Genomic DNA, 72,089 nt, shown 5'->3' with positions numbered 1-72,089 from the left:
AGTCCCTTAAAAAAATAAAGAAAAAGTGAATATTTTCTCATGCATTTAATATAGCTCTTGACATTTAAAAACATAACTATATGTTTTTCAAAACATTTCTTTCTTAAACTAAATATATGTAACTGAAGTGTTTGTGATAACTCCATCACACTTCAGAGAGCAGCGCCCTCTAATCTTCAATGACAATACGCTGCCCAGACCAAGGCCTTTCTCACCATGAGCTCCGGACAAATGCAGGTATGGAGTAGTTAGTCTGCAAATGAGAGACAAATCCTGAGTCTCTGGAGTGGCCGTTCCTCCCAACTCTGGGCACCTTAGCAAAAAACTGGGCCAGCTGACTCCTTCTGTCTTAGCAGTGAAGAGATGACTACGGGATGTAAGCACAGAGGTTGCTAGCATCTCCTCACTTTATATAAAATATGGTATATTTGGAAAATGTATAATCTAAAAAAATCAGATAGACCTAATTCATCTTAAAAATAACAAGAGAAGGATTCTAGGTCCCACAGTCAATGCGGGAAAAAAGAGTCTCATTGGACGACGGGATATTTCCACTATGGTAAATGATAAGCTGATGGGTTTTTAAAACCTATTGCATTAAATGAAAGCCACTCTCGTGAAAAAAAATTACTTCTCAGGAATATTACAGGAAGCTTCTATTGAACAAGAAAATATTCCCTCAGTTATATTGGCTCTATTATAATGTAGTAAATGTTGCACTTGTTTCTTTACTAATGCACTTAAAATTGAAAGTAGTAAGAAAGAACATGTCTCTCTTACTTTACATTTTTGTTTGTCCTGTTTCCTCTGTTATCCCTGCAGTTGTTCAGAATGGTTGTTACATATTCAGCAAAAGAGGAAAATGAAAATTCAAGTAGTCACCATCCACTCTACTTTCATTCTACCTTAGCCCTAATGACCCCAATCCTCTGAAAGACAGAAAGTGACTGTGAGGAACAACACAGAGATGATCTACTCGGCTCCTTCATAACATATCAAGGAGATATGTAGACCTCTTCTATCCTTACTCATTTTTATTGCTAATAAAGAAGTTATGGGGGGAAATCCCTGGTACCAGGGTATACTTTAAATGCAGCATAATGTTAATGAAATATGAAATAATTTAATCCAACATTCATATTCTTGACAAGAACAATAAAGGATGTAGTATAGGTTCTATCCAATGAATTACATACTTCACAATAATTTTCTGATACTCAAGGTGTAAGTTTCTGGGACTAGGCTATCAAAGCAAATGTGCTTCTCAGGTAGAAGAATGGGATCTACCACTGAACTGGTGACCTTCATGACTTTATTAGAACCAGTGGGAATCTAAAATTAAATTAAACAAGTCTCTGGGAAGAGCAATAATTAACAGACACAGATTATGTATATGAAAAAGACAAAGACATTAGAACATGTTTCTTAAAATCAATGAATGGACAATAATTCAAACATGCTATCCTCTCTCATAATACATTTTAAGTGGGTGTAAGAGTCTAGGAGATACAACAAAAGGAGGAGGGCAGTTGTTGTATTCCTGAAACTCACTGCATTTGTGTGAACATGTTTGGAGACTGAGACATAGAGGTTAGGTCAGATGTTTGAGCAGGTAGAATGGCAGTCTCAACTCAACATAGAGCAGATGTCAGAGGTAAGGCTTGGGCTTTGTAACTGCACTCTTTTCCTTTCCTTGCACATTCCACAAAATCAGAAATAAAGCACAGCAACCCTAGCTCAGAGTCAATCGAGCTCTGCTAGAAAAGTCAATATTATATAAAACAAACAAAAGTCAGGCTGGGGTGGAAATCAGAAAACAAGAGGCAAAGACACACAAGAACATCCTTGATTGACTCCTTCTCACCCTTTCCTTCTTAATCTGTGGGGTAAGTGATTGCAACTACAGAGAGTAAGCTTTGCAGACATAGCATTGCTTTAATCAGTGACAGAGAGATAAATCTTGAGGTATAGATATTCCTTAGTTTGAGAACTAAGTGAGGTTTTTCAGCCCAGGATACAGGCTTTTTCTTTGAGGATCTCTCCCCCATCCTCAATATATACACAAACATCAATTTACTGTGTGTAAAACTGGGACATGAGCTTTCATCTGCCAACTCAAGTAAGAATGATTAAACAAGAAAGACGATTCTTCCAAGGGATTATTAAGCTCACAAAAAAGATAATGAACCCTGGCTGGTATGGCTCAGTGGACTGTCAGCCTGTAAACCAAAGGGTCACCAGTTCTATTCCTAGTCAGGGTATATGCCTGGGTCACGGACCAGGTACTCAGTAAGGGGTGTGCAAGAGGCAACCACACATTGATGTTTTTCTTTCTCTCTTTCTCCTCCCTTCTCCTCTCTAAAAATAAATAAATAAAATCTTTAAAAAGAGATAATGAAATATCAAGGAGTACAGTCACTATGCAGAAAGACGTCATAAATTGGAATAAAAATAATAAAAGAATGAATAAAGTCATCTGAACAAAAATTTAAACATAAGTAAATGTCCTGAGGTGACAATGTATAATAAAAAGTTGAGCCAGTGAATTTAGCAATTTGTAAATTTTTTTTGTTGTAGTTGGTAGAAAACAGGCATTTGGACATGGACTTGAAAAACCATCTTAGAAATGGACATCAGGACTTGTTCCTTAGGCCGACAGCAGAGGAGCAGGAGGAAAGACGCAGGGAGGGATGTGTGTGGTTGTGTTCATGTTTACATTGTGATGATAACTACTGATGTGGACGCATCTCTTTTGGCTCTACTATAGGAATGCATTGTTGAGGATTTCAGTCAAAACTTGCTTCTTTGCTAATATTTTAAAAGTACAGATCATAACAAATTCTCTTAGAATAATTATATTTCATGTACACTGTTGCTTTCTGCCTCATTTTTAATTGATCATTAAGGGAATGCAATGCAATATTTTTATTAGAACTTTGCCAATATTTTTATTTAGGGGTCTATTGTTATTTTTGTCCTGTGTGAATTTTTTCTGTCACCAAGCAAGTCAGAATTGCATTATTTTTCTTCCAGATTGAGTGGTGTAGTACATTCCTTGTTATGAAAATACTCACATAGTTTGCAAATATTCATGGTGTGTGAAAAGGCATGATTGATAACTATATGATTATAATCACATGACAATGGAAGCTTAGTTGTATAGATACACAAGAGCCTTAGAAGGACATGTCAAACTGTAAACTGCTTATAAACTGTGGTTATGGATAACTTTGGTCTTTGCTTCTGTGTTCTTCTGTTTCTTATTATATGCACATGTTAATTTTTTAAGAATAAACTTTATTTAAAAAAGATTTTAAGCATCAAATATTTTCAAAGGAATAGAGTCAAAATAGTTTCCTGCCTCACAGTGAGTCTTAATGGGTGACCAAGAGGCCATCCTTTAAAAAGTCAAGACAGAGAATTTGATGTGAGGATGAAAACAGAAGTTCTGTAATTGGAACTGTGATGCAAGATGCAATATTGGTCTGTGAGGAACTATCAGAGGGAAAAACAGTAGGAAAATAGAGGTGGACCAGCAACAACATTACCTGTTGTCCTAGCTTTTCCCCAATAAAAACAATTGTTCTAAGTCAGTTCCTTCTGGCTGGTGTAGTCACTAATACCCTAAGCACCTCCCTAAGTGCCACCACGGAGAGATCACCCACCAGTCCCTTGAGTCTACTTTTGGTGGCCCTTATCCTCACTTGTCTCTCAAGCCAGAGTGGGTCCAGATCCCTATAACAATAAAGATCTTCCTAGTGATGTCCTAGAACCCCAGGAGACAAAAGCACAATCATTTTTTCTGAGGCTATAATCACCTTTATCATGCATTTCTAAGAATCACCTTTCATTGGGTATTTGGCCACTTGTGGAAACTGCTGACTTGGAAGTGTACAACTCAGTTGTTTAACTGCCTCTGCTGATGGCAAAGCTGGCTGTTATTGCTGGTTTTTCAAGAGACAAACTCCTGTCTAACACCAATTCCCTCTGTATACAGATTCTAAAAGCCAAGCTCGAATATCTGTTCACTCACTGTGTTTTTACATTCTCTCTAAAAATAACATGAGACTTTTATTTGCTGTTTCTATTTATGATGATATATAGTTTGTAATCTTTCTCCTCTAGCCTCAAATAACTCTAGACATATAAATGGGCACTACCCATGTTGAAATATGTAGCTTTTGAGAACAGATTAAAGTGGATGTAGTAGGTACATTGGTACAAAGCCACTTGAGGAAGAGAAGTAACATTGAAAGAAAGAAAAATTAACCCTTGATAATATAAGACCAGGAAGGAAAACTAAGTACCTTACAGTAAGTGGACGTAGTCACAGACTAGAAAATAGAGCAATAAACATGTACATACACAGGATTGTGGTCTTCAATTCTGATAATAACATAGGAAAATGAATCAAAATGAAATAAAATTTTCTAACAAGGAAGTGCATAAAACTATTCTTATTGATTTAACTTCAACATTATAAGTTACAACAAAATGATAGGCAGAATTTGGAACATGTTATTAATGTATCCTAGTACTTAAAGAAGAACTGAACATTGACTGTGATAAAATAAATGCAATGGTAAGAAAGATGAACGCCTCTTAGAAAAACAAAACACAACTTCTTTATGTACCTGCATGGCCTTAGCTAAGTTTTAAGAGGTTGTACAGAGTAGCTTTCCTCAAGAACAAATTCCAATACATAAAATCTCATTTCTCTTATATACTGAGATTAGTGTCTACCATAGCATGTATTACCAATTGATATCACTTGTAAATTGTGATGAACAAGAATAATTTATGTAAAGAGCATAGTTCCAGGAATTGTGCTTAATGTCAGTCTCTTAAATAAGATCACGGGGGTTTTAAAGCTATTTTTCTTAAAGTAATTGTCTTTCTGGTAGAACAAGTTAAATCAGTCATTAACTTTACTTCCAGCATTCATCAGCTATTCTTATGGGCTAAATGTTTTCTTTTCTAATGTTCCATAGCACAAACATGAATGTGTCTTGATGTTATTTCACACATAATTTTTCTGTGGATGAAAAAAGCATGAATCAGACACTTTGAACCAATTTCTTCCCCTTAAAACAGGTCATACATCATCCTTTAGACACAATTTCATGATCAACTCTCACATTCTATTTTGTGAAATTCTTCTTAACGTATACGATACAATAATACATAATTCTGTATATAATGTATCCAAAAATGATTTATATATAATCATTTGAACAAATGAATATATATATATATATATATATATATATATATATATATATATATATGGAGAGAGAGAGCTTTATATAAAACTCTGAGGAAACAACAGAAAATATGAACATTGGAAAAATACTAAATTATTTTAATGTTCTTTTAGGTGAAAATTAGTTCAATCCTTTCCTTCAAGTAGAAAATAGTACTTATTATTACCTAAGCTCCTTAAGAAAAAATGTCTTTGAGTGCCAAAAGCATTTACCAATGAAGTTGAATCCCTAGGACTTGGAGATTTTCCCATGCATAAGTGCAGTAATACCCAATACACTCACACATGTGATTTTATGTGACTGTATAAGTTACATACAAGTTAGAAATTTCTTTTGTAAATTTAACTTATGAATAAATATACTTGTTTATACAAACAAATATATATACTTTTTAAATAAAAATTCAAATAATTGAAATAGGAAAATGTTTTGTTTCTAATCTACTTATAACTGACTGAATTTCCTATGTTATTTTAGCAAATAAATATAGAGTTTGATTCATAATCACCTGTCTCTTTGGAATGTAAGATATTAAAAATGCAATCTTAGAAAGCCAAGAGTAGTATAGCTAAGGAAACATCTTTTTCTTTCTTTCCTTTCTACTTTCTGGATCACATAGCCAGAACTGATGCGATCTAATCTTAATGAGGAGGAAACAATCTCAACTGATACTGGAACTGCTTTTTCCCCTCAGTCCTTATAAAATTAATTTAAATACTTTTTACACATAAATAATTATAAACAACTGTTATTCACTATTACTTTTGTATAAAATAGACTACGATAATAAAATAAAGATGTAAAGTAAAATTATGTAATTGGGAGTTAGTGGAGAGTTTTGTTTTCCAATCATCTTCTGCTAAACCTTTTTAAGTTAGCAGACTCCTTCTAAGAAAGAAGAAACAAAAATCCATTCCTATTAAGTCAAATTTTCTAAAGCCAACACTGCTGGTACAGCAATAAATTTGGTCCATGTCAACAGGCATTTACTCATAATCCAGAATAAAACTGACCTTTGGCATATTTATTGATGTCCTCAGGAGACAGACCTTTTGATATAAATAGAAGCTATTCTCCACTTCAACAATTAAATTCATGAAAATCTTTAAACATATCAAAACATTTTTAAATAATGATACATATTTACAAGTACTTGTTACATAAAAGACCAAGTTTCCAAAGGCCTGGTTCACTCTCACCAGTCTTAACTTTTAATCAATTGGAATGCATAAAAATTATTTTTTATTACAAGCAAATTAAAGAACAATATATTTACTGAAACTGATAGTTATTTAGCAGAGGACACTGAATTTGCCTGCTGAGATAACTTATAGTAACTAAAAGATAAACTAGTATTTATATTTAATTACAAAGAAATCTGTACTTCATTTAGTATTTAAATATAACTTGCTAAAAGCAACATAACTGCACCATGTGCTTTCAAATTTACACATGTTACATAATAAGTAAAATTTTATTTATTTAATTTATTTTGTTTTCTTATTATTGTTCAACTACAGTTGTCCCAATTTTTCCCCTGTTGCTCTCCCTTGACTTGCTCAGTCCCCCTGCCACAGTCAGTCCCCACCCTGTTGTCCATGTCCATGGGTCCTTTATACATGTTCCTTGACTAGACCCTTCACCCTCCCCACCTACTACCTCCCTCCCCCCTCTGGTCACTGTCAATTTGTTACTTGTTTCTATGTGGCTGGTTCTACTTTTCCTGTATGTTTGTTTTGTTCATTAGGTTCCTGCTATAGGTGAGATCATATGGTATTTCTCTTTTGCCGCTTAGCTTATTTCACTTAGCTTAATACCCCTCAGTTCCATCCATGCTGTTGCTAAAGGTAAGAGTTCCTTCTTTCTTTCTGCTGCATAGTATTCCATTGTGTAAATGTACCATGGTTTTTTGATCCACATATTAACTGATGGGCACTTAGGCTCTTTCCAGCACTTGTCTGTTGTAAATAATTGCTGCTATGAACGTGGGGGGCACACCCCTGCAGGAGGATGTGTGAGAGGCACCACACACTGATGTTTCTCTCCCTCTCTTTCCTCCTTCCCTTCCCTGTCTCTAAAAATAAATAACTAAAATCTAAAAGAAAACAGTGTACAATATTTCTCCTATTTCAAGGTATTAAAGACCTATATACTTTATTCTGAAGAAAGATGTTATTGAAATTAAAAAACTAAAAGATCAATTTTTCAATTAGAAAAAATGGATTTTTAATTTATATATTACTTTTTACTGGCAACTATAAATTTCTGTTAAAAATGAGTTACTATCCCATCAAAAGCAGAAGCAGGTATATTTAATGCAAATACAGAAATTAACAGAATGGTTTTCAAGGATAAAATTAGATTTGTCACTCATCAAATATAAATTTTAAAAAATTAGGCTAAGATTTAATTCCAAAATTAAAGGCAGATAAATTTTTTTTTTGTCAAGGAAAATATACATTAATTAAAAACTAGTCTGCTAAGTAATTGGTAATATGCAAGAGTATATGCTTCTCCAGAATAACAAGAGAAAATTCACGGCGAACATTTGCTCTATGCCAGATGCTATACTAGGAGTTTTGAAAACTGGTTTGTGCAGAGATGTTGAGTAAGTAGCCTACAATCTCCATTAGTACATGGGGCCAGGACATGAACTTAGGCAGTCTAGCTCAGGCTTCATGTCCCCAAACACTGGGTAAATTTTGCAGTAAACTGATAAACTGAATGCCTTTCTGATAACAAGAACTGTATTGTTAATTAAGACAATCCCACTGGTGGACCTTTGTGGAGGTTGTTTTAAAGTTATTATTTATACAAAATTAAAATTCCTGTCTATGAACATAAATTCTACTTTTACAAAGCTTTTTTTTAATTTTTTCTACAGTTGCCGGGCACAATCATTTATGTACTGTGTGTGTATCTGGCAGATTTAAGTACAAGGAACTGAGTTTATTTTGTCAAACCTGTCAGGGAAGGAGAATGTTGCTAATTTATAGTAGGCTGCTTTCCTACTATTTGCATTTGTTTGTTGTTGTTGAAAAGTTGTTAGCTGGTTTCAACATCTACTTAGAATAAATAAAGATCCAAGTAAAATTTCTGATTCAAAAAATGAAAAAAACAAATCTTATAGTACCTTGAATGTCTCAAAAATGTTACAAAAACCTATCTCTGGTATGTCTGAATGACCAAAAAAAAGCACATAAAATTGATGAAAAAAGATATAAAAGAAAGAAGATTGTATAACATCAATATACAGATGAACAGAGAAGAGTTATGCCAGTTAAATTTTTACTATTTCTCTACTGCTTCCATGAATAAATACAAAAGAAAACCTTTTGTATTCATCATTTACTCAAAAACACATATGCATGACAATAGCCAGAGGGGAGTGGGGAGGGGATAGTGGGAAGAGGGGTCTACAGGAGCTACTATAAAGGACACATGGACAAAATCAAGGGGGAGGGTAGAGGTGGGGGAGGGAGGTGGGATTGGCTGGGATGGAGTAGAGGGATAGGGAGAAAATGCAGACAATTTTAACTGAATAAAATTTTTTAAAAATTAAAATATTGAAAAATAAATAAAAATAAAAATAGCAAAAAAAGAAAATAGTAAAAAAGACCCAGACGTTAGACAAAGAATAAAAATAAGACACTTTTTAGAAGGTTTTCTTTTCTATTAAAGATTAATTTCACATGAAGTAACATGTATTCAAGACATGGAACCTACAATGTACCAAGAACTGTTCTAATAAATTGAAACATATCTCTTTAAATTCTTGTGAGTAAATGTAGACTGCAGATAAGAGCACTGAGAATGAGAGTGGAAGTAATTTCTTCAATAAAAATTCAACTAAAAAAAGTTACAGCCAGAATTCAAGCTCAGTTTTATTTTATTTCAAACCTCAATCTTTTCTCACCATTCTGTGCTGTCTCTTGAATGCTAGACTTCATAACATGTGAACATTCTAATTAAAAGGAGACAAATGAGATAATTATAAAGGAGTTCACAGCAAAGATCCAGAAATCAAGTGCATCTCTGTGTTTCAAGAAGTAAAATTACATTCTGAAGTGCAAATTAATTTTAATTCATAGTTATGATGCCCTAAATGTCACACAACTTTGCAGAGAGAAGAAACAAAAAAGAGATACAAATATGTTTCTAAATGAGCCTTTTGCAACTTCCAAGTTAGTTAGAACTAATTTTTTTCAGAACCAAATATGATTTTAAATTCAGATATTGGAGAAGTTTCACTCTTCATATGTGTGTGTGTGTATTTGGTGTGTGGGGGGCATGTATCTATCTATGTATATATATGTGTGTGTTTATAAATATAACACAATATGATATAATGTAACATTTGTCAATCAGTGTTAATTTACTTCAGGTATATTGCTGTTTGTTAGGAGAGTAAAAGCATTTTTTCCTACATAACTACATCATCAGAATAAACAATACTAGGGTAAGAAAATTTTCTAATATATTAAATATTTCTCTAACATTAAATAGCCAGAACCTCTCCTCCCACCCACGTACCCCATCCACTTTTTTAGGTTGTTCTATTTTGTTGATTTGTTTTGTTTTGTTTTTTTCTTGCTTTGGAGAAAATTTCTTGTTTTTTCTTTCTTACTTTGGGATCCAAACCCCAAACCAGAACTTACTGAATTAACACTAGCCTTTCTCCTTTTGTAAATGCTTTCACATCTTCGGGAGATCTTCCAGCTACCCAGAGTTAGGAACACTTAGTAGACAGTGCCTTCGGTGACAGGGAGATCCTTAGCAGGGATTTTCTGGGGCTGAGGAGGGAACAGAGTGCCCTGTTGCTGAACTACGAAGGACCCAAATACTGCTTTCTAACTAGCATTGCTCCATTCTATGCTTCAGCGGCTGGTGGCGGGAGTGATAGACCTCAGAGGACAGATCTCAACCAAAATCTTCTGAACTCCAAGAGAAACATTTTAGCAACAGAGATGATAAGCCTGAGAATCATGCAATCTTATATCATAGGAATCTCACAGGTAAGGAGGCTGAACAGGTAATAAGGTCAGCCAGCCACTGATAACAACCCAGCAGGTTAGGCTTTCATAATAAAATAGTTTCTATGGTGGGCAGGTCTTGTTAAGAAGAACAGAATGCTACAGTATATCTCAAAATAACAAGCTCACCTTCTGCCAGAAGCATGAGAAGATTTTTCTTCAATCTTCACCGTGAGGAACATAGGGCTCCTGGATGCAAAGTCACAAACATGTGAGGAATGCCCCTAAGACTGAATACTCCTAGAGTTCAACTTCCAAACTTGTCCACACGGAGCCTCTGGCAATTTGTCAATTATAATTTAAGTTTTCTTACCCCGTTACTGGATCACATAAAGGTTTCTGCTCTTGGGCTTCTGGATGTTGAATCTAATGAGTCATTGATTTTTCAATTTGTTTAGTTTTTTCTTATTGTGAGGATGGGAGTGATGACTTTCAAACTCCTTAAATCTTCAACTGGAAACTGGAAGTCTGCAATTACTTTTTCATTTATGTGCATGTGTGTGTAGGTTTAAACTCGTTTATTGTATATCAACCAATACACTCCAAGCATAATGAAATAAACAACCAGGTCTATCATGTTTACTGTTTTCTCCAAAATGCCTAGGAAATGCTCAACAAATTTTTGTTAAATAAATGTGTACACAATACTTTAATCCTGGAAGGTTTTTCAGTTTATATTCATTATTTATCTCTTCATGTTTGATAAAAAGTTAAGTACCAATAGTATCATTCTGATCAATCGGATGCGAGAACCCTTGATTTAGTTATTGAAAAAGTGTGTTAATTTCTTTTTCAAATATTTTTTAATAAACAAACAAATGGCAGGAAAGCTGCCTATAGAGTAAAGGTCTGTGAATTAAAATGTCTTTAGTAATGTACCATTATCATTGTTTTCTAGTGAAATGGAGGACTATGTGATGTACTAGGTGTGACACCAATGTGACTTCCCACTCTCTAGAGACTAGCTTTAAAAATGGAACATGTAAAGGGACACTGTAGGGAAAATGGTGTTAGTCAGGATCCCTCACCGAGATGTCCAGGTGACTGTGGCTTGGCAGTATTCATGTGGCCTTAAGGAGAGGCCCACATACATAGAATGAAGCTCTGTTCTATAACTAAAAACTCAGCATTGGCACCTTGCCGGCTTTGTGTGCACTTAGTATATAAAGGAGTCAGGACTTCTAGTGATACGACTCATGGCTTTCAGGGTGCGTGGATCGCCTCACCCCAGAGTAAAGTCATATCAGACATCCCAGCAGCTCTGCAAATTTTCTTCTGTCTGCCCAAATCCTGTGTGAACCTGCTTGGCCTTGAACAGCTGCAAGACAATTGGCCCAGTCAACAGGATTTTTAGCAGTATGGTGTGGAGCCATCGGAACCCCAGAGCAGGGATTAAAGGCGTGGCCTGTCACCAGCATGTGATATTTGGTGGCAGGGCTCCTTGAAGCTTGAGGTCCGCCCCCTCCCCCCCAGGACTGGGCCAGGACTGGCAGTGGTGCACCTGACATGGGAGAGAAGGCCTGCAGGTGGTAGGGGAGACCCTGGAGAAGCTGAGTGCTCAGGCAGCCATGGCTGGGTGTTACTTTCAGCTTTAGGAGCAGTAATGGAGACTGTGCTTTGGGATGCAGCGAAGTTACCAGAGCTCTGAGAGGGAACAGGAGCCTTGAAGGCTCAAGTCCGTGCCCTGGAGGAAGACCTCCACATAGCGGGATCACAGCAGTCCCCCTCCCAGATCATAGTGGATGATTAGGAGGGGGAGGAGGAACTAAGTTCCCTGTAGCCCACCCAGTAGTGGTTCAGCAGATGAAATCCCAACAGTCTACAGTGCCTGGGGGTAATCCAGCTGGCCCCGCCCAGATGGCTGAGCACACAACATATACTCTGGCCAAACTAGTCAATCTGGCAAAGCAGTTTAGCAGCGGCCTGGAGAGACCTTGGCAATGTGGCTCCTCCGCCTTTTGGATTTAGGGGTGGATAGTATTATGTGCACTGATCATAAAGTGAAAAAGTTGGTTTCCGTCACGACTCACCCCACCCTGCATCAGTGGCTACAAAATAGCCTTCGAAATGGGAGGGGGCAGGGATCTGATTCTTTGCTAGAATGGGTCATGGCTGCGATTTGTATAGTCTAGGCAGATGCAGGAGTCATGCCAGACACTGAGTAAATGGCAGTCCTACGTGGACTTAGGGCAGATTCTACAGGATTTGGGCATGCATGCTTGGGCACAAGTCCATGTTTAATCTTAATACTCACGACCCTGGTACTGAATGCTTTACACCAGGGATGAGGGATCTGGTGCTGCTGCATGCCCCCTCCGCTTCTTTTGGATCCCTCGTGGCTATTTTGGCCCCCTATGCTGGGCACCATATTAGTAATGTCACCACGATGGTGGCAAGTCTGGGCGAGGCAGAGAGTCAGCGGCAGCAGAAAGGAGTTTGGGCGGTGTCTCAAGCCCCCTCTGCCCCTCAGTCAAGCAACCCAGTGCAGGTGACCACAACCAGATGTAGGTGGATCTTTTGGGGGCTGGAGTAGATCAAAATAAAATTGATGGGAAGCCAAACGCTTACTAATTAAAACTGTGGGAACAGTTTCCAATGTTTCCTATGGCCCCAGAAGAAGAAGGAGGCAAAGGGAAAACCCGGGCACACGACCGGAGAGACCCAACCTGTCCAGCTGGAAGACCTCCTGGCTGTGCCAACCACCCAAGAAGAAGGAGGAGATATCTTTTGGAAGTTTGAAAAGGGGAAGGGCTGAGGGACCTGTCTACAGGAGAAGGACAGGAACTGGAGGCCCCATGTGGAATTGGCTATCCACTGGTCTCCTACAGATGTCCGGTGGGTCCTGGTTCTAGTAGACACAGAGGCAGAATTTACCCTTCTGTATGGAAATCCTGACAAGTTTCTGGGGCCTGAGGCCTCTATTGGTGGCTACAGGGAGCTCAGTGCAAAGGTGAAGGTTGTATAGCTTTCCCTGAGTATTGGGTGATTGCCCCCACCCCATGTTCCCCCATTCCTGAGTGTACCATGGCATTGATGTTCTCCAAGGATTATGGCTGCAAGCCACTGCAGGGGAGTCCACCTGAGAGTATGAGTGGTAGAAGCCATTCAACAAGGGCATGCTGAGCATACCTCCATTCAGTTGCCATCCTCACAGCGGGTGAGGGTGGGTGAAGCAGTACCAGTTGCCTGGGGGCCATGAGGAGGTCACAGCAACTATGGGAGAGTTGAAAAAGGTAGAGATAACTAGGGCATCCCGTAGTCCTTTCAATTCTGCCATGTGGCCAGTGCAAAAGCAGGATGGCATGTGGAAAATAATGGTAGATTATTGGGAACTAAATATGGTTGTTTCCTCAATATATGCAGTGGTCCCTTCTGTGATGGACTTGATGGACTGATTAACTAATGAGCTGGGAACTTACCACTTTGTGGCTGATCTAGCAAATGCCTTTTTCTCCATTAGTATTGGTCCAGAGAGTCATAATCAGTTTGCTTCACATGGGAAGGCCAACAATGGGCCTTTACAGTGCTCCCTCAAAGGTATTTGGCTGTGCAGCTTGTGGTGGCAAACGAAGCACCTCCTCTGACTATTTGCACAGATAGTTGGACAGTGTACCAGGGACTAATGTTATGGATGTCTGCATGGCATGCAAATAAATGGATGGTTATGCATAGGCCATTATTGGGGCAGGCCATGTGATGAGACCTATGAGAAGTAGGCCACCAGAAACAAATCACTGCATATCATGTGACCGGGCATGCACCCTTTGCGTCCCCTGGGAATGATCAGGCTGATAGTCTAGCCAAGGTGCAATGGTTGGAAACAGTGCCTACTAGCATGTCAGGAAAAGTAGGCCAGTGGCTATACTGTCGACTCTTACATGTTGGACAGAAGACCACGTGGTCTACTATGAAAGCTTGGGGGTTACCTGTCACCCTAGCAGAGGTGCAGGAAGCCTGTGAGATCTGTGTTGTCTGCTCACTAGAGCATCCCTGGAGGCCTGTGGGAACCACCAGGCAGGTGGTGTGGGGACAAATACCACTGACCCAGTGGCAGGTTGACATGATCAGACCCCTACATAGTTCCAAGGGATATAAGTATGCAGTCACATGTGTGGACATGGCCACCGGACTGTTGGGTGCATACCTCGTACACCGACCAGATCAAAAAGTGTTGATTGCTACACTTGAGTGTTTATGCCCTTCCAGTGGGCAGCCCTTCATCATTGAAAGTGATCAGGGACGCACTTTACAGGGACCTTGGTGCAACAATGGACCCGAAACATGCAAATTGACTGAGAGTTCCATGTGACCTATCACCTCCAAGCTGCTGGAATGATTGAACGGTATAATGGCTTATTAAAGCAGGGCCTGCAAGCCATAGCTGCCAGTCCTATGTTGGGGGTGCTAGATGAAATACTCGTGGACTGTCCTCCAAACTCTAAATGAGAGGAGTCAGAGCGGGGCCCAGCTCCAGTGGAAGTGTTACTTGACTAGACTGCAGCTCCAGTTCAGCTGCAGGTACAGAGTAAGAATGCTTTGCTGCAACCAGACATAGAGGAAAAAGGAAACGTTCTGTTGTCTGCACTTGATGGCCTAGAACAGGGACAAATGGCCACTTGGATGTGGCCTTGGGAGATGAAGGCCCCCCACATGTTTTGGGTGGCTCTTGTTGCCCCTTTTGGACAAGGGGTGGAGAACAACTTGCAAATAGTTCCCTGGGTGATTGGGACCTGGCCCCCAATATTGTGGGTAACATACCCAGGGCAAGCAGACCATGACACACTTCTCCGTGGCTCCTTTGTGATATCCTTATGGCCCATTATGAGTCCCGCACTGTTATTGTAAATACATGTTTAACCCCCAGTTGAGGTGTGAAAGGTATGGTAGTCGCACCCAGGGAGACCTCCTATGCCAGCCACTATTTTGTAGACTGACCAGAAACTTGCTTGTATTTTGCTTGAGGGTCATGATTTGCAATTGTCATTTCCAATAACTGCTTTGTCTTTCCGCCCCCAGGGTGCAAACTAACACCTTAGGGGTACACACCTGTGCCACAGTGGCTAACCAATCAATGTTGAAATCCCCTTTAGCATGGCTGCTGGCCTCCCATGGTGCATCTCTCTGGCTTCCATTGCAAATTGGACTTGGTTACACCACCAGTGGAACAGTGCACAATGCTTCTGGAAAGCATCCTCGACTGACACCTATGCTGGGGAAGAGCAATTGTATGACCAGCCTCAACTGGTAGTTGGCTACTCCAATATGGGATGACTCAGGGTGGTTCACGGCTGAGGCTGTGGAGTTGCCTGGCCCAGCCCCCCTCTGTATTAAGAACCTCCAAGGACAAGCCCAAGTGGGCTGGACTCCCATAGGTGTGTGTCGGAAGCATACTCTCAAGCATTCCTGGGAGGCACAGAATAAGGCATGGGCTGCAGTTCCTACAGGGGCCCTATGGGTGTGTGGCTCACATGGGTGGCCTTACTTGCCCAGAAATTGGACTGGCCATGGTACCTGGGGGTGGCTTTATTTGCCTGCTCAAGTTCAGAAAATTCTTACAAACCAGCCAGTCAATTGGGAAGTGCTTAAGGCGTGACACCAAGTAAAGCATAGCCCCTGCTGGTACCCATTAGCCATTTTTCTCTCCAACTAGTCTTCAGTTGGTTATTCAAATGACTTTCTATAATTTGGTCATAATTCCAGTTTGCTTCTGGGAGGAGGTCAGTGCAGCTCTCTCTCAGTCCATAGCCGTTACCCATCTTATCTGGAGTTGGACTAGAAAAGATAGATAAACTACAGAAGTGATGTGGGCATTTAGCTCTGGGAACTTCTTTATAATGGGAATAAAAGGTGTTTTTTTCCTTGAACATTTGATTGTATCTTCTTTTGCTTTTTTTTTTTTTTTAATCCTCACTCAAGGATATGTCCATGGGTTTTTAGAGAGAGAGAGAGAGGAAGGGAAAAATAGAAAAAATATGTATGTAAGAGAGAAACATGAATCCTCCCATACACAAACCTGCATCAAGGCATGTGCCCTGTCCAGGAATTGAAATTGCAACGGTTTGGTATACAGGACAGTGCTTCAACCAAATGAACCACACCGGCCAGGGTTTTCTTTGCTTTTAAATAGACAAATATTGGACCCACTAACTTCATTTGAAATGTACAACTTACATTCAATTACCATTAACTATTCTAATAAATAATGTTTCATCAGAAATAATGAAATGAAATAAAAAGTATATTAAATTACTTTTGAAGATGGTATAGTATGTTCTTTTAAGCACCTACAAATTAAAGCAACCAGTAGAAATAAAAATAAGCATTTCAGCATTAAATTGTGTTTAATGTGAAGATGAAAATTGAATTTTGCCAGATTTATGTTAATGACTTCCATTTCCATTTTTGATTAGTGATTAATATCTTATTAAATTGTCATGTAATTGACTTTTTCTATTAGTTTGAGTAAAACATGATATCATAAAGAAAATCATTCACATTAAAATCCAATTAATCAATTTATCTTTTGCTAACTTGAAATATAATTTTCAATTTTATAGTTTACAGTAGAACAGTGTATAAACATTTGTATAAAAGAACAAAAATAAAGTTCCAAGGATTCATAGTGTGCTGTTAACCTCATTCTTAGGAGAAAGAGTATGTGATTATGTTCCACTACTCTGGATGACTAGAATATGCACTCAAACTCATTCCTCCAGAATTGCAAGGAGAGAGGTATTCTTTTGTTGTTTCTTTTTTACGGGAACTTAACTCTGCATGTCTGACATTTAGCTAAATAACCCCTGTTGGGATTTTAAAATCCTTTCATAATAGGTAGACTATTTCTATGCATAGGCTGGGAAAACTAGCATGGACTCAGAGTAAGGAGATTTAAAAATAGTAGATCTAAACAAGAAGAAATTGAAGAAAGGATAATAGTACACATTATGATTACTTTTTTTTCAATATTCTATTTCAATGAACACAACTGATTTGCTCATTACTAAATGCATAAATGAGGCTGTAACAATAGTCAGTATAGTTAAAAGACATTTTAGGGAGAAACTAATAACCAATGCATTGATTTAGCTTACACTTCAATTTCCATCTACTTATTTCAAAAATTAAATTATATGGAGAGTACAATATTAATTCCAAATCTTATATTATTTTTCATAAATTGTCAATTTACCTACCTTTATTTTGGGGTGCTAGCAAATCTTAGTGATCTTTGTTTCCTTCCCTAATTTATAAAGTCAACCTTCTCTTTTGACTCTTAGAAAAGTTGAAAACTATATCTACACTTTTTATCAGTAAAAAGACCTCTCTTGCCTTTGCTTCTTATTCTACCCGTACCTCTTTTCCATCAGATCATTCTTTTTCCTACAGTATTGTCTCTCACTTATTTCCATAGATGTCTGCATCGCATCACAGCAAGCCCCTAGACTTGACCGCTTCCTTCCCAGTCATTACTGTAAGTAGCCCTATTAATCCCAAGTTTCTCTTATGAACCTTCTATGAAGAAAATGTACATTTACAATTTATGAAATGTTTCTATTGAAAATTGGAAAAAAAATTCCAAAAATAAAAATAGTCCCCTACTTGTAATCAGATTAAAATTATTGTTAGGTATTATTCTGCTGATCACATTTTCTCCTGTCTGAACATGTTACTCAACTACTAAATATCAAATTTATAAATCATGTTCTAGTCATTTACATCATACCAATGAGATATTGATCCAAAATAGTTTATTATGTTAGCTGAAAGCCAATTCACAAAAATATAATAATTCTCTAAACACCAGATACCATGGTACACTGTAAATATGGATATTTTTATTCTTTGGGCAAAGTTAAATATGGATAGCTTCTCTGTAGATATGTAGAAGTATAACATTTCTTTATTGAACATGCATAGAAAGATCAGTCATTTTTTCCTACACAAAAGAATTCATCTACAGCACAGAACAAGATGAAACTTATCTATGTCTGCATACTATGTCTGTTTGTCTCATCTCAAATTAAGTCCCAATCTGAACACAAAGAGAGGGCAGGTGCATTCATAATCCCTGAAAGCAAAAGCTGCACCACAGGCAGGGTGGAGAACATGGGAATAAGGATGCACATGGCTAAGAATATTACATTGGAAACCACTTCCTTGTTTTAGTAGCAGCAGACTCTCCAGAAATGTAGATGGCATAAATTTTATTGGAAAATTTTCTCTTTTTTAATAATAATCATTAAATTTATAACATGATACTATTTTCCTTCTAGGCAGAAGCAAGCAAACCTATTTATTAGCCAGACAATTATGGAGGTGGAGGGACTGAGCAAAAAGGAAAAAGGACTCATGGACATGGACAACAGTGTGGTGATTGCTGGGGGAGGGTATATAAGGGGACTAAATGGTAATGGAATATATATAATAAAGATTAAATTAAAAAGTATGTTTATATACAGAGAATTTCAAGGGTTAGCTTTGTTATAATTTAAAATCTGTCTACTTACTCCATGCTTTAATTTTGGCACTGATGTCAATGGTATTGAATATAATGTATTTATTTCTAAATGTAAGCTTTCAAAGAGAAGAAGAAATAGAGTAATAAGTAATGGATAACATAAAATGCGGCAATGCATTAGAATTACAGTCACATTGTCTTTCAATAATTTGCATTTTGTGGTAAGTAGATGTAAAATACACCAAACATTATTTTGGGATTACACATAAAATAAGGTTTTGAAGGAAAAAAATTAAACTCAGGTATTATTTATTCATATATGTATATTTGTGTATGCATGTGTGTTTACATGTATATATAAATATATATATTCAAATAGTTAGAGATACAAAACTTAAAAAGTGATTAAAATTATGGCATTTCAATGGAACCTTCAAGGAGTTGTAGTATTCCATCAGCCAAAGAAGTGAAAAAAAATCTGTAGGACTATGCCTTTTATCATCTAGAGTAATATCTTAAAATATGAAAACAACAGCTATTCAAGCTTCTAGTTTATAAGAATACAGGAAAAAATAACTCATTTACAACTATGATTTAAAACACTTTGGCAGGTTGGCATACTAAATAAGATGAATAACAGAATGTTAGAGACATACATTTAAGCTCTGTATTAAAATTCAAACAGTGAGGATGGGAAGCTCACTATTTAATGTTATTACTGTACTACTTTGATAAAAAGTTAAAGAGAACCTGAATTTAAGTCTCTGCCATGGGTTATAGAGAAAAAGGGAGAAATATTAACTTTGTCTTCAAATATTTAAAGGATATCATGCATAATAGCAGGTATTTATGATTAATGTGTTCTACACATTGAAAATAATGGCACTTGGTAGGCATGATAGAAAACAAAATTGTAGCTTTCTATAAATTTTTATCAAAATAAGATAAAATAAAATTAAACCATGAGCTTTCCATTGCTATCTGCATATAGTTAAATATTCTTTTTCTAGAATGTATGTTGTTAAAATTATGTAAAAAATTAATTTATACATATATTAAGTTAGAGCAGTCCATGAAGGAAAAATCATCTGGATTTAGTTCAGATTTTGTTTGTGGACTTTCTTTATATTAAATATCTCATGCCTAGAATGTATTTGAAACAGGGTAGGAACTTGATAAATGTTGATTAAAAGAATGAATGAATGAATGAGTGAGTCAGCGACTGAATTAGAACTGTTTGGATTAAATTACTTGCGGACCTTACATGGTTCTCTTATATATTATATTTTAATTTGTATTTATAGAACAAATGAATTATCTTAAAATACCCTCCATAGATAACTTAGGATTTTCTGTTCTGTTATGTGTTATAGTATCAAAAGGGTGCTATACTAAGTGAATAAAGATTATATGAAAGATATATGAATAAAGATTAATTGCATTTATTTGCAGTTTACAAAAAGTACATGCTGGGTGTTTTTAAACTCTAGACAATAGTCAAATTAGCCTTTGGTGAACTGATTCACCTATTTGACAGTAATTACTTTTATTTCAAACCCTCTCAATAGGCAATTTGATTGTGAACAACTTTAGATACAACACTTTTTTCAATGAAACAAGAAAGCAGATGTTAATCATTTGAAATAGGCAATTCCAAACAACAAAATAAATTATCAAAACTGTATAAATTAATATAAGAAGAGTAAATGAAAAGAATAATTTCAGATCTGTGTTTCGCTGGATGACAATCCCTTAAATATCTACAGGAATTCACCACATGAAAAAAGATTCATCAGGTAATGCTTTAAAAACCATTAATTTTCATTGTTTTTCCAATCTAGTAACAATTTGCATTAAAAATGCATGGCCCTGGCTAGTATGTCTCAATGAGAGCTGGCCCAGGAACCAAAGGGTCACTGGTTCAATTCCCAGTCTAGGACACATGCCTGGGCTGTGGTCCAGGTCCCCAGTGGGGGGACTCTTGAGCAACCACATATTGATGATTCTCTCCCTCTCTTTCTCCTTCCCTTCCCCTCTCTCTAAAAATAAATAAATAAAATATTTTTTAAGAAAGAGAGAGTAGAAATGATAGCTCTGAAAGATGGAACATGGTATTTAAGAACTAAAAGGGCCAAGAAACCATTGGACATTTTTTGCCCCCCAGACCTATTGTAGGTATGACAGACATGAAATGAAGATGAAAGAGGGCTGTGGGGGTGGATGGGTGGAAACAAAGGGTTTTTGTTCTCGGATTTGACTTTAAATCTAAAGAATGTGAAGAGTCATTAAAGGTGCTTAACAACAGACCATTAGTGTGACCATTTGTTTTAGAGAAAGAAAAATATGACTAAACACTTAAAAATACACCATAAAAAACTGAATGGGAGAGCATATCCACCAATGATACATCTGATAAGGGGTTAATAACCAACATTTATTTAAAAATTATCAAACTCAAAACCAATAAAAACTCCAATTAAAAAATGAGAAAATTGCCTAGACACTTCTACAAAGAAGACAGAGATGGCCAATAGACATATGAGAAGATGCTCAGCATCACTAATTATGAGAAAAATGTAAATTAAAACAATGAAATATCACCTCATGCCTGTCAGAATGGCTGTCATCAATAAATCAACAAACAACAAGTGTTGGTGAGGATGTGGAGAAAAGGGAACCCTTGTGCAGTGTGGAAAACAGAATGAACTTTCCTCAAAAAAATTAAAAATGGAACTGTTTTATGACTCACCAATGCCACTTCTGGGAATAAATCTGAAAAATACCTGAAACAGTGTTTTGAAAAAAATATATGTACCCTTATTTTCATTGCAGCACTATTTACAATAGCCAAGATTTGGGGGCAGCCCAAGTGTCCATCAGTAGATGAGTAGATAAAAAAGCAGTGGTACATTTACACAAAAGAATACTGCTTGGTCATAAAAAAGAAGGAAATCTTACCATTTGTGATAGCTTGAGAGTATTATGCTAAGTAAAACAAACCAGTGAGAGAAAGACAAATATCATATGATTTAAGTAACATGTGGAATTTAATGAACAAAATAAAAATAAATAGAAATATAGTCATAGATACAGAGAACAGACTGACAATTTCAGAGTGGAGGAAAGTTGGAGGCTGGGTGAAATAGAAGAAGGCATTAAGCAAAACAAACAAAAAAGCCTCATAGACAACAGACAACAGTATGGTGATTACCAGAGGGAAAGGGAGGAGGGGGCAAGTGGAAGAGGTAAAGAGTAGAAATTAATGGTACAAAAGGAGACTAGATTTTGGGTGATGAACATACAATAAAATATACAAATGATATATTGAGTTGGCCAAAAAGTTCATTTAGTTTTTTTCCATAAAACAAAAGACAGGTTTTTCATTTTCACCAATAACTTTATTGATTTGGATATTTTGAGTATGTTGGCTATCTCCTGCATGGTGTAATGTTGATTGTTCTCAGTTAATATCTTTATTTGGTCGCTATCAAGTTCAACTGGTCTACCCAACCATGGAGCATCATCCAGTAAGAAATCTCCAGCATGAAACTTTGCAAACCACTTTTGACACGTTTGATCAGTCGATCAGTCACAGCACCTTCTCCATACAGGGTAATTTTTGGGTTTTTTTTGCATTTCAGTTGCACTTTTAACTTTCTTCAAATACTAAAACATAATGTACTAAAAATTCTGTCTATTTTCTTTCATCTTCAATATTGAAATGGGTATACAACAATGTTCCAATTTTGATACGTTTCTTAAATACATGCTGATATGACAGCTGTCAACTGAATATTATAGAACTGTATGTTTGAAACCTATGTAATTGTATTAACCCTTGTAACCCCAACAAGTTCAATAAAAATATTTTTAAAAATAAAAATAAATTAAAAATAAAAATGAGCAAAGAATTAGGAATACATTATATAAGTACATAAATGAAGATAAAAATAAAGTACTCAAAATTAGTTAAGAACATATTGAATATTAGAGTGACCTAAACACAGAAAGAGAGGAAGAAGTAGGAATAATCAGGGGCAGAAAAAAGATTGAAAAGTATCTAGGCTGTGATATCAACAGGAATTGAGTGTGAAAGTAGAGAAAATAAATTTTTAATATATTATTCTTTACCTAAGTTACTTAGTAGAGAATGATGTCATTCAGTAACACAGAGAATACAAGCAAAGCATGCTGGCTGTAATGCTAAAAGGTAGGAGACTAGAATTTTGAGTTCAGTATGAGATTGTTTCATTGGAGGCAACTGATGTCCAGTGAGCATTAAGTTATAATTTTCTGAAAACTTGAGAGAAGTCTGCCATACTTATAAAATGTGAATGTCAATCAGGACTTAAATTGTTGAGTGGAAATTATGACCATGGATGAGTTAACTTAGAAAGGATAAATTTAATAAGGAGAGGGGAGAGAAACCAAGGTGAATAGTAAAAGGGTGGCACTGAAATCTTTCCAGTGGAAATCGTGTTCTTTTGATGAGTATCAAGGAAAGCATTCCCAGGGACTCACATATGGGAGGTTGTGGCGTGGTAAGGTTTTATTGTGGTACCAGGTGCAGAATCAAAAGACTGCCCCTAGATTCCCATGTCCCATCTCTGTCTGCCCAACCTTGGAAAAATTTTAGCCAAGTCTTCATCATACTCAGAAATAGTTCCAGTTCCAGACATTTTGCACCATTGGTTTAGTCCATGTCTTCCCAGCTGTACTACAGCTGGCATTTTGCCCAGACTCATGCTTGGTCCATGTGGCTCTCAGGTCACAAGAGGCTGTTGAGCCACATTGTTGCCATGGAGAGAGAAAATGGGAGAATAAATGGGGCAAGCGTGTGTTGCACAGAGAGAGAGAGAAACAGAGAGACAGAGAGAGGGATTCTTTGTTAAACTGGGATTATATCACCTTGGGTTTGGGAAAGACTTGGCTCTCCTTCAAACTAACCAATCAACTTACTAAGTTTTCACAGGCTGGTGCTGGATCCACCTCCTAAACCAATCCATTTCTTACCTCTTTCAGGGTTTTGTGTCCCTAATCCAATCCAGTAATATCTGTACATTTACTTACTCAAATTTTCCCCAAATCTACCTACCAACTTAAGATATTCAGACAATGAAAATTCCATTCATTATATTTATCAAATTTACAGTTTTTCTTCTAATAAAAATAAAGAACATTTCCATTGTTCATGTAAACATTTTTTTGTTACAGAACTGGAGAATGCATAAAGAAAGACCAAGTGTAGAGAAAACATAAGCATAAGGAAATCTAATGTTGGCACAAAAGCTGTGATATTTTTAAAAAGAGCAATCTATCTTTAGGTTTAACATTTCCTTTAAAAAAAAATACTCTGCTGGGGTATGATTGACATACGAAACCCTGTACATGTTTAATGTATAAAACATGGTAAGTTTGGAGTTAAGTCAAATTGTCAAGTTGTCAAATTATCACCTCAATCAATACCATAAACACATCAACCACCTACAGGTTTCCTCTCACCCTCTTTATTTATTTTAATAAACATTAAATTTTCTTATACTAAAACTCAAGTTATATTTTTATTTTGATTCAATTTGGAATATAATTTTTCTGCAGCCTTTGTTTTTCCAGTTTTTTCCCTAATATCATGATATTATCTAGATTCTTTATTATAGCATTTTATTAATGTTCTATATAACACTGACTGCTTTATAAAGGGTTTGCTCATCTGTTCTTGGGATGATTTTCAGTGGAATTCCTGACCTTGTTTATTCATTTTCTTGATTCCTTTTTCATTTTGCTGGACCATATGTTCAAGTAATCTCTTTTCTGGAAATGACACACTCCAAGACCTTGCATTACTTTTTTTTTTGTCTTTTGGTTTTAATTTTTTGAAAATTATATAATTATGGCTTCAAAATTAAGTTCTCTCAAAATGCTGAGGAAATTTCTCCTTTGTTGTATACTACTCAATATTTTCAGTGAGAAGTGCGGCATTAACTATTTTTGCTATTGTTATTCTTTGTCTGCCTTTATTTCTTTAAAGCTACGCAATTTGGTTTAAGGGATTTGAAAATCTGTTGACTGTGATAAGGAAAAAAGATTGTAACATTTATTTTGTGAGTCAGTGGACACACTTAATCTAATGGTGTATATTATTTCTTAGTTCTGATAATTTGTTTGTAACACTGTTTGTCCTTCTGTTTTTACTCACTCTGAATTTTGGTCATACTTGGATTTATATCTACCAGTTTCTGTCACATTTTTTGTATTTCTTTGCTCTTGGTTCATTAAAATTTTTTCAATGTCACCAAATGAAACTTTGAAAACTAAAAATAACAATGTTATGATTTTAGACGTGCAGGAGAGTTGCAAAGATACTGCAGATCATTTCACTATATCCTGCACCCAGTCTTCCCTTTCGAATATCGATCTTACGTAATATAGGACACGTATCAAAACTAAAAAACTAACTTTGGTACAGTACTCTTAATTTAACAGTGAATTATGTCCATCACTTTATCTTTTTATTTCCCCACTAATAGAACATGGCTATCATGGTTCAGGAGTGGAGCTGCATGTCCATGAAGTAAATGAACAAGCAGATGATTAACATTCAAACAAGAAGAGTAGGATTTTGTCCAGTGGTTCCCCAACTCTGTGAAAACTGCTGTGACATCATATCCCCTTGGGGGTTGGTTTCTAAACATCTCCACCAACTTCATAAGCAACTGTATGACAGACAATATTCCTTAGTTCAAGCAGATGGTGGGAGCTTACCACGAAGCATTAAGAAATTGCTCAGGAGCACAGCCATGAGGTTCAAGAGTTGTGCACAGTCTCTTGGAGGAACTGGCCAGAGTGAGCTTATGGGACTACCCAGAGGCAAAGTGGGCCATGAGTCCTTGTTCAGCAAATGGTTCTGAGTGGACAAAAGTCTGGAGTGGTGGACATTAAATACACTTTATATAGTTACTTTTCTTAAGAGTAAGTTTATCAGTTAAAGGTGAGATCATATGATATTTGTCCCTCACTGCCTGGCTTATTTCACTTAGCATAATGCTCTCCAGTTCCATCCATGCTATTGCAAAGGGTATAAGCTCCTTCTTTCTCTCTGCTGCATAGAATTCCATTGTGTAAATGTACCACAGTTTTTGGATCCACTCATTTACTGACAGGCACTTAGGTTGCTTCCAGCACTTGGCTATTGTAAATTGTGCTGCTATGAACATTGGGGTGCATAGGTTCTTTTGGATTGGTGTTTCAGGGTTCTTAGGGTATAATCCCAGCAGCAGAATTGCTGGGTCAAAGGGCAGCTCCATTTTTAGTTTTCTGAAGAAATTCCATACTGTTTTCCACACAATCAACAAAAGAAAAAAGCAAACAAAATATAACCAAAAACACTGAAGTTAAGAACAATGTAACAATAGCCAGAGTGAACTGGGGAGAGGATGGGGGGAGAGGGGTTTACAGGAACTACTATAAAGGACACATGGACAAAATCAAGGGGGAGGATGGAGGCAAGGGAGGGAGGGACTTTTGGCTGGGGTGTGGTGGAGGGATGGGGAGAAAATGCAGACAACTGTAATTGAATAACAATAAAAATTTTTTAAAAAGAAAAAATCAAGAGACACGACAAGAAAAGTACTTAAAGGCTGTTTTTACACTGTCAGACATAAACCAGTGAAGAACTTGTACAAATAAATCAGTTGGCTATTTGAAAAAAAAAAGAAAGAATAAGTTTATCAGTGAGAGAAATCTAGGCATTCTACTGCCACCACTGAATTTCTAGTCTATTACTTCTGCTTTCACTCAATGTTGCTCTGAATTCTCCTATGGATGTGTAACCACAGTGGGTGCTATTCCCAGGTCTTTCACATTCTGTATGTTTACATTAAACATTTAATGAAACAAAATACTATTTGGTAAATTAGAACTTTGTTTCCTCACATTAGTAATTAATAGGTAGATATGTATTTTTCTGATGAAGCATAAGCTTTTCCTGGGGGAACAGTGTAGGAACATAGTAAAATCTAAATAAAATCTTATTGTCTCACATCCATCTAAGACCATCTCTGAGCAGAACCTTGGATGCTTCTTGTATGAAATTATCTTAGGATCTAAGATGCTTCCTGTAGTTTATTTTTAAACTAACAAATATTTTTAAAACCAGAGTGAGACATATGAATTTTCACTACTGCATTCCCCTCCCACCCCACCTAACTTAGGTATACAAGAGACCCCTGATAATATTTGTCAAATCAGGGAATGGATGGATGGATGGATGAACTAATAAAACAGTGGTCACCTAACTGGCTTTCATAATATAACACAGATTATAACTTACTTTTTTGTGAAATACGTATTCTTTTTCATCTCTACCATGTAGTGCACAATTAATATTTTACTTGCCATTTGTTTCGTCTGTGCCAGAGGAGCTTAGATCAAGCAGAAAAATAATAGTTTTTTGACTTTCATCTGAAGTCAAAAAGCCTAATCTGCTGAGCACACAAAGTTTAACATAGTTTTACACTTAATGAAGAAATACAGGAATTTCAATCCTAGAGCCCTAGTCAAATTACCTACCTAATCCTCGGATGGCTGTGTTTTGCCTCCTTAACTTTTCTATGTAGTAACTATTACTTTTAGTGTTTCTCACCATCTGTCAAATACCTTTTAAAGTTACTTTTCACTTTCATTTGTAGCTATCTAGAGGTGGGATGCAACAGCTACTTTTGTGGTGGTCAGAGTGGTCCCTTAAGAAATACATTTAAATTTGCAAAATTTACATTTGTTCCCTTTGAGGCTTTAAATTACTGCTCAGCAAATAGAGCATACTGCAAATGTCAGTACTGCTATAAAATAACATATTGAGAAAGATTATAAACTTTTCTAAGATTACTGGGGTTTTTTGGTTATACCTGCTATTCTGTTTCACTAAGTTTCTTTCTTCCGTATTCAATGAAAAAAATTAAAGCAATTTACTGATTTTCTCTATTCCAAATGCAATCTATTTAAGCAGGTAAAAACATTTTATCATAGAATGCCATTTTGGAATATCAGTTCCCTTTACAATAGATTATTTCCATTTGGGAACTATTTGCATATGATGAAAAAATTATTTTGTAACAATTAGCAATGAACTGAAAATGAGTAGTGCTATCTTAATGGCTCATGTCAAAATCTCTGCACATATGTCATCCACTCTAAATCTGGGCATCTTTCAAGTACCTAACATGGGGAAGTTGTTTTATTTTTTTTGTGTGTGCTTCCTTCAGTCCCTTAATCCCTTAATGAACCCAACGACGGTATGATGTTCAAAATATAAATGATCTTCAACCTAAAAATTCTGCGTAGTCACTTCCTTTTCATTAATCACTTATTCATCTTTTATTGCCTTAAAATAATACTTCAGTGTTTTCTCTGACTCTTCTTGATACTTCCCCACTAATTTTTTAAAAAGTTTATTATGAAACATCCTTTTCAGTCATCTTCTTCTTGCAACACTACTCTGCATTTCCTCAAACTATACCATAGCTCCTGCCAAATATTTTAGCACTAGCTCCATTTAAATAGCATTTCTCTTCCTTTGGGCCACTTTAGCCCAGGTAATGCTGTAGGAAAAATACAAATCCTGAATCTTAGTGGTATAATAGAATACCACTAAGTCTGATTTCATCTAGATCTATGGATCCAGTGCTAGCTGGAGCTTTGTTCAGGTTGTTTAGTCAGGAGCTCAATAAGCAAGAGTTCATAACCCCACATTCTACCATAATTTCAATAGCCATTGGGTCGGGGAAGAGGTAGGAGACTGGTGAGTCACACACTGACTTTTACAGTTTTACAAATTTAAGTTCTTTTGTATTGCCCATCTAATTAACAGGACCAATCAATACCAAAACTTATTACTATGTTTAATTCTCTGGTCCAGGTTATTTTCATTCTGTAATTTAAATAACATGCCAAATTTATAAAGTCAATAGCATTGTTATTTTCATCTTACATTTAAGGGTCACTGAGGCGTACAGGTTAGGCCATTAATTGGACAAATTTCAGACTGGTAGAATTAGAATTGAAACTTCACATTGTAAGATGCAAAAGTGATTATATTGAATTTATCTTATGCTAAGAAAAATAATATTCATGAAATTTCATTTTTATTTCACTGCTAATATCAAAACTGAGTATATGTTTCCAAGTGCATCTTTGTTCAAAGAGAGATAAAAAGGTATAAATGTGAGAGGCCTCTCATCAACATTATCATTTGTCTTACCGGCCATTATTTCACATGGATATTTGTTTTGTATTGTAAACTGATCCTGAAAAAATTCTCAGTTGTCAGATATGCTTCACTGTACCTATGTAACACTATTCATCATAAGCTTCAGGTTAGTACTCCAGACTGTCATAAGACTAGCCACAATTGTTTGCTGTAAGCCTAGAAGTTATAGTTGATCAGGTTCTAAATAATCTCTATATCATTCACTATTTGGAAGATAAATATATTATGTAATTACTGGGTAATTATACATAATTTTTAGTATATAAAATATGATGTAATTTATTATATATACATAAATATCTGCCAATATAATTTTATGTATGTGATTTGTATGCATATAATAGTATATACAAGGTCTGTCCCAAAGAAGTCCAACCATTGTTAATACAACAAGAATGGTTTGTGCAACATCAATGTAACCTGGTAGTCAAGGAGAGTGGACTGGAATGTACATGTGTGAAGAATGAGGACTTCACTCTACCAGTCAGTGGGGGCAGTAGACGTTGTTGAGTGAGCATGTGTACTGTGTGGCCGTGGCATTCAAAATGAGCAAGTAACTATGGGCAACTGGTTATTGGCTGCTTTATCACAACACACCCACTCCTGCATCACTTCTTATGCAGAGTGTTCGGCAAAACCCAGGTGACTCAGCTCCCCTGCAGCCCAGATTGGGTACCTTGTGACTTCTGCCTTTTCCCCAAACTAAAATCACCTTTGAGAGGGAAGATATTTCGGACCATTGATGAGAGTCAGAAAAATATAACATGGCAACTGATGGTGATTGGGAGAACTGTGTGAACTCCCAAAGTGCCTCCTTTGAAGGGGACTGAGTCATCTTTGTTCTTCTTTTCTTTTTTTTTTTTTTGGTGGTTTATGCAATTTTATTTATTTATTTATTTATTATTGTTGTTCAGGTACAGTTGTCTGCATTTTCTCCCCACTACTCCCCCTGCACCTCCCTCCCCTGATCCTACCCCCGCTTGGTTTTGCCCATATGTCCTTTATAGTTGTTCCTGAAAACCCTTCCTTCTTTCCCCCCCTTCATCCCCTCCCACCTTCCCTCTGGTCACTGTCAGTTTGTTTTTAATTTCAATGTCTCTGTTTATATTTTGTTTGCTTCTTTGTTTTGTTGATTAGGTTCCACTTAAAGGTGAGATCATATGGTATTTATCTTTCACTGCCTGGCTTATTTTACTCAACATAATGCTCTCCCGTTCTACTGTTGCAAAGGGTAGGAGTTCCTTCCTTCTTTCTGCTGAGCAGTATTCTATAGTGTAAATGTACCATAGCTTTTTGATCCATTCATTTACTGGTGGGCACTTAGCACCCATTTATGATAAAAATACTCAGCACAGTGGGAATAGAGGGAGCAATCCTCAACATGATAAAGACCATATACTAGATACTTACAGCCAACATCATACTCAACAGGCAAAAACTAAAAGTTTTCCCATTAAGATCAGGAACAAGACAAGGACGTCTGCTTCACCACTTACTGTTCTATGTACAATAATTCTTATATTTTGTGTCTTCTTTCATAAATGCCTTTTTTTTCATATTATGGCTGGATTACTTCTGGACAGACCTCGTATACCTACTTACATATTTTATGTATAATTAATACATAATAATTTATTTAACACACATGATCATATTATAAAATTCATATAAATTAGAGATCTTAAGCATATTTAATTTTTCTAACATTTGCAAGTATACATGCAATGGATTGGCACAAAGAAGTGGGAGGCAACAGAGAAGCTCTCCAGGCTTTCTCTGTCTGCATAGGATGTGTTCTTCTGGGCTCTGTTAATACAGCAGTTCTGTGAGGTTGACATGGTTATCCCACATAGCAGAAATAATTTTAGTTATAAAGCCAGCATTTTATACTCTAGAATTTAAGGCTTACTCAACGTGCTCTGACTTACAAATCCATATATCCTGGTTTATTTTAGATACAGTATTTTTTTTTTTAGCTAAGGTAATCAAATTTTTAGATTTGATAACCAGCAAAGACACAACCATACCAGACAAAAATAATAATCTAATATATAAAAATAATTATACATATTTTATTGATTTAATGTAAAATATGATGTTTATTTCATGTTATATATTAGACTATATTATTTATTTTTTATAGACATACTGTTTTTTAAACCACCAATAGGACTAGTGAACAGAGACAATTAGTAGTAATTAATAGTAAGACTAATTATACTAATATCTGTGAGAAAACTGTTATTTCAAATTTTTTTCCTGTCCTCTAATACAGCAATTCATTGTACCTGTTTTTTTGATCTATAGTTTTTGTCTTACATTACTACTCATTATGTAGGTGGGATTCTTTCTTGTATGTATATGTAGTTCTCCCATTTTGTAGACTTAATAGCAATTTATAAATTACAAAATTAACTTATTCATTTATAGTTCTGGATATTTACATTTTTCCAGCTTTGAGTTCTTATAAAAATTGCTGTTATATGCATTTGTACACACACAGAAATGCAGGCTTTTCTGTTACTTATAGGCCTGGGCAGGCTAAAATGCTGGGTCATAACATACAAGAGGTAGATTGTCAGCAAAGATAGTTAACAATTTCTCCCATGTTTGAACATTTTTAAATTCTTTCTCAGATATTGAAATTGTAGAAGCTATGTTATTGTATATTCTTAAGATATGTAAGTGTAAGATTTTTCTAAAAGAAGATACCATGGAGACAGTAAAAAGACCAGTGGTGAGAAAAAATAATTACAAAAGCTACATCTAATAAAGCACTGTTTTCCAAAACATAGGGACAACTTTTAAAACTCATTTATAAGAAAATGAACAACAAGATTTAAAAATGGACCAAAAAACTGCAATACACATATCGCCAAAAAAGACAAATAGGTGGCAAATAATCATACAAAGAGATGCTTCACCTCATATGTCATCAAGGAAGTGCAAATCAAAACAACAATGAGAAACCACTACATACTCAGAATGCCCAAAATCCAGACCACTGACATCACCAAATGCTGGCAAGGATGTGGAGCAACTGGAGCTATCATACTTTGCTACTGGCGATGCGAAATCATATAGCCACTGTGGAAGACAATTTGGTGGTTTCTTACAAAAATGAATATACTCTTACCAAATGATCTAGCAACTGTTTTCCATAGCATTTAAGCAAATGAGTTGAAAACTTATATCCATTTAAAACCTACACAAGTCCCTGACTGATGTGGCTCAACTGATTGGAGTGTTGTCCCATAACTAAAAGGTTGCAGGTTCAATTCCTGGTCAGAGCACACACCTAGGCTGCAGATTCAATCCCCAGTCCAGGCGTGTGTCAGAGGCAAGCAATTGGTGTTTGTGTCTCACATCAACGTTTCTTTCTCTGCCTTCCTCTCTCTCTAAAAAAGCAGTGAAAAAAAAATGTTCTTCTGGTGAAGATTAAAAAAGGAAAGAAAGAAAAGAAAACCTGCAGAAGGATTTTTGTAGCAGTTTTATTCATAATTGCTAAAACTTGGAAACAACCAACATGTCTTTTGGTAGGTGAAAGGATAACTAAACTGTGGTATATCCACACACTAGAATAGTGTTCACTTGTACAAAGAAATGAGCTATCAAGTCATGAGAAGATATGGATGAACCTTAAATGCACATAACTAAATGAAATAAGCCAAGCTGAAAGGCTACATAAATGCTGTATAATTCCAACTGCTTGACATTCTGGAAAAAATGAAACTACAGAGACATTTAAAAGATAAATGGCTGCCAGGGTTGCTGAGGGAAGGTCAGTAGGTAGAGCAGAGAGTGTTTTTAGGGCAGTGAATATACTCTGTGTTATATTACAACAATAGATAAATATCATTACACATTTGTCCAAAACCAGAGAATGCACAATGCCAACAGTGAATCCTAAGGTAAACTATGGATTTTGGGTGATTATGATGTGTCCATAAGGGTTTATCCTTGATTAAAAAAGCACCACTCTGGTGGGAGACGTTGATAACGGGGATGGCTCTGCACTTGTGGGGAGAAAGGAGTATATGGGAATTCTCTGTACTTCTCTCTAAATGTTATTGTAAATCTAAAACTACTCTAAAATTGTCTTAAAATAAAGACTAAACAATAATAACAAGAAAGACCTAAAAAAAATAAAGACCATCAGCTGCCAGGGTCTTGGGTGGTAGGCGCAACGAGTAGGTAAAAACCAGAAAATGACTGAGGCAGTAAAATGATCCTGTGCACGGTCATGGTGGGCACATGTCATGAGGAACCTTCCCAAGGCTGTAGAATGTACAACAGCAAGAGTGAAACTGAATGTAAACTATGGACTTTGGGTCATTAGGGTGTGTCAGTTGTAACAAATGTACCACTCTCTTGGGAGATGTTGACAGTGAGGAAGACTATGAATGTTTGGGGGAAGAGGGTGTATGAAAAATCTCCGTATGTTTTTCTCAGTTTTCCTGTAAACCTAAAACTACTCTAAAAATATAAACTCCAATAAAAAGGAAAAAAATGTAAATACTCTATGACTAATTAAACATATACTACATATATTTAATAACAAATGACTACATATTTCTCTCTGCCATATGGTACAGTAGGCTATTTTCATTATTTCAGTGTTCTAATATTTTTTTTCTCTAACTGGCTGAAGCATTTAAGACACTCTTTTCTCTTATGTACTGCTAAACCCAAATTCAGTCAAACATAAAATTTATTTTGATTTGTAGCTCTGCTATTATCAAGTTTACAATACATTAATTTCTGGTGTCAGTCCAATGAAATAATTTCAAGCTAAATAGTGTCTCAGCAAAATCATTTGATGATGAAATACTTAAGATTTCCCTAATTCTTAACAGCATGTTAATCTTGCAGGAATAACTTTCCATCTCTCTGAAAATGTCTATCTGCATTATATCCACAGGCTTGCCTTTGTAGACCAGCTGTTTGTTAATCATGTTCTTTGTGTCTATTTATTATAGTCTCTTCATGTTTAAAATACCCATTATTGTCATACACTATGAAGCGTATTAGATGTTTTCCTAAGTTCAACCTCTAATTTTCAGTGAAATTTGTTTTGAAGCAGAGAGATAATATGAACTCTTTAAAATGAAGCTGGATTCCAAGTTATAATTTAAATAAAACAGTTGAGAAAGTCCTGTTTAACTTAGCTGTTCTTTTCTAGTGATATTTCTATGTGTTTGTTATAAAACAATCTTATCCGCCTGCCAAACGAATCATTTTCTTAGTGTGTAAGTTTTACTGTGACGTACACTAACATCAACACATAGGTGCAAGTCAGTTCATTTTTTTCTAGACCCTTTTTTGACCCCTTCAAAGATGATCAATTCTGAAAAAATACAGTAAATGTCAGTTTTACTGCAATTCTTTTTCTCCATTTTCAATATCTATGACTTTCCAAACTAGAACAGGACATTCTTTCCACCCCTCACCTGGAAAACATGATTCCTTACAAGGCCACCTGACACTGTGACATGTCTGTGGCCAGCCACCATGACAGCAATCTTGCAAACGCATGTCTAGAAATTAACCTACTTACATTTTTATAATATAATAGTCTTGATTCTGTTAAGTTTTGAGGCAACCAAAAATGTCCATTATGAAATTTTCAGTATCACAGGTACACACGCTACACTCCTTTATAGCAATTGAAGCTATAAAGTTTGGGGGGTTAGCTTTGACCCTACTTTATACAACATTTACTTCATGAGAAAGAATAACCACTTTTAGGTAAAAAGCTTAATAATTTGTCATATTTGCAAGAACTGTTCAGACATTGTTCAAATTCAAAAGAATGTGTCTAATTCAAAAGACCTATGACTTGCTTGCAATGCCTTTTAGTCCATTCTTTATTGCCTTGTAATAAGCACAAGTGATGGAAAGACCAGAGCCCTGTATGTGTCTTATTCTAGAACCCATGCAGATTTCCAAACACTCCATCTGTTTTTAGAGAGAATAGTATAAGATTCACACTCCACTATGTTGTAGATTGTTTTTCTTTCTTTTCTTCAAAACAATATACTTTTTAATTTTTTCTGTATTTTTCAAAATGTCTTTATTTTTTAAATTTCAACATGTCCAATATAATTGCCATTGTGGAAAGTAATCAATCTAATTAACTTAAATCTAACCTTACCTTAAACTCACAAAAAATATTTGGAGAAAGTACAGAGCAAATACATTTTTTTAAAGATTTTATTTATTTTTTAGAGAGGGGAAGGGAGGGAGGGAAACATCAATGGGTGGTTGCCTCTCGCGTGCCCCATAATGAGGACCTGGCCTGCAACCCAGGTATGTGCCCTAGGCTGGGAATGGATCTGGCCCTTTGATTCCCAGGCCAGCACTCAGCCACTGAGCCACTCCAGCCAGGGCCAGAGCAAATATGTTTTTAAAGTGAGCAGTAAACCAGGTGAATTTAAATCAGAGCCTAATCCAGACCTGTTCTTCCATCCTGACCAGTCCTCTCTGATCATTGCCAAGTTCCTTTTCTTTTCTTTTCTTGTTACATTTTATTGTTTATGCTGTTACAGCTGTTCTAATTACTTCCCCCTTTACCCCCCTCCACCAATCGCAACCCCCACTTGCATAGGCATTTCCCATCCTGTTGTCCATGTCCATGGGTCCTTTATATATGTTCCTTGACTAATCCCTTAACCTTCTTTCAAACAGTCCCACCTCTGTGCTCCACTCTCACCATTGTCGGTCTATTCAATGATTCCCCAGCTCCATCCATGCTGTCACAAAAGGTAAGAGTTCCTTCTTTTTTCTGCTGCATAGTATTCCATTTTGTAAATGCACCACAATTTTTAATCCACTCATGTACTGGTGGGAACTAGGGCTGTTTCCAACTCTTGGCTGTTGTAAATAGCACTGTTATGAACATAGGGGTGCATAAGTTCTTCTGAATAGGTGTTTCAAGATTCTTAGGGTATATTCCCAGCAGTGGAATTACTGGGTCAAAAAGTAGTTGCATTTTTAGTTTTTTGAAAAAATTCCATAATGTTTTCCACAGTGGCTGCACCAGTCTGCATTCCCATCAAGAGTGAACTAGGGTTCCCTTTTCTCTGCATCCTTGTCAGCACTTGTTTTTTGCAGATGTATTAATGATGGCCATTCTGATTGGTGTGAGATGATATCTCATTGTGGGTTTAGTTTGCATCTCTTTGATGTTTAGAGATGTTGAGCATCTTTTCATATGTCTATGGGCCATCTGTATGTTCTCCTTGGAGAAACGTCTATTCAGATCATCCGTCCATTTTTAATTGGGTTGTATGTCTTCCTGTTGTGGAGTCATATCAGTTATTTATATATTTTGGAGACTAAGTCCTTGTCCAGTGTATCAGGGGCAAATATGCTCTCCCATACGATCAGTTCCATTTTCAATTTGATGATGGGTTTTTTAGCTGTGCTGAATCATTTTAATTTGATGTAGTCTCATTTGTATATACTTTTTCCTTTATTTCCCTTGACCTAGGAGATATATCAGCAAAAATATTACTACATGAGATATTTGAAATTTTACTGCCTATGTTTTCCATTAGGATCTTCATTGTATCATGACTTATATTTAAGTCATTTTATATATTTTGTGTTTATACCAGTGTATTTTTTCCCATTAAGTATGATATGGCAGTGGGTTTGTCATATATATCCTTTATTATGTTTAGGTATGTTCCCTGTACTCCCACTTTGCTGAAAGTTTTGATCATAAATGGGTGCTGGATTTTATCAAAAGCCTTTTCTTCATCTATTGGTTTTTATCCTTCTTTTTGTCTATCACATCAGGTGGTGAATCACATTTATTGATTTTCAAATGTTGTACCAACCTTGCATTCCCAGAATAAATGCCACTTGATCACGGTGTATGATTTTTTTGATGCATTGCTATATTCGGTTTGCAATATTTTGTTGAGGATTTTAACATATATATTCACCAGGGATATTGGCCTATAAGGTTGTTTTGTTGTAGTGTTTTTATCTGCTTTTGGAATTAAGAAAATGCTGGCCTCATCAAATGAGTTTGAGAGTCTTCCTTCCTCTTGAACTTTATGAAATAGTGTTAGTTCTTGAGAAGAAGAGGTGTTAGTTCTTCTTGTAATGTTTGATAAAATTCACCTGTGAAGCCACCTGTTCCAGGGCTTTTGTTTTTGGAAGTGTTTTGATTACTGCTTCAATTTCATTAGGTGTAATTTGTCTATTCAGATTCTCTGACTCTTCCTGATTCATTTTTGGAAGATTGTATGTTTCTAGGGATTTATACATTCCATCCAGTTTGTCCTGTTTATTGGTATATAATTGCTCATAATATTTTCTCATGACCCTTTGTATTTATTTGGTGTCAGTTGATATTTCTGATTTTATTTCTGATTTTATTTATTTGGGTCCTTTCTCTTTTTTTCTTGATGAGTTTGGTTAAAGGTTTGTCAATCTTGTTTATCTTCTCAAAGAACCAGGTCTTGGATTCATTGATCTTTTGCTTCAATTTTTGAGATTCTATTTCATTTATTTCTGCTCTAATCTTTATTATTTCCTTCCTTCTACTCACTTGGGGCTCTGTTTGTTTTTCTTTTTCTAGTCCCTTTAAGTGTGAAGTTAGATCATTTATTTGTGCTTTTTCTTGGGGTTGTTTTTTTTTTTTTTTGAGATATGCTTGTAATGCTTTGAATTTCCCTGTTAGGGCTGCTTTCTTCATGTCTCACAGATTTTGGATTGTTGTGTCCTCATTTTCATTTGTTTCAAAGTATCTTTTGATCTCATTGTTAACCCATGCATTGTTCAATAACGAGTCATTTAGTTTCCATGTCTTTACGTGTTTTTCAGTGCTATTCTTGTGACTGATTTCTAGTTTCATAGCATTGTGAGAAGATGCTTGATATGATTTCAATATTTTTAAATTGATTGAGACTTTTTTGTGTCCTAACATGTTGTCTATCCTAGAAAACATTCCATATGCATTTTACATGTATGTATATTCTGCTGGTTAAGTGTGAAATGCTCTGAAGATATCAATTAAATCCATTTGATCTAGTGTGTTGTTCAAGGCAACTGTCTCCTCATTGATTTTCTGTCTGGAAGATCTACCTGTTGAAGACAATAGGGTGTTAAAATCTCCAACTATGTTGTATTTCTGTTGATCTCTCCCTGTATGCCCATCAAGATTTGCTTTCCATATTTAGGTGCTCTTTTTTGGAGTACATAAAGATTTACTAGGAATATATCCTCTTGTTGGATTGTTCCCTTTATCATTATGTAGTGTCCTTCTTACAATTTAGTTGTAATTCTAGATTGGTCCTTGGAGGAGGTGAGTGTTGCTTCTACTTCCTCCTCTACCATTTTGGACATCTATGGAGACACTTTCCAATCAAGTCATACAACCTCTTTGGGACATAGTATCCTCATTTATTAAGTAAATATGTAGAGCTAAATGCTCTGTAAAAATCTCTTTTGAGAGTAAGTTATTCTAAAAAATTAATTTGATGTCTCTTTTCTTTCAGTGTATATTTGGCATTCCCTTTGTATAAACCCATACATATATGATTTTTATAAAAAAATAAAAGTGTTGGGAAAGAAGGAAGGAACACTTTGGTGTTTTCAAATTGTAGCAGAAGGCAGATTCACAATATATGGTTTGAATTTTGTCTTTACAAATAACATTAACTCTTAACCCCTGTTACAGTAAATATGACCTTAATTGTAAATTAGGTTTTTGCAGATATCAATTTAAGATGAGGTCATTCAAGGTAGGCACTAATACAGTTTTACTGGTGCCCATATATGAAGGCAATAGTTGAATGCAGTGACAGACGTGCAGAGGGAGCATTGGAGTGTTGAATCTGCAAGCCAAGGAACACTGAGGTTTCTCAAGAAGAGCCACAAACTAGAAAGTGCTCCTCAGAGAAAGCACAGCCCTACTCATACCTTGATTTTGGTCTTCTAGCCTGGAGAACTGTGAGGGAATAATTTTTTTTTGTTGTTTTAAACCATCCAGTTTGTGCTATATTGTTACAACAGCTCTGGGAAACAAATGAACTCACCAGTTATTAATTTTTTCAGGTTTGCTTCAAAAAGAATCACAGAGAAAAGAAATAGAGACACACACAGCCAGTTCCTGTATGGAAGTGTAGATGGCATATTATTTATGTTATTCTCTGTGAAGGGCATTGCATTAGTTTCCTGTGGCTGTTGTAACAAATTACCAAAAAATGTGGTAGATTAAAACAACAGACTTTGTTTTTTCTTTCAGAGTTGTGGAGACCAGATGTCCAAAATCAAAATTCAGCAGAACCATATTACCCTCTGGAGCTTCATTTAGCTTCTGGTGATGCCAGCATTCCTTGATTTATGGACACATTGCCTCCTCCTCTAACATCTATCTGTCAAATCTCCTCTGACTCACTGTTATTTGTCATTGAACCCACCTGGATAATCCAGCATAAACTGTTTCTCTCAAAGTTCTTAATTTATTTACACATTTTACCATGTACGTTAACATCTAGTATTTTAAGATATAAGGTGATATTCACGAACTCTTGAGCTTAGAATACAGACGTATCATTTTTGAGACTACAGTTCAGTCCAGACAGTTTTTTTCCCTTTATTTCAAGTGAAAATGAATTTTATTTCCTTTTTAAAGCTTTATTCTAGTAGCTAGAATTTCCAGTTAGATCTGGAAAAGAAGTAATGAGAGGACATTCTTGCCTTGTATATGACCAGTCAGAACACTTCAAGTTCCTTGCCACTAAATATGATGTTGGCCGTGTTTTTTTTTGTAGGATAGTAATCATGTTGGGGAAATATTCCTTTATTATAGTTTACTGAGAATTCTTTTTTATTTTAAAAGGACATTGGATTTTTGTCAAATGCATTTTGGCATCTATTCTATAAACATGTAATTTTTCTTTTACAGCCTTTTGACATAATAGAATATATTTATTAATTTTTGAATGTTAAACAGTCTTGTTTGTTGGGATAAATTCTACTTGGTCATGGATTATAATTTTTTATACATAATTGGATTAAATTTGCTAGTAATTTGTAGATTGTAACATCTATTTTTATGAGAGATATTGATCTTTGGTTTTCTTTTTTTTATTGGACTATCTTCATCTATTTTGGTATTAGGATAATGCTGGTCTCATAGAATGAGCTAGGAACTATTTCTTCTACTTTTATATTTTGAAAGATATAATAGAAAGTTGATATAATTTTGTCTTTAACTATTTGGTAGAATTCACCAGTGAACTTATTTGGGCCTACTGCTTTCTGATTGGAAGGTTATTAGTTATTAATTAAATTTCTTTAATAGGTATAAGACTATTTAGATGATTTAATTTTTCTTACATAAATTGTGGCAGTTTATGTCTTTCAAGGAATTGGTTCATTTTATCTACTATTTCAAATTTGTGAGCATAGAGTTTTGCATGATTTTTATTATCCTTTTAATGTTTAGGGGATCTGTATCGATTTCCTCTCTTTCACTTCTGTAATAAATAATTTGTGTCCTCTTTTTTTTCTTTGCTAACCTGGCTAGAGGCTTATTAACATTATTGCTTTTTTCCCCAAAAAAAACAGGCTTGGTTTTATCAGTTTCCTTTATTGCTTTCCTGAACCATATAATTTTCAAACACAGTAATTGTTTCCTTAGACTATATGGATAATCGTGTAATAGACATTTATAGTAAATAATTTAAAATATTATATATGTATACATGATTATTTCTAAGCATATGTTATTGGTTTTAACTTCCAATCATGTAAAATAGATGATGTTTCAGCAATACTTTTGACAAAAGTATATCCTCCCAGATAAAACTCCAGAGGCCGGGCAGTGGCCATTGTCCCCTATGTGAACCCTCCCCAACACAGAGGCACAGAGTGGCAACACCATATCTGAGATACCATCAGCCTGGTTCGCATGGATTACCTTGCCCTGGTGATTATATAAGGCTTCCCCCGTCCAACTTACCAGTGTGTTTTCCTACAATAGGCCACACTACTAAGACAGGAAGTCAAAGAAGCTTTACCTAACACATAGAAACAAATACAGGGAGGCTATCAAAATAAGGAGACAAAGAAATATTGCCCAAATAAAAGAACAGAACGGAACTACAGAAAAAGAAATAAAATAGAGCCAAGCAATGTGTCACATGCGAAGTTTGAAACACTGATATTAGGATGCTCTAGGAACCCACTGGGTACTTCAACAGCATAAAAAAGACCTGACATCAGTGAAGTTTACAATAAGTGAAATAAAGAAAAATTTATAGGGAATTAACAGTGGAGTAGATGAAGCTGAGCATCAAATCAATGATTTGAACACATGGACAAAGCCAAAGTGGATAGGATTGAAGGTGGGAGGTGGGGATGGGTGGGGCAGGGGGAATTGGGAGGGGAAGGAAGACACCTGTACTTGAACAACAATAAAAGATATTTAAAAAATAAAAAATAAAAAAGTAAAGAAAAAGGATAAATACATAGACTGTCTTAAAATAATGTAATAATGTAATGTAATGTAAATTTGTTCCTTTCAGTGAGATTTTAAAAATAAATAGTCAATAAGTATAAATGGAGAAAAAAGTAATTGGAATATAAGGAAGAAAATAAACACTTCAATAAGAATATCAAGAAGAAAAAAGAATCCAGAAAAATGAGGATAGGCTAAGGAACCTCTGGGACAACTTCAAACATACCAACATTTGAATTATAGAGGTACAGGAAGGAGAAGAGACATAGCAATACACTGAAAAGTTATTTGAAAAAATAATGAAATAGGTTTCCCTAATTTGGTGATGGAAATAGACATGCAAGTTCAGGAAACACAGAGAACCCCAAACAAGATGGACCCAAAAAGGACCACACCAACACACATCATAATTAAAATGCCAAAAATCAAAGATAAAAAGCTTAGAAGCAGTAAGAGAGAAGCAGATAGTTACCTACAAAGGAGTTCCCACAAGACTGTCAGCTGATTTCTCAAAAGAAAATTTGCAGGCAAGAAGGAACTGGTGAGAAGTATTTAAAGTGATGAAAAGTAAGGACCTACAACCAAGATTACTCTATCCAGCAAAGCTATCATTTAGAATGGAAGGGCACATAAAGTGCTTCCCAGATAAAGTCAAATTAAAGAAGTCCATCATCACCAAGCAATTATTATATGAAATGTTAAAGGGACTTATCTAAGAAAAAGAAGATCAAACTATGAACTTAAAATGGCAATACCAACTACCAACAACTGAACCTGAAAAACGAACTAAGCAAATAAGCTTAACATAAAAAGAATCATAGATATGGGGATCACTTGGAGAGTTATCAGCTGAGAGGAAGAAGGGGGAGAACAGGAAAAGTTGCAGGGATTAAGAAGTACAAATTGGTTGGTACAGAATAGACAGGGGTATGTTAAGAACAGTATAGGAAACGGAGTAGCAAAAGAACTTCTATGCATGACCCATGGACATGAACTAAAGAGGGAGAGGAATTTCCAGAGAGAATGGGGGGGTACATGGTGGAGGAGTCAAAGGGGGAAAAATGGGACAACTATAATAATATAACCAGTAAAATAAATTAAAAAACCATAAAAATTCTAACAAAACACAGCCAGTAAAATCTCTGACTTTTTTCTTAGCAATATTTTTTTTCTGATATATCTTCTCAGGCTAGAGATAAAAAGAAAAATAATTAAATGATACTACATGAAACCAAAAATGTTATGCACAGCAAAGGAAACCATCAACAGAATGAAAAAACAACCTACTGAATAGAAGAAAATATCCACCAATGATGCAGGGGTTAATATCCCAAATTTATAAAGGACCTATACAACTCAACATGAAAAAAATCAAACAATTCACTTAAAAAATGGGCTAAGGACCTAAATAGACACTTCTCCAAAGAGGACATACAGATGGCTAATAGACATACAAAAAGATGCTCAACATCAATAATCATCAGAGAGATGCAAATTCATAACACAATGAGATATCACCTCACACCTACGAGTGGCTATCATCAATAAATCAACAAACAGCCAATGTCGACAAGGTATGGAGATAAGGGAACTCCTGTGCACTCTTGATGGGAATGCTGATTGGTCCAGCCACTATGGAAAATGATAAGGAGGGCTCTAAAAGAATTAAAAACAGAATTGCCTTATGACCCAATAATTTCTCCTCTGAGTATATGTTCAAGAAAAGTCAAAACACTAATTCGAAAGAATATATGTGCCCTTATTTTTATTGCAGCATTATTTACAATAGACAATCAATGAGAACAACACAATTGTTCATCAGTAGGCAAGTGGATAAAAACACCTATGGTAAATATATGCAATGGAATATTACTCAGCCATACAAAAAATGAAATCTTGCAATTTAGACAGCATGGATGGACCTAAAAGGTATTATGATTACTGAAACAGATCACAGAAAGACAAATACCAAATATGATTTCATTTATATGCAGATTCTAAATAACAACATAAATGAAGAAACAAAACAGAAACAGACTCATAGATATAGACTGATGGTTGACAGAGGGAGGGGTTTCGGGGGACTCAGTGAGAAAGGTGAAGGTATTAAGAAATACAAACTGGTAGTTACAAAGTAGTCATAAGGATATAAAGTACCGCATAGGGATTATAGTGAATAATATCATAGTAACTATATATGATGCCAAGTGGGTACTAGAAATATGAAGGGAACACTTTGTAAAGTATGATTGCGTAACCGTTAAAGTAATACAAAATAATATTGAATGTAAACTGTAATTGAAAATAATTAAATAAATAAATAAATAAAATATTACTTGAAAAAAGCTATGACTGACTTTTTATTTGGTTCATTAAAATTATAGTTCAAACTATACTCTGAATAATTGGTGCTATTATATAGTTATACATAACAGATAAGCATGTTATAAATATGTATATCTATATATTATTATATATACTTAAATGTAATTAGGGATTTTCTCTTAAAATTCAAAGTTTTGACAGTAACCTAGAAAACATGATTTTCAGCAAAAAACAAAATTCCAGTCCTCACTTCACTTTCTTCTTCTATACTACTTGTTTTGTTTATCTCTTCTTGAGCTTTTTTTTTTAAATGTTAGGTATTCTGAATATTTGGGTGAAAATTTTAGTTATATAATGAATGTTTCTTATCTAGAAAGTTTTTCCAAGTCATATTGAATTTCAATACTAACACAAAAATTAAATAATAAAAATAAGCATGTAACCATTAATATGTATAATGCTTTATAACAGCTAAAGCATTTCCTTCTCTGGTTGCTCATTTTGTTTTTGCTGTATAAATAAAAAGCAACAAATTCATTGGAAGGATGAAGAAGTGAATGTAACTCTCCTTTGAATATGTTAATAAAAAAGAACAAAATTCTAAAATGAAGTAAGTAAACCGGAAATCATCTTGACATCCTTCAGAATTTGGTTTGTGTCACTATTGAAATTTTTGTTAAATTTTCAAATATTGTTTAAATTTTTTGTTTTTTAATTATTATTTTAGTGTTGTTCAAGTACAGTTGTCTGCATTTACCCCCTATCACTTCCCCCCACCCCAGCCATCCCCACCTTCCTCTCTGCTTCCACCCCCTCCCCCATGGTTTTGTCCACATGTCTTTTATAGTTGTTTCTGAAAACCCTTCTACCCTTTCCCCCCCATTATCCTCTCCCACCTCCCCTCTGGTTACTGTCAGATTGTTCTTAACTTCAATGTCTCTGGTTATATTTTGCTTGTTTGTTTGTTTTGTTGATTAGTTTCCACTTAAGGGTGAGATCATATGGTATTTGCCCCTCACCACCTCGCTTATTTCAATTAGCATAATGCTCTCCAGTTCCATCCATGCTGTCGCAAAGGGTAGGAGCTCCTTCTTTCTGCTGCATAATATTCCATTGTGTAAATATACCACTTCACACTGGTGAGAATGTCCATGATAAACAAATCAACAAGCAACAGGTGTTGGAGAGGATGTGGAGAAAAGGGAACCCTAGTGCACTGTTGGTGGATTGCAGACTGGTGCAGCCACTGTGGAAAACAGTATGGAATTTCCTCAGAAAACTAAAAATAGAACTTCATTTTGACCAGGAAATTCCACTGCTGGGATACCCTAAGAACCCTGAAACACCAGTCCAAAAGAATCTATGCACCCCAAGGTTCATAGCAACACAATTTACAATAGCTAAGTGCTAGAAGCAACCTAAGTGCCCATCAGTAAATGAATGGATCAGAAAAATTTTTTGTGTTTTGGAAGTGAAAATAACAATACCTACCTCAGTGTAACTAAGAGGATTTATTAAATAATATGTACACAGTTTATGACATGAACTGGTTATTAACAAATAATAGATGCTATATTTATTTTTATTAGTAGTGATATTGCTAATAGTAGTAGTGGTAGTAGTAATATCATGGGAAACTACCAAAATAAATTGTAAATGGCTTTGAGTTACTTTAATAATGATATTTGAATATCAGCAAGCTGGATGTTTTGTTATTCACAAAATTTTAAATATAAGCATGTCTCCACAGAAAGATTGCCTGTTTTGAAGAGCAGTTGGTAAACTGATCATTTCTTATCACCCTTCTAATTGCTTTGAATTTTCTCCAGGAAAAAACATCGTTTACAGAAGAATGAATAACAGAAGAGTCTTTCTTCTATCAGAGCTAGATATAACGAAAATGAAGTCAGGAAAAAAATAATGAAGCAATTTGGCTTTACAATAAAGGGTATTATAAAAGATAAAATTGCAACAAAATTAAACAGACGAGGAAAGATTTTTCAAGGCTATTGCAATGAGGAACAGAGGCCAAAACTCAGTATCTGCTCAACTATACCGAAACACACAGGAGGATTTTTAGGAGTCAGAGTGCAAGGGAGTGCAGTTCATCTGAGTTTGCAAATTGGCTTTAACCAAAGGAAATGTAAATTTTCTTATATATTTGTAACAGAAGATGGTTTTATAACTTAGAGCAAGGTATCACAAATGTCAGGCTCCTCCTACCTTTTACAGAAACTGAGAGACTGAGTCCTCTCTTGATGTTTATTTTTCAGAGATGGCTCCCAGGTGATTGAGAAAGACATTCCATGTTGGTAAGCTGTAAGGAAGCATTAAAAGATTTACCTACATCTGAAAAGGGCAGAGAAAAAATCGACAAGTTGTTTTTGTTTTGTTTTGTTTTGTTTTTTGGGTAAATGCTCTTAAGATAGGTGAGATCAGCAGCTAGAGTTAAAAAGAAAACTGTTTATAGGAAGAAAAAATTGAGACAACTGTAGTAGCATAATCAATATAACATACTTAAAGAATAAAATAAAATAAAAAAATAAAATCTAGTCAAACTGAAGGGAACATAAGGCCTCTTGGTCAGTATCTTTAGCGTCTCTTGCATAAAAAATTGCTTAAGTATCATAATAATCCTGTTTTTTTTTTAAAAAGACATTATTTACTAGTGGATTATATCTACAAATATTTACTGTGAATAGTTTCTAAAGTGCTTCCAAGCCATTTGAAGTCATTTTATAATAAAAAATTTGTTTATATCAAATATTCATAAATGAAGTAAATTTTCATCCTGGATATTTTTCCGGTTTTATTGCAATATATTTGACATATAAACATGTGTACATTTTAAGTGCAGCACATATTGAATTCATAGATGTTTACACGTTGTGAAGTGATTACCACAATAGTTTATTTAATATCCACTACCTCACCTACTTACAATTATTTTTCTTTGTGATGAGAACTTTGAAAGTTTATTCTCTTGGGAACTTAAAATATACAATGTAGTATTGTTAAATACAGTCATCATGTTGCATATTATAACTCCAGAACATATTTAGCTTTTAGATGTTTGTATCTTTTGACCACTTTCATTTAAATCTCCCATCCCCCACTGCCTGTCTGTGGAAACATCGATGTGTTCTATTTTAATGAGTTTTTTTTTTTTTTTAGGTTCCAAATGTGTGGTCATAGAGTATTTGTCTCTCTGTCTTATGTCATTTAGCATAATGTCATCAAAGTCATCCATGTTGTAACAAATAGCAGGATTTCCTTGTTTTTTTCAGAATATTTGTACGTTGATTTTTTTATCCAGCACTTCACTAACATCATTGTTTAGATCTAACAGTTCGGTCATGTGTTTAGGGTATTCTATATATAAAATCATGTCAAATTCAAGTAGAGACAATTTTACTTCTTCCTTTCCAATTCTGATGACTTTTATGTATTTTTTATATCGTGATTGCTCAATAGTATGGGCTCCACAGTTGCCTGGATTCTCTGGTCAGGCTCTCTAGTTAGGCAGGACTGGGTACTATACTCAGCCTGGGCAGGGTGCAGAATAGGCCCCAAGGCCAGTATGGCTGACTATTTGGAGACCCCGATCAGGCAAAATTATGCATCCAGGTCCCTGGCCAGATAGCACTACTGGTTTTACTCCACAAATAGGCCGAACCACCGGCTGGGCTTTCTCCTCTTGTACCACATTGTAAGCAAGGCTGTAAGATGAGCTAAATAACTTCCCTGGTGCTCCGATTAGTTTTCCTGGTAAAGGAGGGTTGGAGTTTGCACTCACAAGTACACAAGGCTATCAGTCAGTTTTCCTGCCCACACAGGGCAACAAAACAGACTCTAAGGCCGGCTGTGAAACTCACTGTTTGGGGTCCCAAATCAGACCAAACCGTGCACTGAGTTTTCTGGTCAGAGGAGGCTATCATTTTTTCTTTGCACCTGGGCAAAATTCACTGGTTGGGATTTCTACTTGGGTACCATTTTGAATAGTAATTCAGTCTACCAAGATCCAAGTGTTAGTTGCTATAAGACCCATCTGCTTCTATACCACAAATTGATATGCAGATTTCCCCCTTCACTCCCTGTGAGACCAGACCAGAGCCGGCCTCCTAGAGAGCACCCCACAATACTGGGGAAGGTAGATGTCCACCATCAGCTCTCTTTCTTACTAGAAAAACCATAGGCCCATGAAGCCTCTCTGGTGTGGTGCTATGTCAGCCTGGGAAGGACAATATGATCAGAGTGTAGCTGCTCCTCTTACTCCTCTAATGATGTCACTCTTGGTCTCTGCACTCCACAGGGGCACTTTAGTCTCACCGCCTTAGTCTCCTCAGATCTTCACAATCATGTCAATGAATAATTGCTAGTTGACCTTATAAGGGTGGCTGAAGTCACAGATGACCTATATCACCGTCTTTTTTTTATTGTTGTTCAAGTACATTTGTCTCCATTTACCCCCCACCACTACCCCCACCCCCGCTATCCCCACCTCCCACCTTAATAATGCCACTCCGAGATATTATTTCCAAATATAAAACATAGCTCCACTTTTTTAAAAAATGGAAGTTCAATGAACAAACCTAGATTTGTTCATTGAGATTTCTCAGTCTAATTTTTTTTCAGTTCTTAGGTTTAGATAAGTATCATAAACATGCTTTCATCTACAGGTAACTTGCGGAACTACAGGGTGAGTACGGCTAGCAGTGACTCACTCCAGCTTTCACTGGAGAAACTCATCTCACTGGAAACATACTTTACTGGGTTCAAAGGAGCTCAATTTGTGGGATATAAATTTAACTTTTATAACAATTTCTGGCTTATAAGTTACCTAGCCATGAGAATAACAATTTTCTGATTCAAATAAAACTTTTCAGAGGCATATGAGAGCTTATGAAAGCTCATATCAGAGGCACTCAGAAAGCTTATGTGGATCCAATAAGCTTCATGAAATATTTTGAGATAGCTAAAGCATAGAATCATAAATAAATACATACACCCAGTTTACTTTGAAATAAGGGTAGTTATCAAAATTAAAGAAAAAAAGACTCATTGTTTTGAGACTTTTTTGATATTTTCTGAACTCTAAATGTCCTCATGTGTTTCTATTTTTGTCATATGTGGATATTTTCAGTAGCAAAAAAACCTGTTTAACACAAAAGCTGGTTGGAAAGCTCTGATGCTTATTCTAGGAATTAGCTACTAGAACAGCTATTTTTAAAGAAAAAAAGATGGATTTGAAGGTTTTCTCTTGAATGGTAAATTTGTTAAATCATTGTTTCAAATGTTTTCATGAAATTGCCTCAATGTTGAAGGAAATAAAACATTGTTCAAAACGCACCATTTAAAATGTTCTATTTTTATTTTTTTATCACATGGTCAAAGTGAACATATATTGTACCTTAACTTCTAAACTGTACTGCTTTTTGATATTATTCAGTGGGCATATACATACTCATGAGTGAGGGCTGAAGTTTAGTTTGACTTGCCTTTCTGTCTATCTAGTGAGAAGAAACATGTATTGATGATAAGATTCAGGGTTTTTTTTTTAAATATTACTTAATTGGCCAGAGCTAGATTCAAAGTTGGAGGAAAGGAATGGAAAGGAGAATCTGATGACTCATTTCACATTTATACACAGCATCCTGAGAATGTTGATGTATATAGAAACTAATGGATTAAAAGTGAAATATTTGTAATGTAACCTTTCTGTAGACTTTTATGTAGCTTAGAAAAATATGTGGAGTAAAGGAAATAATAGGCTAATCTTTTGCTTATATATTCACTATCTCTCTGAAACTAAAGCAAGCTGCAAATTATATTGTAGCCAGTCTCAAAATGCTAAATTTAGAAAATGACTAGTTTGTCTTATAAATCCAATGATCCTAAGGGTCTTTTATTGAATGGAACTAAAGAGGATACTGAATATAGTGTACTCAGAATAATTGAGTACATAGTGCTGATAGAATGGAATTGTTTGAGATATCTGTTTTGTTTACATACTTTTTCCCCAACAATTTATTAGTGATTTGCATTTAAGATGGGATTTTGAGTACTAAGAGAAGCGTAGCATTTTTACAGGGAACTGTATTTTTCTTTGTGTGAGATTGAAAATTGAGGGGATTATTTGCACAATTATCCATTTCACAACTCAGTCAATATGGGCAAAAAACCAAACACATGCAGCAAAGTTATTTAACGGGAAAATTGCTATTGATTCACTGAAAGTTTTAATGAAGTACCTTTCCAATCAAGTAAAATTACTATATTCTGTCCAATACAACAGTTTCAAATTATTTAATTTATCGGCATGTCTTAGAGATATTGTGGGTTTGGTTCCAGATCTCTGCAATAAAGAAAACATTGCAATAAAGCAAGTCATTCTTTCTTTGTTTCCAATGCATATAAAAGTTAGGTTTATACTATACTGTAGTCAGTTAAGTGTACAGTAGTATTATATCTAAAAAATGTACATACATTATTTAAAAGTACTTAATTAATAAAAATGCTAACCATCATTTGAGCCTATTAGAAAAATGGTGCCAATAAACTTGCTGGATGCAGGATTACAACAAATCTTCAGTTTGGGAAAAATGCAGAATCTTCCAATGCAATAAAGCAAAACAATAAAACAAGGAATGCCTCTAGTCATTTAATAATGGACTTATTTAATTACATTCCCATATACCCAAATCTGAGATAAAGTACAGTTTGAGAACGTACTGAGGAGATCACCAGCCAATAAGCTAAACATATAGCCAATAAGCAGTAAGGAAAATATCAAGGGTGTTCAAAGGCAAATGGTGACACAGCCAACATCAGCTCTTACTTTTCCTTAGGGGCTAAAGATCCACACGATGAGAAAGCCATATGACCTCAAAATTTTTGTTATCTGAAGTAGTACTAAATAAAAATAAATTTCTTCTGGAAACAATTGTGTTTTTTTGTTTTGCTTTTTATATTTTAATGCTATGTTTTGTTGCTTGTTTATTTGTTTGTTTAATAAGATAAGAAATCTTAGTCTGGAGGTCATTGTGTATAAAAAAATACAGGGCAAAGAGAGGCAGTATCATATGAGAAAATCATGCTCCCTGCAATTCAGTAACAGAAAGTTAATGTAGTTTTTCCAGATTCTTCTTACATTTTTGACATTAATCTGTATAGTGTATTGTCTAGCCTCTGAAAAATATTCTATTTTAGTAGGTTCAAAATAAAGTTTTCAGAGGTATTCATTTTTAATATGCTCTCAGTTGTGTAAAATCCATAAGCCAGGCTTTCCCTTTTTCAAAATATATTTAATATTTGGGCTCTACCACTGTCAATAATACAAGAATACTTATATATTGTTTTGAACTGCATATAAATGCATAAGTGTAACTACAAAGTACTCTTTATATGTGTGTTTTTTTCCTTAAATCTTCTTTTAATTCACTGACATAGGCAAAAAACACATCCTAGTAAAAGAATAATAGGTTCTGTATGTTGAAAAGATGAATGTATACAGTACAATATTAATTACTCCTAGTGGTAATTATACAAGAAAAAATGTATAAAACAAAGAGTTTTCAAGAAATAAGATTCTTGTGTATTCCTCTCACTCCCATGTTTATTAGTGTATTAAATAACTTTATGTCACAGTAAAATTCATTTCATTTGCCTAAAGGATAATTGAGAGTTTTAGGATTTAGTTAAAAATTAACTCAGTTTCAAAATTGTAGCTGTTAATGCCATTATGCAAAACTAGCTAAAAAATAAACCAACTGCTCAAAAATAAATGAAAAAGACTTTCATCAACAGATAGAAAGTTAGTGATCACTGTTAACTTCGACAGAAGACAGAGTATCACACCCAAGGGGATGTGATTACTGCTCTGCGATATCGCACTTCTTGGCATTTTCCCTTTATGAACAATTTTCAAAAGTAACTACCTTACTAGAATGTATTCAACAAATATTTAATTTTTACTCTGTAGATGAAAAATCACGATGAGATATAGCTCTGTAGTTCTCAATATTATGAACAATAAAATATAAGTCTAACCCAATTCTAGTTTAAGGCATTTCAAAGATTTCCTTAATAACATTTATTTGCTAAACATTAGAGTAGCCCAGTGAAGACATATCTTATTGATCATGGCCCTTTGTCTAAGTTTTAATAAGTTGGAAGGGTTATAATTTTGCTAATGCCAATCATAGAGGTAGCCAAGCTGTCACCACAATGACTCATTGCTTTTACTGCTAAAGTAAAACAAGAACACTTTGACTTTGAGGACATTGTGTTTGATGTGCACATCTTCTTTCAAGACAAGATATTACAAACTGTGCATTTCTGAAAGGTGAGTACAAACTTAGAAAGACTGGACTAGTAAAAATAATATTGGCATCTTTTATATACTGACTGAAAAGGTAATGAATGGGGGGGAAATGAAAAAAAATGCCCAATAAGTAAACTGGGCCAATTTTATTCCCTGAAAATTAAATTGAAGTGAGTCTTATTAAGACAAAATAAAAGTTAGATATTTGCCTTATAATCTAAGGCAAATGTTATTATAAGCTGGATAATTACCTCAGAGAGTGAAGATGTTGGGATAAAGTCTTTCCATATCATCACTGCTACTGCCAGTGCGTGTTTGACCTCTTGAATTTGGAGTAGTATTTGCAAGTGTCCCAACTGATCATCCAAAAAACAAAATCTAATTATTAAATACTTTGCTTCCCATTGCTTACAGAGCCCGTTAGAGCAATGCATAATTCAACACCTGGCGTGGGTCCCTCTCCCACTAAATATATACCTTGCTGTATAGCACCACCCCGCTCCATGCCCATTGTAAGTCATACCCACTTTAGACATGTATTCATAAGTTTTAAAGCATCCTGGTGTGTAGCCTTGTGACTTTTTTCACACTATTTTATTAGGCAGGAGTATATCCACATTCTTGTTTTCCTATAAAGCCTCTCTCAAATTTCAGTGTTTGGCTCCAGCATACAACTTCTATGATTCTTTTTGTGTCCACAACGGCAGAATTTAGCACTCACTCCTTAGACTTTTATATATGTTGTTTACATTTGCATCTTAGCATTAATGACACTGTTCATTTAAAAGAGCATTTTCTTCTACTAGTCTGTTTTCTTCTGCAGACTTGGATTACATTTAATTTGCATTTTTATCCATGATATATAACATAAATTAGATGCTTAATAAAGACAATAAATGGATGAGATTGAGCTAAATACTACAAGAGAAATAAAGAAGGGAGGTGTTCCAGATCTTAGGAAATAAGAAAGGTGCTGATTAGCACATTATGTTTTCTCAAAGAAAAAAAGTGAAAATAATTTTTAGATCCTCTTTATGTTTTAGGATGATTCACCAGAATGATTCAAAAAGAATGTTTAGCCCTGGGATAAATTCTATGTATTTAGTTACAATTTTCCTACCTCTATATCATATTTGAGGATGTGAGAGCAAGTACAGTATGTACGAGTGAAAACTCTAAAATGTCCTTTACATTTCCATAGGCAAATTATAGTCAAGGCCCATGTGGCTTTATGAGTCTCTTCCCTACTTCTAGGCACTCTAGTCAGTTAACACCAGATTATTTTCTCCATGCCCTTTACTTTTTTTAATCATACCAATCCCTTGTTTGTATCATATTTTTAATGATTTATAGTATAATCCTACCTTTCCAGAAAATCCCTACCTATTTCCCCCTCCCTTATAATTTGTAAACTTAAGGCATTGATACCAAATATTCTGATTCAGAAGGTCTCAGCCAGAGTCCATAATTGTATATTTAAATTAAAGTACATGATGTTCATATACATCTATTATGAATAGAAAACATAACATAAAGGCCAAAATAAAGATACATTACTTAGACATCCAATGTTCTTTGCTATCTGGCCTCAAACTAGCTGTCCAACGATACTCCCCACTGTTTTGCAGCCCACACAACTTACACTAATGGAGGAGGGGGAATCACACCATCCTGTCTTCAAATCCTCATGTTGTTTTAGCCCCTGGTCAATTTTTTTTGGTTTTTTAGTACTGACTGAAGAATTTGTGAAAGTGAATGAGGCGTGGTACAAACATGGTTTTAGAGTAAGACAAATTCCACTTTGAATCCATATCCAGTCTTTACCACTTCTGCATTACCTCTGGGATTCTCAGTTTCCTTATCTTTAACTAGTGTGGGTTAAATAAGATAATACAAATAAAGCAGCTGGTGAAGTATAAGTTTTAAATGAACATGTTTTTTCCATCTAACTATACATATTTATAACCTGTGTGAAGACATTTTTGTGCATTAATCATCTTCAGCTATATAATTCCCTTTAAATAGAATTATAAACTGCAGGACCACTTCTTAAGGTCCTCAAGCTATACACTTCACAGGTTTAAGTAGTATGTTTCATATAGCTGGAGAAAGTGATCCTCCCCATATTTCCGAGGCTCGGCTATGCATAGCTACATTTGGAGTATGTATGAGCATACGATAATCACTCAATGTGTGTGTGTTTTGGCTTTAAGACAAACAAACAAGTAATTGCTTTTTTTTTTAAACATGTAATTGCTCCTGACCCACAGTAATAAGTGGTCAAAAATCGGAGAGAAAAAAAAAGGTGGGCTTCTTTATCTTGTGTGCTTTCATCTCAGTTAAAATTTTATATTTAGAAGATGACATCTTCCCCAGTCTGTTCCTAGAGTTTATTGCTAACCCAGGCAGGAAAATTAATGATGGAGGACAAAGGGCTTGGCATTATTTAGGAAATAAGTGACTCATAAGAGACTGGGAATATGACAAATGTCTTTTGAAGCAGCACTTGTACTAGTCAGCATAGTGGTAGACACGTCCATTCACATCTTACAGGACACATTTGAAATGATTATGCACTTGCCTTTGACACTGTGATAGTACAGTGACATGGAGGGGTTATATTTCATTTTGTTTGACTGTCACCTTCGTGTTTGCTTACTACGGGCCAATGATAAACTGATGTGATGATTGTTGGGAGGCAGATGTTAATAAAGACGGAGTCAGCTAACATTGTCACTTTTTGAGTTTCCACTTGGATAGTCTGAAGCTCAGTTGTCATTCTGGTATCAGGGTACACACCAAAAAATACATTAGTTGAATTTAACTTTTTATTTTGATTGTGTGAAGATAAAAATTGTCTATACCATAATCTTAATTCTCATTGCTTAAAGTCAAACTTGAATCTACTTCTTCCTGAAAGAAATCTTACATGTAGTCTTTGTGTTAAAATAATTGTTTTAGATATGAGCATTCCTGTTTGCAAAGAGCACTTAGGTCTTGCTCTAAATATATGCTTCTTAGTGAGAGTTTGGGTTTCCTCTCCTGTCCCTAATTCTAACACTCTTACACTGCAAGGACAATTAATTTAACCAATTCTTTAAAAGTAAAAAAACAAACACTTTTTGGTTTATCATTTTCTTGAATTTTTTAAGCCTTTAAAGATGTGTGATGGTAATTTTATAATTGAATCTGGATTAATTGGACCACTCAAATTACACATTTTAAATGTGTGGCAAGGTTCTTATCAGTGAAGCTTTCATTTAATAATGATTTGTGTGGAGGCAAAAATGCTGAAAACAGTTTGGCATTTGGCTCTTTCTATTAGAAGTGCGGTCTATACTACTGGCTCAGTGTTTGTCTCTTTCAGACATGAATCTGAGCAGAAATTTCATTTAAAATATGAACAGGACATAGAAAGCAATTTTGCAAGTGGAGATACTGAGAAATAAGCTTGTCAGCTATTTATTCTGTTGGCCCCTATTTTGAATGAAATTTTAATGTTGTCACTTATATAGGCTACCTACATGTAGTTTTTATTTTTCAAGTATAAATGGTCCATTCCATGAGAGCCTGACTGTGAGGAGGAAACCGCTAAAAATGGGTTTTATCAGTGACTGTAAATAGACTTATATTATTGTACATAAATATAAATCAGCATGTGACTAGACATCAGATTAAGGAGTTAAAAGACACAACGTTGGTAATTTTCAAAATACATCATATTTATTTTAGAGGTTTATTCCAAAATTCTCTTTAAAATTATGACTTATAACATCCACACTGCAGAAAATGTTGAATTACCCAGAGAAGGAGAAGGTTGCTAATTAAATATGGCTAATAATTATTTCCTCTAGAGAATTTTTTAAAAGAAAAATATTCTCACACATTGTGTTTCTAGATTAGTCATCCATGGCTCTTTCATGACATATTTATGTGGGAAAACACCATATAGATTCTATTTAACTTCTTTTTTAAGTTCATTAGATTCCAGTTTTGCATATTAAAAGAGAACTAATATTCTCATACTGTTTATTTACATAAGCTAATTTTCAGAGGAGTAATTATGCATATAAGTGATTTTGTCAATAATATTTATATTCTGTATTAGTCATGTACTCCAGAAAAACAGAACCAATCATAACTATATATTACTATATACATTTATATTAGTATTTTTACTAATAACATATTATATGTGATACATATGTAAAAGATTTTTTTAAGAGGAATTGGCTCCCACAATTTTGGAGGGCGAGAAATCCCACAATCTGCTATCTATAAACTAAGGAGCTAGGAAAATTAGTGATGTAGTTCCCGCCTAAATTTGAAGGCCTAAGAACCAGAAGAACTGCTGGTGTCAGTTCCAGTCCTAGGATAGGAGAAGACCAGTTTCTCAGGTTAGCAGTTGGGCAGAGAAAGTGAGTTCTCCCTTCCTCAGCCTTCAGTGGATTGGATTTTGCCCACCCACACTGGGGAGAGCGTTTTGCTTTACTCATTCCATGGACTGAAATGCTAATCTCACCTAGAAACATCCTCACAGAAACACACAGGTATCATGTTTAGTTAATATTTGGACACCACATGACCCAGCCAAGTTGATACATAAAATTAATCATTTCTCATTCTCATTACTGCAGATTTCTTGTGAGGATCAGATGGAATATGACTATGAAATATTTTCAATACTCTAATATTAAGAAAATTCTAAGTATTGTTACTGTTTTCATACCTTTCAGCCTTTAAAGCCATAATAATATCATTTTAGTTATATAAAACAAAACAGAAAAAGTATCATAGTAAATATATAAGAAAATTATATTTAAAAGGAGAAAAATAAAGAATGATTGTGTATACCAGGAGATGCACACTATCAAAATATTTACTTCCTATGAAAATTTAATAACCCAGAGGTATAATAGATTTTCCTTGTTTCTTCCTCTGTACAGTGGTAATATAGTTACATCTTTGCATGTGTCAGCATTGAAATTATGTAATGACACACTAAGATCCTGTATTATTTATTTTTTTACTATCAGTGCATGCCAGACTCATGGTACTCTGTCATGACCCAGTCAGTATGTGTTTAATTAATTGTGTTGGTCATTACTAAGACACAAGGATAGCACAGCATGAAACTTTGTACCAATTAGAAGGGGAGCTCTCTGGGAAAATAATTAGATGAAGTGCTGCTTCCTTTGAGGCTGGTGTAGTACTGCTATGGTTCGTTGGAGTGGAGAGAAATCTGGATTTCACACTTCTTGGTGGGTCATCTTTGTTCAGATTGGCATCATACACAACAGGCATAGATACATGCAGTGATCCCGGTTTTGCTTTACGTTGCCATTTCCTCAAGGAAGTGTATATTGTCCACCCTCCAGGAGTTTGGAGAGTAAAAGTGGAAAGTTGGAAATATGAGGATGAAGAGATACAAATTTTAAAATACATTAAGATATTCAAATAATGTGAAATCATCAGTTTTGTCATAGATACCATGTTTTTCTTAAACCTTTAGACAGGAAATAATTTGTAAATTCTAGATATTACAAATGAATCACTACTAGACAGGATTAATCAACCTTAGAAGCACAAATAAAAGCAATAATTTTTTAATTAATTTATTTTGAGGTAATCCAGGTGCCGTTGTAAAATGAATAATCGAGATTCCATGTGCCTTTTACCTAGTTTCTTCCAACGGTATTATCTTGCAAAACTATAGTATAATAATGTCACAACCAAGATATTGACATAGATACAGGAGAGGTATAGAACATTTTCGTTACCATAAGGACTTTTGTGCACTTTTTGCATATTAAAGAGACTCATGTTGCACTTTTATAGACACACAATACACTTTTATAGACACATATACTTCCCTCTGGCCCCAGCCCCTCCTTAATCCCTGGCAACCATTTCTATAATTTTGTCATTTCATAAATGTTATACAAACAGAAAAAAAAGTAAATAATCTTTTGGAATTGAATTTTTCACTCAACACAAATCTCTGGAGATCCATCCAGGTTATTGCATGTATGGATAGTTTGTTTCTTTTTGCTGCTGAGTTGCAGTCCATGAATATTCAGTTTATTTAACCACTCAACCATTGAAGAAGTTTGGGTTGTTTCTAGAGAAAGGAAGCTCTTCTTGGGGTAATTTTGTGAGCACTATTGGTATTTCTGTTTCCAGCTTCTTCTGCTCCATGTCTGGGATATATGAAGCAAAAAGAAAACCCAGAGAACTCACCGCTGGGTCATTCCATGACAGTCTTGCCTTCTCTCCACGTTTCAGACTCTTCTGTTTGTTTTATATAGAAAGCCTAAGGATTTTAGTTGCTCTTAATGAGAAGAACAATGAAAAGTATGTTGAGTCCACCTTCTGGAAAGAAATTTTGTTCAATCACAATTAAAAATCAACCCAGTACATCTTTGAGGCTTACAGGAAATATAGCACAAATTCCAAGCAATGAGCACAGGAAAGCACTGTCAACTCCTGCATCGATCCAAAGGGCTACACTAGTGTTATTGCCTACTGTGCACCAATGATCATGTAAATGGAGGAAACTATAAAATATGTGGGTTCTCCATTCAAATACTTATTTTTTAATACAAATTTGATATGCAACAGAGTGTATCTTAAAAAGTTTCCATCTCTATCTAGTTGTGGACTCTTTCTACTGGGCATAGGTACAGTGTTTATGGTTAAGATTTTCAAGCTTAAGGTTGAGTTTTCTCATTCTTTCATGAAGAAACGAAAATATCATGCCATAGTAAAGATTCCAAGCATTGTAATAAGGTTGAATTTTCTGTTTTTCCTAGTAACATAAAAGGTTGGTTTTTAATTTAGTTAGCAGATATTTTTAATCATCTGTCATTACTTCAAGACAAATTTTTGGTTTCATAACACTTAACAATATTACTAAGTGAAAACAGATGTTTAGAATTAGATGGATATTGTTGTTAATATTGTTGTTATTGTTAAAAACACCATTACAGTAACTTTGGGTAAAACTTGCCATAATGACACCATAAAAATTTTCCATACCATTCCAGTGATGCAAGATGAATTTTCAACAAGAAATTACAAGAAATTTTTTCTAATAGCAACCAGCAAGATTTTCCCAGACGCTATTTTAAAGTTAATGTGGACATATACAGTACAGAAAACAAGACATAAATTTTAGATTCTTCAAATGTGCCCTGTGCATTCTGAGAGATGTTCTGTGCTCTGCGCTTTCAGATACCACACTTTCTACCATTAGAGGCTCTTCATAGAAGAATTGTAGAAAGAAGCTTGTTGGATTATTAATAGCATTAGTAATAGCACTTATCATCAACTTTCCATATTTAAATCAAAGTTCTCAGATTCCATTGTTACTGGGAAAATATGTGAGACCATATGGATATGAAAATTACCAATTTATTGGCGTTGGGTGTGAGTAAATCATTGGGAGAAGTAACAGATGCATTTTACCTCCAAAATCTCTTAAGTGCCTAGTTGTATTTTTTTTCCCACAAAGCTTTACTAATTCCCATCAGGGGTATTAACACTAGATAGACAAGTGAGGAAAGACTGCTTCTAAATACTATATTTTTTCATTTGCATGTGATTTTTATCACCATAATAATATTATCACAAAGTAAGGATTCTGACACTTGACCAGCTGGTAATAGTACACTTGTTATTTAGCCTTCACTGAAAAATCAACTTTCTCTCTCTTTTCTCTAGCTTCTTTCTAGGTACCCCACTCACACAACTGATAGAATACAAAATATTCTTTACAAAAACTCTATTATTTATGTTATTTTTTATCTCTTTTCTCTGTCTCTCCTTATAAATACTCATACTATTCTCTAAATATATTAATTTATTTCATTTAAGTTTTACTAACTAAACTTATTATCTTCTTTTCCTCTGAATAAATATCTTGACTTTCTAAATAGTACTGTCCACTCAAATAACAGGTAAGCAATTAGATTAAAAGTATTAGTTTCACACCAATCCAAAAGAATCTGTGCACCCCAATGTTCATAGCAGCACAATTTACAATAGCCAAGTACTGGAAGCAACCGAAGTGCCCATCAGCAAACGAGTGGATTCAAAAACTATGGTATATTTACACAATGGAATTCTACGCAGCAGAGAGAAAGAAGGAGCTTATACCCTTTGCAACAGCATGGATGAAACTGGAGAGCATTATGCTAAGTGAAATAAGCCAGGAAGTGAGGGACAAATACCATATGATCTCACCTTTAACTGGAACATAAGCAATAGAAGAAAAAAGCAAACAAAATATAACCAGAGACATTGAAGTTAAGAACAATCTAACAATAGCCAGGGCAGGGATGGGGGGTGGGGGCGGGGACAGTGGGTAGAGGGGATTACAGGAACTACTATAAAGGACACATGGACAAAACCAAGGGGGAGGGTGAAGGGGGGAGAGGGAGGTGGGTTCACCTGGGGTGAGGTGAAGGGATGGGGAGAAAAGGCATACAACTGTAATTGAATAACAATTTAAAAAAAAAGTACTAGTTTCATATCAAAACGAGTAGTTTATATTTGTGCATTTCTTTTATTTGAACAAAATCTTAAAGATATCGATTATTTGGACTATTATAGTTGCTTATAACAAGTGAATTTATACAGTCCACACCTACCAAGTAAACTAAGAAACGACATAAATAACAGTTTACTCTGAGGCTGTATCCTTAATCTGATGTAATCCTCCTGCTGCATAACTGAGCTGTAGCCCAGTGGAGAACACCACACATCATTCAGAGAGCTATTAGCAGCCTATGATCGTAGCCATTAGGCTGCCCATGGAAGCTGAGAGATGCCACTTCTGAGCTTATCATCTCTCTGGAGGAAATCTATACTGTTATAATCTTTACAGCTCTATACAATAGCATCATTATATGACTTAAAACAGTTATACTTTATTTAAATAGAACATTAAATTAACGTTGAATTACATTAGAATTCCCATGTGTGATATACATATTAATTACAAATGAATTCATTATGACTAGTGCTTTTACAATGAATACAAATGAGTTAACAATAACATAATACTAACAAAAAAAAGTTCGCAGTGAAGTGTCCAAACTATTTTTAGTGTCTAAACTCTTATAGTGTTCAAACTATTTTGGTTGTCTTATAACAATTTTCTTCATTCTTCCTAAATTCTAACAGAAATGTTTCAATAACATATAATGTGTAACATTAACAAAGGATTGATAATGAAGTGTCTTCTTTAAGCCCTGCTTTAAGGTGAAGATGTGAAGACGCCTTCCACTCCACATGCCTCAACCTTTTCTGAGCTTTTTAATTAAACTAGTGAAACTTGCAATTGTTTTGGAGCTAAGACATCCTGACAGCAGCTATCCATCCTCCACCCACATGGCCGGCCGGAGATATGGCAGATTATTAGCACGGCCATGTTTGCTTTGTCATTCTTCCAAGTGCTTCCACTTCCACAGCTGCCTTGCAGTGAAATCTCAACCCAGTGTCCAGTCTGTATTGCCTCATATACTGCTATATATGGACTTATGTTGGACAAATGTACCTGTTTGAGATCAGCATGGCCAAAAATGTCGATGTCCCAGATGGCTGTACTAACAAAAACCAGAAATCGGTGAGTCAAAATGCTCTTGATGTTCTCCACAGGTCCCTTTCCGGAAAGCTTACAAAGTCAATCAGTGAGCAAGTCTATTTGCTCAGTAACAGAATAAAAATTAATGACTCCCTATTAATGAAACACAAAACAATAGCTATGAAAAATGCCAAAAATAACATTTCTACACTCACTGGGTCAATATTTATTGAAGTCCACTGGTGCCAGACTTCTGGGCTGGGATGTACTTGTTGACAAGGTAAGGCCATCTCTCACTCATGCAGACTGTGGCATAGTGAGGGTCTTATTGACTTCTTAATGATCATTTACTCAGCTCAAATACCACTTTTTATTGTAAGTAAATTGACTATGTGTACTGTCTACTGTTTTGAGATCTTCCAGAGTGGTTTTATTGATTTCTAATTTCCATAATATCAGCAGTTTCTTAATCATGTAAGTTCCTGCCCAAAGTCATTGTGGTTCAAGAGGAAGTGTACATGGCAAACAGTGTGAGTATGACGTTATCCAATACTTGAAACCTCATGGCTGTTAATTTTTATATTTACATCTTGTTATTTCTGTTTTTCTTTGTCCCAATACTACCAAGACATTCTTAAACCTTAAGCAAGAAGGTTTAAATGAGGCCTTGTTCAGCTGAGTTTCACTGTCTTTCATTCAGATCGGTGCATGGATTACCCTGAGGCTTCAAGCTGGTTTTCTCTGACCATATGCAGTCATGTTTGAGGCTTCTTAGAGGACAGAAAAGCCACTTTGGACAACATGCTTCTTAGTCCCAGATAGCTGGTGAGCATGATGCATTGCCTCTGACACCCCCTGTTGTGGCCGAGTAGGCTGAGTGCAAAGAGATAATAGCTATACAGTGGTAGGTTAATGAACACACTGTTGTTCATTGTGGACAAGAGCCTTGTATTGGTTGTCTATTGTTGCATATGTAACTGCCTCAAAATGTAGCAGCTTAGTACGATTCAAACACTTAAGCAGATTCTGAGTGTCAGCAATCCAAGAGTATATTAGTTCAGTGGTTCTGGCTCAGAGTTTCTCATAAGGTCGCAGTAAGGATGACAGCTTAAGGCTGCAGCTGTCTAAAATCTTGACAAAAAGGAAGAATAAGCTCCTAAGCTCAGTTACCTGGCTGTTGGCAAGAGGTTTTAGGTTTTTCTTTCTTTCCGTTTTTTCCCCCATAAAATTGTCCCCAGATTAAGTGTTTCAAGATAGAAAGTACATGCAAGAGAGCAATGCCATGCCATCTCCTATGACCTAGTCACTGAGTCACACACCACCATCATTGTCTCATTAGAATTAAGCCACTGAGTCCAACCTAATCAGTGAAAAAGAGGTTACATAGGGGTGTGACTACCAGGAGGTGGGGAATCTGGAGACTATCATGTCTCCCAAGACTGTGTGGAACAGCTTCAGCATAGCACTAGTTGGATTTCCTAACACAGATGGAGCTCCATTCTGACTCCCCACACTCAGCAGGGAACCCAAATAATGGGAAAAATTATGAAAGCACAAATATAACAACATCATCCACCTGTTCATGGGATGTCCATGTTCTGCAAGGACAAGAGAAGCTTCCCGGGCTTCCTCTGAGGTCGTGAGCAGGAAAAAACAACAAAGCACAGGCTTTAACCACTCACAGGGAAGACTGAGGCTGCCTTCTCAGACTCTCTCTATTCTGACCTACCAACACATGATACCCTGTATCAGTGCACCCTGCCATTGTGCTCAAACTCTGTTATGGGAGAGACACATTGAATATGGTACATTCTCCTGCAGAGAGGAAGAGGGAGGGTCAATATGGCTCATTCTTAGTCTCCTTCAACTTGGAGTTTCCTGGATCTTTGTTGGGAAGCAGCATTCACACATATTATTAGGGCATTTGAAGTTGTTTCACAAGTCACTACTGTTAATTTTATTTACTTACTTATTTATTTATTTTCGAAATTATTTTGTTGTTCAAGCACAGTGTTCTGCATTTACCCCCACCACTGTTAATTTTAAAAACTGTTTTCTCTCATTTTTTATAATTTTATGATGCCTTCAAGTTCACTATTTTTTCTTCTGCATGGTGTAATTTACTATTTAAATACAGTGTACTTTTCATTGAAAACATGTTTTTGTGACAGCATGGATGGAACCGGAGAGCATTAAGCTAAGTGAAATAAGCCAGGTGGTAAAAGACAAATACCATATGATCTCACCTTTAAGTGGAACATAATCAACAAAACAAACAAGCAAGCAAAATATCACCAGAGACATTGAAATTAAGAACAATCTGACAGTAACCAGAAAGGAGGTAGGAGGGGATAATGGGGTGGAAGTGGGGAAGGGTTTTCAGGAACTACTATAAAGGATACATGGACAAAACCAAAGGGTGGGGGTAGAATCAAGGGAGGGACTGGGGATGGCTTGAGTGGGGGGGGAAAGATGGGGGAAAATGCAGACAACTGTATTTGAATAACAATAAAACAAAAAAATAAAAAGGAAACATTTTTAAATCTCTAAAAATTTGATTAATTTGCATTTCTTTAATATATTCAAACTTTTAATAAACTGCTTGAATGTAAAAAATACAATAACATTTTATTTCTCTGAGGTAAATAAGAAAGAAACACATATGTTTATAATCTGTGATTCCAAATTATAATATAGTTACATTCATTGATTTTTTTTTAATCTAACCAAATTAGATAAGTTTAGGGCAGCATTTCTTCAAATTATTTTTATCCAATCTCTTTAATTTCTTCCTACAATATAATGACAGTTACATTAACACTTTTGATTCTGTCCTACACATACTTGGGGCTCTGTTAATTTTTTATCTATACTTTTTATTCTTTTTTTCTTCAGATTGTATAATTGCTATTGATATATTTTCAGATTTACCAAATGCTTCCTCTGTCATTCCCAATCTGCTCTTGAGTCTTTCCACTGAATATGTTTAATAACAATTATATTTTTCACTCTAAAAGTTTATTTATTTATTTATTTATTTATTTTTGTAATTTTATTTTTATTTTTTCCATTACAATTTATCCCTTCTATACCCTCTTTGACTTTGACTTCCTGTACCCCCCAAATCACCACCCTGTTATCTAGGTCCCTGTGTTCTAACTCTAGTTTGTTGGTTTGTTTTTCTTGATCCCTCTACCTCCAATGTTCCCAGAGCTGCCAGCCTGCTCCCTGAGTCTGTCTCTGTTTTCTTGCGCTTTTTTTAAAGTTTGTAATTCTCTGCTAAAAGTTTCTCTGATTATATTTATTTTAGGCATTGTTTACCTTTACTTCATGGAGTATATTTTTTAAGCATTTAATAACTGCTTTATTTTTCTTTTTAAATTTTTTAAATTTTTGTGATTTACAGTTCTTCCAATTATTTCCCTCTTTGCCCCCTTCCACCAGGCAGGACCCACTTAATGGGAGTATGATCTTTCTCCCTCACTTCCCCTCTCTAAAAATAAAGAAAGAAAGAAAATGAGATGACTAAAGGAAAGAAAAATAATTTTGAGAGGGTAGAGAGGGGAGAAATAATGAATAGGAAATGGAAACAAAATGAAGGGAAAAATGGAATCTAAAATGTAAATATGAAAGGGAAGGACGAAGGCAAAATGGAGCAAGAACAAGGAAGAGAAAAATGGGAGGTTTCAGATAATAAAAAAAGAAAAAGAAAAAAGTTTTTAAAAAGTGAAGAATAGGAACAAAATTTAGGAAAAACAATAGCCACAGCAATATTAATGACAATGATTTATATTGCAGTTGATTTTTTCTGAAGTCTTTGCTGTGATGTTCTATCTAAGGATCCTAAATGTAATCAAAAGCAGATAGAATGGCCAGAAAAATCTAGTTTCTCTCAGAAATTTTGCAGGCCATCCTGTCGATTTTTCCTACTGATGACTAAAATCTGTGAAAATACATAACAAAATAAATAAGATAAAACAAAAATTATTTTAAATGTGTAACTGAGATAATGAGAAATTGAGGGAAATTTCCATTAGCTGAAAATAAAGAAGAGTTCCCTAAAGTCATTAACTAATAAAAGGAACTATATCTCTCTTCCTTCTACCAATCATATTTTAGATTCAGATCCCAAAACACCCCCAGGAGATTATTTAAAAGTCAAATGCTATTTCAGGGGAGAAATTCAAAGACATTAAGAAATAATATTGGAGAATAATTGTCATTTATGACCCACCTGAGAACATCTGAAGATAATCTCCTAACCAAAGCCTTAAGAATCGCATTGTTTCTTGTGATGCCAATGTCTTTGAAAATTTATTTATTGAGATGATATCCATAGGCCAGACATGCTTATTGGAGATGATACCGTGTATATATATATATATATATATATATATATATATATATAATCAACCAGGTTGTGATATGGCCCAAGCAAAGATGGCACTTAACCATCAGAGACAACATAATAAGGCTACTGTAATAGACAATTGGGCCAGCACAGTAATCAGAATGTATGATCCACGAACACTTTATTTGATTTCTGTATCCAAAAGATGTCATGTCTAGATGAGACTTGCTTAAGTTGAGTTATCAAAATGGAATGTTTCATTCATCTCATCTAATTCCAGAAGGGATTCAGTAGGTACACATAAATAATGTGCAGAGCATATACCCTTGTCAAGAGACTTTTATGTTCTTACTACTTTCTCTAGTGGGATCTGCAGATACTTAATATGAATTCAATTATTTTCTGGTAGTTAGAATATCATTGAAGGAGTTAGGGTGGCAGAGAAGTATAAGATAATTAGAACATTGACCTAAAATCATCTATGAACACATACAGTAGGTATGGCTCTGGTTTTTGAGTGTAATGTCCCAAATATATGACAAAATATGTGGGTTGTGAGCTGTTAGCTCAGAAAGGACCAATGGATAAACCCTTGGAACATTTTCTTCCTCAAGCATAAAATCATTGACTGTATTAGAACAAACACTGGAGGGAAAAAAAGATTTTTTTAAAGATTTTATTTGTTTTTAGAGAGAGGGGAAGGGAGGGAGAAAAGAAGGGAAAGAAGCATGAATGCCTGGCCTCTCACATGCCCCCTACCAGGGGCCTGGTCCACAACCCAGGCAGGTGCCCTGACTGGGAATCAAACCTGCGACACTTTGGTTCATAGGCTGGCACTCAATCCATTGAGTGACACCAGCCAGGGCATAAAAAAACAGGGATCTTTATTCATTTCACAGCTCCATTTAATTATCCTTTCTTTGTCAAAACAAAAAATACAGATGGATATTAGGGACTGTTCTAGATGTAGTCTTTTTACTGAAGCGAATGAATATTCTGGTATCTGCGATACAGATATCCATCTGGTAAATGTCCTTTTTATCTACCACTATAAGTGGAAGACACCAGGGCTATTATCTGACAAGAACTTTAGCTTATGTTGACTGTTTTGCCTCCTGGGATATATAAATTATCTAGCTGTTTATTATAATTAAATCCATTAGGAAAATCAATCATCTCACCATCCTCATGACCTAATGTTAATTGTCTACAGTAATAGTATCATTTATATTGGACTGAGGAGCAAGAGATAATAGTCAACTATATATGCATATGTGTATACATGTGCATGCATTTGTGTGTGTGTGTGGTCTTGGTGAGACACATGAACTCCAGAATGGTTTAGGTTATGTCAAGATAACCTAAAGTGATAATTAATAGAACTTGTACCTACCCTCTCCCATTGCGAAACTGGTGCAATCCTTGGTGGATTTCTCAGAGTTGATTGTGCTCCTCTAATTCATTTACTAGGTGATAGAGAATGTTCTTACTTTGGACATGTCTAGGGAAAATGAAAAATATTTCCAATATTTTTAACTATAAGTTAAACATTTCTGTCACTTGGACATTTTAGTAACTGAGATTATGATACACTCTAAGAAACTCACTGTGGAGGCCCTATTGTTTTAGAGCAAAGACATTTCCTTTTATGGAAAATATCATTCCTTCTCCCTTTGGCAAACATCTTGGAATTTTTCTGGGCCTTGGAAGAGGAACCTGGTGATAATAAAAATAAAGATAGTCTGAGTTATTTTAGAATGTAGTCATAAAGTCAGTGTTTTATGGTGCCACTCCTTCATTAATTGAACTTGGTATTAAGCAGGTCTTACCAAGTAATCCTTGAGTACACATGTAAGTTGAATTAGTAATGTAGTCATAGTCAGAGAATAACAAGCTTTGCTAAGGTTTTAATTGCCCAATAACCTGGCACCAGCCATTTAGAAATCTGCTATAGAATTCAGGTGTCCTTTTCAAAATAGAAAGGAGGAGGGAAGAATTGACATAGGTGTCTGCAAGCAGCGCATCTTATTTTTTACAATGCTTTTAAAGAGAGATGAACTTTAATAAGGATCTTTACTAATTCTGTTTGGCAAGGTGTCTGAGACTAAAGACAAGTATTATTATAAGTGACCAGGAGATTTTGGTAAAAGTATATGAATGGGTAGACTTCTTGAATGTTCCTAGAATCATAAAATATTTGGTTTTCATAAAAACACTCACCAAGCCCTAACCAACGTGGCTCACTTGGTTGAGCATCATCCTGCGAAGTGAAGGGTTGCCTGTTTGATTCTTGGTCAGAGCACGTGCCTGTGTTGCAGGCCAGTCCCCAGTTGGAGGTTGGGGGGGTGTGAGACACAACTGATTGATCTTTCACACATTGATGTTTTTCTCCCTTTCTCCCTCCCTTCCCCTACCTTTAAAATTAAATAAAATCTTTAAAGAAAATGCTCACCAAAAGCCCACTACTACAGGAGATTTAATAATGAGATGGAAAACATGACCTACTTTGTGCATAACAAGTCATACAACAACGTTGGAAGGGATGGATCATGAAAAGTTATGACCATGAATGGTACTTTGAAAGCAAGTCATTGGTTCAACAAAGTAAACTTTACCTTGTAAAACTAACATGTTATCATTACTGCAAATTGTCTAATTTCAACAGCAATGCTCGGTCCTGAGCATCTCATATAGCATTTTGTATCCGGATGACAGACATATAGAACTTTATACAATGTTAATCCTTTTCTTCATAGAGACAGGGATGTTTTATCTTTACTAAAAGTTTAGATTTCAATTTGTTTTTCTTGACAAAAATAATTCCACCAGAACCATGGTATTGTTTAAAGTACAACATGTTTCCATGTGATGTACAAAAGAAGCTTTATCTTCTGTGAAAAACAAGCTAGCTTTGAAGGAAAAAAAAGAAACATAGATTAATATGGAATTCATTGTGAATTATCACATACTACATCACCCCAGATCACCAAGCTGGTCATGGAAAATGCAAACATGGCTATTAAAGATATATGTTTTAGGTAATGTGGTCAGTTAGATACAGTATGATATAAGTGCTAATATAAAATATTGCCAAGTATTAATAAATAAAATAAAACAAAACCCTTTATATTGCTGAGCTATCAAGACTCTGACCAAGGAAAGGAGTGGAAAGGTTGTCAAGGAACGTGAGTAAAGGACCCATGGGGGAGTCCTTTAGCCAAAGGGGGGTAGGATTGAGGATGGGAGGTGGGGGTGGGGAGGGGAGGGGAGAGTGGTGGGGAGAAAATGGAGACAACTGTACTTGAACAACAATAAAAAAAAGAATTTGAGTCGTAATGTGAGTGACCAAAAAGAAAAGGAAGTTGTAACCCAAAGCGGTAAGCTGAGATCAGTACTGCAGCTCTGCTGGATGCATCTGACAGTCTGGACACCCAAGAGGCCAGTGTTTTAATGGTCAGTGTGGCAACAGCAGGAAAGACCTTAGGAACAGGCAAGGCTGGAAGTCAAACCTCAGTCAACATAGGGCCCAGGCTCTTGAAAGCAGTGAAACATGGATGAGGCAAAACATTGTCCCTCCTCTAGCAACAGATTCATGAAAGGCCCCAACAGTTTTACAAATGTTTGGGTCCCTATCCTCCTCAAAATTTCTGCTGGGAAAAGAACTCTTCACTCAGCCTTGAAGCTGGCACAGGAGTGAAGCAGAGATGGGACACAGGAGGAACCCCCTAACTCGGCAGCCACAGCTATATTGCTTTCTGGCTCGGGTGGCAGGGATGCACCATCTTGTTGACTTGGGGCTATTAAAACAGCAGCATTTTTTAAAGAATTTTATTTTAATCTGAGGCATTTGTTGCTAAATTTGTTAGTATAACATCTCTTAAGTATTCACCACATTTTCACATAGGAGCTGGAGGAGTTTTCCACAGCAGTGGTGCTCACCACAGGAGTTTATCTGACATTCTGTGTCGATTTCTCATTCTGTAGTACAAAAGCCAACAAATTATGGCCTCCTATCTGTGCCATAATTTTGTAATTACAGCTGTAGGGAAACACAGCCATATCCATTCATTGATGTATTGTCTGTGGCTGTGTTTGCGTTACAGAGTCCAGTAGTTGTAACGGAAACTGTATGGCAGTTATAGAAAACACTTGCTGACCCCCGAACTAGTGAGTCACCTTCATTGGCTCTGCAAACTCAATCCAGACAGTAATAGCATGAAAATTAGTCAGTGTCTGATCTATGTTTTGCCACACAAGTTTTGTCTCAGGAAAATTCCTTCAAAAGAGCTAAAGCCCCCTCAAACTAGCTGGAACCCACTGCAAAGTGTTCATAATAGATACTTTGGTAGTATTAGCACAATAATACTACTAAGGAGTTGGGGTTGTAAGATGGCCTGGATGTTGCCATTCTTTTTAACAAACAACAGATGCCCTATCCTCCCTCACCAGGAAATCTGCCAAAGTTCTAATGATTCCTCCTGTTCCCAGTTATACCAAATAGGAATTCCCTAACTTTCATGCTCAGTATAGGCTCACACTCTGTAACTGTTTTCTGAAAGACAACAGAAACTATGCCAACCCAGGTGGGCAAGGAAGTTTTCCCATCAAGAAGAGAGACAGCAAGCAGCAGAACATAATTTGGGTGACTGCTTTTCAACCACCTTCTGGGTTCTTGGCCTGCAGCTCTCTTCTCAGTTCTTCCTTGTTATCATTTAATAAAGTGGAATAGTTTTTATTGTCCAGTTGGCCATAAAATTTGGTGAAAATATCATTTACCAATTACAATGGACTTACCTCAAATTATGTTAACCTTCCCATGATATCATCGTACTTCTTTTCTTTTTCTTTTTCTGTTTTATTTTTTTTTATTGTTGTTCAAGCATAGTTATCTCCATTTTCCCACCGCCACTTTCTCCTGCCCCACCCACCCCCATCTCCCAATGTCAATCCTACCCTCCTTTAGCTTTGCCCATGGGTCCTTTATACATGGTCCTTGACAACCCTTCCCATTCTTTCTACCGTTATTCCTCTCCCTATTCCCCTCTGGTTACTCAGTTTGTTCTTAATTTCAATGTTTCTGGTTATATTTTGCTTGCTTGTTTTGCTGATTAGGTTCCACTTATCAGTGAGGTCATATGGTATTTGTCTTTTACCTCCTGGCTTGTTTCACCTAGCATCATGCTCTCCAGTCCCACCCATGTCATCATACTTCTTGAGAGCCATGTCTCTCTCACCTTCCCACTCTTGTCACCAGCACTGTCAAGAAATGAGAAGATTCTGAGATTTTTATTTACTTTCAAATAACAAGTAAACCTCCTGGTGTGACAGATGCTGCCAGAAGACAGGGAACTCCAAGGTCAGGGACGAAAGACTGCAGTTTTACAGCACAGCCAGCAGCATGGACTGGTACGCATTTGATCCAGTTCCCTCCATCCTGTTGTCCAGAGCATATGGAACCAGAAGGATTCCAGTGAGATGCATTACTACAAACAAACCCTGAGCTTAGGAACCCACATCTTTTTATGGTATGGGCAATAAGTGTTTTTACTTTGCTCTGGAGAGAGACACTGTTTCTGTCTTCCAAAACTATTCACTATACATTGTTCAAATGACAATACATTGAAAAAGCAATTAGTACCTCTGGTTCCCAAACACAGAGAAGCTCAAGAAACCCATGGAGAAGTGTTTTCTTGCAAATATAAAACAGAACACAAAACAGAAGAGGTAAGAACAGGCACTTACAAAACTATTTTTTTATGTTTGGGGGTCAGCTTGGTACTATACGCCACCCTATGGGACACGTTTGCCTGGCTGCAGGTTTATTCAAGATGTGCAGCGCATACGTGCTGCTTCTAAAGTGCGTTTTCCCGTTTATTTTTTCCCTGCGTATATTTACTGAGTAAACATTATGTTGTAAAAAATTAAACTTTATCCATTGTAAACCCATGAAATGATACATTTTTAGTAATTTAACTTCATTCTATATCCTTCAAAATATAAGTGG

Source organism: Desmodus rotundus, chromosome 1, assembly GCF_022682495.2.
Source record: "Desmodus rotundus isolate HL8 chromosome 1, HLdesRot8A.1, whole genome shotgun sequence".
Lineage (NCBI taxonomy): Eukaryota > Metazoa > Chordata > Mammalia > Chiroptera > Phyllostomidae > Desmodus > Desmodus rotundus.
The sequence above is the reverse complement of the archived record's forward strand: the minus strand, read 5'-3'. Positions refer to the sequence as shown.